Genomic DNA, 72,089 nt, shown 5'->3' on the forward strand with positions numbered 1-72,089 from the left:
GACACACACTGCACACTGCACACACACTGCTCATTGCTCACACTGCACACACCTCACACTGCACACACACTGCTCACACTACACACACTGACACACTGCTCATTGCTCACACTGCACACACACTGCTCACACTGCACACACACTGCTCACACTGACACACACTGCTCATTGCTCACACTGCACACACTGACACACTGCACACACACTGCTCACACTGACACACACTGCACACTGCACACACACTGCTCATTGCTCACACTGCACACACTGACACACTGCTCATTGCTCACACTGCACACACACTGCTCACACTGACACACACTGCTCATTGCTCACACTACACACACTGACACACTGCTCACACTGCACACTGCACACTGCACACACACTGCTCATTGCTCACACTGCACACACTGACACACTGCTCATTGCTCACACTGCACACACACTGCTCACACTGACACACACTGCTCATTGCTCACACTGCACACACTGACACACTGCTCACACTGCACACACACTGACACACTGCTCACACTGCACACACACTGACACACACTGCACACTGCACACACACTGCTCATTGCTCACACTGCACACACTGACACACTGCTCATTGCTCACACTGCACACACTGACACACTGCTCATTGCACACTGCACACACACTGCTCACACTGACACACACACACACACACACACACACACACACATAAATCAGCCTTACCTTACCTTGGGGATGATTTTTGAGGCATGTGGCTGCAGGGTGGGGGTGGTGCTGCGGTGGAGGGGGATGATGGCTGCTGCGGGGACCCCCGATGCTGCGGGGGCTGGTGGGATGGCCCGGTGCAGCGCGGGGGGGCATGGGGGGGGGAGTCTAGGACGACCCTGCGCTACGGCAGGGCCAGGGGGCCCTGTATTGTGGCGCGAGGGCCCTGTGCTGCGGTGGGGGGAGCCGGACCGGAGGGGAATCCCCCCTCCCATCTCCTGTCACGCGGTGGCAGGGGGAGCCGGAACCGGAGGGGAATCCCCCCTCCCATCTCCTGTCACGCGGTGGCAGGGGGAGCCGGACCGGAGGGGAATCCCCCCTCCCATCTCCTGTCACGCGGTGGCAGGGGGAGCCGGACCGGAGGGGAATCCCCCCTCCCATCTCCTGTCACGCGGTGGCACACTGCTCATTGCTCACACTGCACACACACTGCTCACACTGCACACACACTGCTCACACTGACACACACTGCTCATTGCTCACACTGCACACACTGCACACTGCACACACACTGCTCATTGCTCACACTGCACACACTGACACACTGCTCATTGCTCACACTGCACACACACTGCTCACACTGACACACACTGCTCATTGCTCACACTACACACACTGACACACTGCTCACACTGCACACTGCACACTGCACACTGCACACACACTGCTCATTGCTCACACTGCACACACTGACACACTGCTCATTGCTCACACTGCACACACACTGCTCACACTGACACACACTGCTCATTGCTCACACTGCACACACTGACACACTGCTCACACTGCACACACACTGACACACTGCTCACACTGCACACACACTGACACACACTGCACACTGCACACACACTGCTCATTGCACACACTGACACACTGCTCATTGCTCACACTGCACACACTGACACACTGCTCATTGCACACTGCACACACACTGCTCACACTGACACACACACACACACACACACACATAAATCAGCCTTACCTTACCTTGGGGATGATTTTTGAGGCATGTGGCTGCAGGGTGGGGGTGGTGCTGCGGTGGAGGGGGATGATGGCTGCTGCGGGGGCCCCCGATGCTGCGGGGGCTGGTGGGATGGCCCGGTGCAGCGCGGGGGGGCATGGGGGGGGGGAGTCTAGGACGACCCTGCGCTACGGCAGGGCCAGGGGGCCCTGTATTGCGGCGCGAGGGCCCTGTGCTGCGGTGGGGGGAGCCGGACCGGAGGGGAATCCCCCCTCCCATCTCCTGTCACGCGGTGGCAGGGGGAGCCGGAACCGGAGGGGAATCCCCCCTCCCATCTCCTGTCACGCGGTGGCAGGGGGAGCCGGACCGGAGGGGAATCCCCCCTCCCATCTCCTGTCACGCGGTGGCAGGGGGAGCCGGACCGGAGGGGAATCCCCCCTCCCATCTCCTGTCACGCGGTGGCAGGGGGAGCCGGACCGGAGGGGAATCCCCCCTCCCATCTCCTGTCACGCGGTGGCAGGGGGAGCCGGAACCGGAGGGGAATCCCCCCTCCCATCTCCTGTCACGCGGTGGCAGGGGGAAGCCGGGACCGCGGGTAAAAACACTGATGCGGCGGCCATTTTTTTTTTTTAAATTAGCGCGACCCCGTTAGTAACGCGGTGGTCTCGGGGTGGACCCCGAGGACCGCGTTATAACGGGGTTTAGCTGTATATATATATATATATAGTTGCATGATGAAGCCACTGTACAAATGAATGGGTTAAAGGTGGATATCGGGCCAGGGTACCTTAACCCCTTAATTACCTTTGCGGTTATTATCCGATAAGGTGATTAAGGGGTTAATTGATATCAGAATGTATTTGAAATGTATTGGCTATGTTTTTTGTTGGCAACGGAGGACACGGAATTTGCTGGCGAGGGGACTTCTTATTGATGAGGTCAGTAGAACATTATTTATTTTATTATGCTAGTTAATGTGTTTAATAATGGGCAAATAATCTATTATCCTTATCTGGATAATAGTTATTTTGCACATTATTGTACTGTATGTGTTGGGGGGGGGATTGATGTTTTTAATGTATAGGACATGTTTATTTATTTTTTACATACAGGGTTGTTTCCTCAGGTCTGCAGGGGACCTATTGAGACCACCTGCAGTCTCCTCAGGCTTCTCACGGGTAAATTGCTGCCGGGTCCACGAGGGACACATCCGGGGAAGAACCGGTGGCCCCACATCTGTCGGGGCACCGCGGACCCGTAGGGACCACCCGAGAGCCCCCAGACCCCCATGGAAACCACCCGAGGCCCCTCAGACACCTGTGGGTCTGACCCGGGGCCCCCCAGACAGCCGCAGGCCTACCATGGGGACCCCATTGTGGCCCACGGTGACCCGCGGAGACCACCTGGTGGACCACGGCGCCTAGCGGGGACCACCTGTAGGCCTCCAGACCCTTTTTGAAACATGGTGCTGGGCTACTGTGAGGTCTGTGAGGTGACCCATCAGGCCCACCGGGGACTCCCGTGGGCCTGGGGTATTAACCCTGTATGTAAAATAATAAATCATGTATTTATGAGGGGGCACAGGGGGTGGGTTATGTATTTAATAAATATAATGATGTTTATTGTAGGGCTGTGTGTTGTTTTTATTGTGGGTACTGGGGGTGGGGGAAGGGGGTATTGGACCCAAGGGTATGTGGGTAGGCCTCCCGGTTGGGTATTGGGTGAGTGAGGGTGGTTAGGCCTCACGGGGTGGGGGGTTAGTGGGGGAGGGTATTTAGGCCTCCCGGGTGGTGGGTGAGGTTGGGTTAACCCCTTAATGACTGTAGCGGTTAATAACCGCTATAGTGATTAAGGGGTTAGGGGACATTACATTGGCTGTTTTTATTCTTGTTTATATTTTGCAGCATCGGAGGGGGCATGGACGGTGATGAAGATGAGGATGGCCTTCATCGTGCCAGCCAGACCTGGGTGAGTGCTATATGTATTTAAGGTATTTATTGTTCTTTATGTATTTTACATGGGCAAATTCACTATTATCCATATGTGGATAATATTAATTTTGCACATTACTATACTGTATGTGTTAAGGGTAGTGTATTTATGTGTTGTTATTTTTTTTGGGGTGCACTGAATTGGTACTAAAGGCCTGCGGTGAACACCCGAGGGCCACCGCCGGCCTATAGTATCATTGCTGTGCATCCCAAAAATGTGATATATGTAATGGGGGTATAGGGGTTGTTGGGGGCACAGGGGGTGTATGTTGTTTATTGCAATGTTTATTGGGGGCAATTGTCCCCAAAAAACATGCTATTATGCCTTAACCCCTTCATTGCCGTAGCGGCTATCACAAAGGTAAGGAATGATTGTTTATTTATATGTGTGTTTTACTCATAGTGTAGATGTGCAGAGGGTCTCCGGAGCTGAACCGCTTTGGTTTTAAGTCCGGGGACCCCCTGCTTCCCGAGATACAGGCCCCTTTATGGGGTGCCGGTATCCCTCTGCTTTGTTTACATTCCGCGGTCACGTGATCGGGACAATTAAATTCAGAAGGATACCGGCACCTCATAAAGGGGCCTGTATCTCGGGATGCAGGGGGTCCCCGGACCTGAAACCAATGCGGTTCAGCTCCGGAGACTCCCGGCACATGTACACTATGAATAAAATTTTATTTGAAATTTTTTTTATTTTGCCAATGTTGGCGCAGAGAGAGTCGCAGATCTCTCTCTGCTGGCATCTCGGCAGGGGACGGCGTAACGCCAGGTTATCGGCAGACAGACTTTCTCGCCACCGGCTACTCGGCGTGTTGCTTTCGCATTGATTCGCCAGGGATTCGGTCCTTCCTGAATACTGCGGGGGCAACACGCCAAAATCATGCTGATATTGAACCCCTGCCAAGAGTGCTTTTTCGGTGCTTACTGCATCCAGCCCTAAGTTTCCAATGGTAAAAGATGGGTATCCATTACTATGCAGCAAGCCCCGGTAATGTAATTAGCCAGGGTGTCTGCATGGCAATGGCGGATAAAAGGAGAAGATGGGCAAGGTGTCAGGATAACTGGCAGGCGGAGAAGGGTGGAGGAACAGGTCTGCAGATAGGCTCTAAGCGGGTGAGACCCTTTGTTGTGCCCAGACACTTTGGAGCCTGCCCAGCGGGCGGCAATGGGCTGGCCAAGGAAAGCCGTTGCCGAGACTGAGCTCATAGGTGTGATTTCCATTGGTCAGTTCTAAGCACGCTCCCTCCTTTGATTGGGTAAAGCCAGGCGAGCCCTCGGCTCGTGATTGGCTGGTGGGAAAATTCCCACGCTCTGATTGGTCACCGCTCTGTCTTCCATGCTAGAGATAGCTCAGCGGAGTGTATGTAAAGAGATGGCTTGACCAGAGAAACAAAGCGTCCTAGGACTTGAGCCGGTGAAGAATTGAAAGTGCTCTGCTTCGAATAGCAGAGGGCTCAGCACGGAGTTGCCGGAGAAAAGCCTGGCCGAGCTGAGGCTAAGTCCCGTATTTAACGGCCAAGTTCTGAGCGGAGAACGTAGTGGGGAGAGCACTGCGATTCTTCCAAAAAGAGAACCGAGTGTTCCTGGACGTGCAGCGGGCAGGGTAAGCCTTGCTGAAGCAGGCACCCTGCACCTAATTGAGGCTAGTGACTCACCCCATACCCCCCAGTTGGTATGTATTTACTGTATTTTGTGTAACTTTTGTATGTCTGCGGGCTTGCCAGAATAAATACAATTTATTCAATAATGTTGTTCTGCCTAGTGAATGATCCCGGTAAGGTAAAAAGATGTTAAAAGTGCTATTCTCCCATGACAATGGACTCTAAGCCTGTACAAGTGTGGAACCTGCACCGGAGAAGGCATTTTGGTGGCGCTGGGCACCAAGACTGTCTAGGATTCTCCTTGTATGAAAGTGAGTATAGTTCTATTGTGATGTTGTGTTGTGTCTGCTGGTTCTCACCACAATAAAAATACTTTAATTTAACTTCAGTGTCCTGTCAGGTGCTTCATCCCATGAAAGAGTCCTGGTCTCCCGTGACAGAGGGTATGTCGGGTGCCAATATAGAACGCTCTTTAGCGGTGATGTGACAAAGGAGTTTATGGTTCACAAGATGGTGGTGAGGTGGAAGAGGCAAACAGGTAGGCGGGTTGGTCATGATCCAGTTAGTCCGGTTATGTTGGTGGGGTTTGGTGGACAGGACAAGGGTGATCTGTATTTCTGATTTTGAAACCAGTTTATTTATTTTAGAGTTTTTGTTGTCTTTCTTTTGCGCCATGAGGGTAAGTGAATTAATGGCAGCCTCAAAAAAGGGGGCAGGGGGTTTGAGAGTGGAGGATGTCCATGGTGGGATCGGTTCAGATCCGTTTCCTGATAAGGAGGTCTAAGACAGAGGTAAGGGTAAGTGGGTATTGTTGGGGGAATTGAAGGGAGTCCAATCTGCCCAATTAAGTTAGTCACACAGAGAATGCAGTTGAGGCCTAAAGTTGGGGGGGGGAAAGCGCAATTTTTGATGCGTCAGGATGGTTCTCCTCTATTCAGGTTTCAATTTATAAGAGTGTTGGATCGGTGTGAGGATACACTATATCTAGAGGGAGTGAGAATTAGCTGTCCTTATCTTAGGGATGAGGTTGTATATTTACTGTTTTGTACATATATTGTGCGGCAAAGAGAGCAGCGAAAAGATCTTACGGGACAGTGGGGATTGTGTCTGGATTGGGTGAAAATGTCATGGTAGGGTAAGAGGGTCCTGTTTTGGTGTAAGTTACTCCCGCTGTTGGAAAAGAAAGGGTTAGTGGGGGTTCCTAGGGTATTGGTGTTGCATGTTGGGGGTAATGACTTAGCTGAGATGCAGTCTATGGAGTTGCTGAAGACATTGAGAAGGGATATCTCCCAATTGTTATGGCATTTGCATAATCCGTTCCTGGTTTGGTCAATGTTTGCTCCCAGATTATTGTGGCGAGGGGCTAGGAATGACAGGGCCATCGAGAGGTCAAGGAGGTAAGTAAATAAGGCAATGGTGGCCTTTGTGGATTCACTGGGCAGATTATCGATTTGGCACACAGATCTGAAGGGCAGTTCTGCAGGTTTGTTTATCGGACATGGGGTGCATATCTCAGATATTGGAAGTGATATCTTTAATCTGTGGTTGTAGGGCAGTTTGGAGAGGGCAGTAAATTTGTTGGCGGTCAGTTAAAGCAGTTAACTGCCCTTGCTTATGGTGGGGCGGGGTTCTGTTTGTTGTGGGGACCGTACCGGTTTGGCTCTTTTAGTGGAGGTCGGTGGCCCTCTTGTGGTGTGGTCATGGGAGAGGTGCTGCCATACAAGGCTAATATGGTAAGTATGGGAGTCACCTCCCAAGTAATGTGTATTTTACAGTGCCATCAGGCTCGTGGTGGTGGCGATTTAGGGTTCAAGCCACGGGTATCCTGTGGACTTTTTCCCCTGGGAAGTAAAATGTTAAGTTGTGTATTGGTTATGTTGTAATTAATAAACGCTGTGACACTTTATATGGACTAATTCTGATGTCAGTGTGTTTGTACAAGGTTGGGAAGAGGTGATCAAATCTGAGGCTAGGTAAGTTATATGCACTTGACGCAGCCGCTCCAGAATCTTCAGGTTTGTTATATCACTGCAGGGTGTATCTTTCTTTGGGAGATGTGAGCAGGCAGTATTGTAGGAGGCTCAGATTGCTGTGAGAACATACTGTGTGGATTGAAATATACAGTGGAGATAAAAGCACAACATTGTTTTTGCAGAGATCTGCAATCAACCACTAAGTATTTGTGAGATTGAGGAAGACAAACTACTTTTGCAAATGGAAAAGACAGCAAAACTAGGTTATGATGGGTTATTTTCATTTTAGTACAACTAAAGGAAATAGGTTTTTGAATGTGCTAAAAGACAATTACATTGCCCAAATTATTGAGGAAGCAACCAATTCAATTGAGGGCTCCCATTTGAAATTATTTATCAAAAACAGAATTATATGGAATCAACACAGACTTTGTTTTAGAAAGTCAGATTTCAGTCAAATAAGGAAGAATCTACACAGAGTCAATTGGAAATAAGTTCTTGCAGGAAACAATACAGAAGATAAATAGGTAAAAACATTGTTAAATAAGAACACTTATCAGTGTATACCCTCGCATAATAAATACGAAAGGAACAAATCCAAACCGATGCGGCTAAATAAAAACTATGGGGAAGAAATGGAAAAGAAGTGGTAGGCATTTAGATTCTGAGGGGCCCATGCACTAAAGGTTCATTAAAAAAATCACTGGGCCATTTAAATCGCCGTTTTGTGAGCGTTGCTATCACGGTATTCAGACAGCGTCGATTACCTTTGATAGCAAAATTCACAAAACAGGGGCGAGTAGCCGGCGGCGTGAAGATCGAGCCTCTGAAAAGACCTTACCCGGCGATTACTTTGTGCTGCAGAGAGAGCTGCTCAGAGAGAGCCGCCTCCCCCTGCACAAATCTCGGCCGAAATAAATGTTTTTGAATTTTTATTACTAGTGTAGCCCTGGTAAGAAATGGGGCTATAGTTCTATCCTACTCCTGGTATAATCCCTTCTAAGGGCAGGTTGCCAGGAGTTATCATGGGTTTCCCCCACTTCAAGCAGTTGCCCTGAATGGTGGAGGTAGGTCACCTGACCCTGTGTCCAATCAAGAGGCACAGGGGCTGTCATGGAACAAGAACTGCACTTCTGTTTCACCCCCCCTTCCTTGCAGTTCTGCCCGTTAGTTTCTCATTTCCAGCTGCATGTGTTTTGCTCTGTGCACACACACAGTGCCCGTGTGATAGACACAGTGTTATTTCCCCTGTCCCAGCAGCTTTCTGTATCAGAAATGCAACATTATTGCTACGTGTGGTTTCCTTAGACATTTCAGTGAGTTGCAATAGCAGCCCCAGCCTTTCTCCCAAATGGGCTAGCTTGCTTTCTCCCCCTCTGCTCTGCCCACAGATGGTCTGTCCCCAGGCTATCTTGCTACCTAGCATACATTGGGACTTCCTTTTCCACCATCCCCACTGGCTGAGTGAGTACCTGCTGTAACTGCTCTAGTGGCAGGATTACCCTTTTCACCTGTGCTTAACTACAAAGCACCCATAGAGAGACATTATCTAAACACCAACATCTCTTCACAAGTGCCTGTCTTTTATGCTGCTTTCCCCAAATAAAGTGAAGAAAAGATACAGAACTTGTTGTGCTTTGAATAGAGGGCCGAGTTGAAACTATCTGGGCTAATCATCTTACACATGACCCTGGCCTCCAGAATAGTGAAAAGGATACCGTGTGCCTTACAGACACTTACAGGAGCTGCTACTCTACTTTATGATAACACAGAGCAGCCTTTCAAACAGAAAACTGCACACAGCCTGCAGCCTTACAAATAAGCAAGCAGATTCACACTGGACACAGCCAGCAAACAACCTTGCACACAAGGCAGCAGCGTTGCAAACAGACAGTGCAGCTTACAAAAACTTGATTGCCTTTCTCTGTCTGAGTTCACCCTCTGCACAGCTCCATAGTGAGGGATTACCATCTCACCTTACCCTGCGCACGTCCCCACAGCTAGCGCCACCGAGGGCCACACCACCGGACACCCGCCAGAACACGGGTCAGAGCCACCGGACACCTGTGAGTACAGCTACCCCTACTCTGCACGCTGCAGGACAACGCTTGGCATCACCTTAGACAGACGCCCATCGCTGACACAGGTAAAAAGACCGCACGCCACACGCGCTGGCTAAAGGCCTACACACACCTATAGCATGGCAGAACTCAGAGCCTCACCAGATATCACGCAGGAGAGTGATCACTCAGACACAGAGACCGCTGCGTAACTGCAACAGGCGCAGGCAGACGCAAGGCCTAAACGGACAGTCATACTGACACAAAAGGCCCGCGAAAAATATGAGACTGACATTGAAGCGCACCGCGCTAAATTAGAGTTGGCCTGGGAAACAACCACACTGGGAATACGCAATGTTACTAGTGTTGGCAACTATGCGCAACAGCAATAAGGACGGATCACTCGCGTTATCAAGGCTGTCAGAGGCATACATTACTTACCTGACCAGGGCCAACACCAGCGAAAGCCTACAAGAAAGAGACTTACAGAGTAACATTGACCTGACACGAGACAGCCGCGTGCGTACCACTATCACGGAGGCTGAGAGTAGGAGAAAGGACCTTTTCTGGAAACCGCATCACAGCGCTCCAGCGCATCCAGGCACTCATCAAGGTCAGCAAGATCAGCGCAATCTCACGCGTCAAGCGCCAGCGCAAACGCCACCAAGGAGCGAGCCACCGCAGAGGCCGCACGTGCCAGGGCCACATACGCTCAGAAAGAGGCAGTCATGAAACTAGAAAGGGCCCGCTTAGAAGAGGAGGAGCAGACAGCCGCTGCCACCGCCGCTGCCACCGCCACTGCGGCCACTGCCACCACTGCACGGAAAAAGGCAGAGGTGGACGTCAACCTAGAGGCCCTAAATCAAGAGAAGGAAGCCGCCGCCGCTATAGCCCAAGCTAATGTCCTAGAAGCAGCCGCGAGACAGGACGGCGGGGAACAACCGTTCAGACGGATAGCCTCAGAGGATCCAGCCCAACGCACTGAAGACTACGTAAGGAGCCTCTTCAGTGTAAACACCAGCGCACCATCTCAACACGGAGGGAATGACTCCCCAGACACCGAAGACTTGCTAGGTCCACGAGGAGAAGACGCTGTTCCTTCAATGGTACATGCTGCCTGGGATAGCCACAGCCGCAACAGTGATCCACACGCCAGCGCGCACACGGATGCACCACAACAGGCTCGCAATCCAGGTACACCCACACGGGAGAACACAGCCCCTCACACTGACCAGCAGTCACCACGCTTCCACGCCAAGGAAGAGGCGACCGCACGGACCCTCCCAGCAACTACCTCAGAACGGGACCAACACGCCGATGCCTCAGGCCTGACAGACATAGCCAAGTACATGATCCGGCGTGACCTGGTGCAAGCAGGACTCATCAGCTTCGACGACCGCCCTGAGAACTACCGGACGTGGAAGTTCACATTCAAAGACGCAATCAACAGCTTGGACTTCTCAGCAAGAGAAGAGCTCAACCTGCTATTCAAGTTCCTGGGGAACGAATCCAGGGAGCACGCGAAGAGACTTCGGGCAGCAAACGCAAACCAACCCCAAGTAGGTCTTGATCTAGTGTGGGAAAGGCTAGAAGAGTGCTACGGTAGCCCCGAAGCAGTCGAGGATTCGCTCTTCAAAAGAGTCGACAGCTTTCCCAAGATCACAACTAAAGACTACTCGAAGTTACGAGAGCTCGGGGACCTGCTGCAAGAGCTGGAGTTTGCAAGGCAAGACCATTCCTTAACAGGTCTCAACGTCTTGGACTCAGCTCGTGGAGTGAGACCCATCTTGGAGAAGCTACCCTACAACCTCCAAGAAAAATGGATTTCACAAGGCTCCAAATACAAAAGGGAGAAGCAAGTCGCCTTCCCCCCATTCTCATTCTTCTTGAGCTTCATCCGCGAAGCGGCAAGGACAAGGAACGATCCCAGTTTCATCTTAGGTGCGCAAACCACACACAGTGCAAGCAGCCTGAGGACTGAGAGACCAGTGGCGAGATACGGTAACACCCAAACACCCATCTCGGTCCACAGGACGGACGTGCCTTCCACGACCCAAACTACCCCCGATCAGTCGGTCGCCGGAGACGAGGAACCAAGGGACCTTAACAAAGAATGCCCTATACACAAAAGACTGCATCCGCTTAACAAGTGTATCGGATTCAGAATGAAACCCATAGAGGAGCGAAAGGACTTACTCAGGTAATGGGGAGCTTGTTTCAAATGTTGTGCTTCCACAACTCATTTATTCAAAGACTGTAAAGAAGAAATCAAATGTACAGTGTGCGAAAGTGACAAGCATGTGACATCGTTACACCCAGAGGCGCTGACACTCCACCAACAACAACCCATCCTACGTAGCGGAGCATGGCGGGGAGGAAAGAGGAGGAGAGCCAACATCCGTCACATCTCCGTGCACCGAGGTTTGCGGAAAAGAAAGCGACAAAATGTCCTGCTCCAAAATATGCCTTGTCGCAGTGCACCCCCAAGGACAACCTGAGAAGGCTATTCGGATGTATGCAATCCTCGACGACCAAAGCAACAAATCATTGGCGAAGACGGAGTTCTTCAACTTGTTCAACTTACAAGACAATGCCTCACCCTACACCCTCAGAACCTGTGCAGGGTCAACTGAGTCAACAGGGAGAAGAGCAAGCGGTTACGTAATACGTTCGGTGGATAACAGAGTGAAGATAGCTCTCCCCACCCTCATCGAGTGCAACCACATGGCCACAAACAGGGACGAGATTCCCACACCAGACGTGGCACGCCATTACCCGCACCTCAGAGGAATAGCCAACTATATCCTGCCGGTAGAACAAGGCGCCACGATCTTGCTGCTGCTCGGTAGGGACATCATGAGGGTACATAAAGTCCGTAAATAGCATAGCGGACCCCACAACGTGCCATACGCCCAAAGACTTGACCTAGGATGGGTGATCGTGGACAATGCGTGCACTGACAAAGAGCACGGACAAGACTATGTTGACGCCCGCAGAACGGTGGTAACAGAATGTGGGCACACATCTCTCTTTGAACCATGTCTTGGCCATCTCCAAGTGACAGAAGGGCCAAGTGAAGAGAAAAGACAAGGTCATACCCCTGAGATCAACAAAAACATCCTCACATCGGGGGGATGTGACAATGGCCTAGGATGCTTAGCGGTTCAGATAACCAAGGATGATGAGTCGACTCCACTGAAGGAAGAAAGTAACCTCCCAAAGGTGACCGACAAAGGTATCGTCCAAAAGACAAACAATCGGACGATCCTCTCGCGAGCAATGGCACGGCTAAGACTTACAGTCGTTCCTCTCCACAGAGTATCAAGCGATAAAGCAGCCAGCTGTCACGGCTGGCATAGCCGCAAAAGATTGCGCCCTACAGGTAAAGCCACAGTGTTAAAAAGACTGTCCTCTCACATGTCAAAAAAGCGACAGTCGCAAAGACATTTCACAAAGGGATTTACAAGGGCAAAAGAGACTGTTTTTCGTTATGTCCAAGGAGAGAACAACCTCCTGAGGGCAGTCAACAAAGAGACACAAAAGCGTTTCACCAAATTACGTGGAGACGTTCTCGTGCAAGAAAAATGCACCAATGACATATGGTGCACAGCGTTCCAGACAACAAGGGACGACGACAAGCAAACACCATCGAGGGAAGATAGAGGATTCCCGAGGTTAACAGTCAAGGAGTTCGTCAAAGACGGACCGGGCAGTTGGGTGAACCCGCTACCATTCCGTTCACCAAGAAGACGCCTCCCGAACAATAGAGAACTTGCCATCTCTAGGCTCACTTCGCTCCGCCGCTACCCACAAAGAGAGCCGGAGACCAAGAATCAAATTGTGGTCTTCACGCGGAAGAAATTCCTTACCGGACACGCAGAGCCAGCGCCTTCACTGACGGAAGGTAAAAAATGCTGGCACCTCCCATCATCTGGTGTTCACCACCGTCAGAAACCCAGCCAGATCTGGGTAACGTTCAGCTCCAATGCTCAGCACCAAGAAGCCTCACCCAACGGGGCACTACTCACTGGACCAGACTTGACAACCAGTCTTCCAGGGGCGTTGATCCGCTTCTGCAAGGAGCCAAAGGCCATCTCCTTCTGCCAAATGTCAAGTGATAGGGTGACAAACTACCACGACTGGCACATCCACGAGTTGATGCACTCTGTAGAGAAAACTACAGAGTCAAAGGGACTGTTCTATCACGAAGTTGAAAGGAAACAGTGCCAGAGACTTTCACAGAAAGATATTGAGGTGAACCCAGATAACCTGGACCGGTTCATCCACCCAACATCCTTTGCTAAAAGACTTTGCCAATGATTTCAACGCCAGTGGTACCGGCCGGTATCACCTCGTTATGTGGGCATGAACTTTGCACTGTTATGTTATGTTATATTGCACATATGTTCCACATATATCTAGAATATAGTGGTATCTCCAGATACCAGACGGGGAGTGTAATGGAACAAGAACTACATTTCTGTTTCACCCCCCCCCCCCTTCCTTGCAGTTCTGCCCGTTAGTTTCTCATTTCCAGCTGCATGTGTTTTACTCACACAGTGTTATTTCCCCTGTCCCAGCAGTTTGCTGTATCAGAAATGCAACATTATTGCTACATGTTGTGGTTTCCTTAGACATTTCAGTGAGTTGCTATAGCAACCCCAGCCTTTCTCCCAAATGGGCTAGCCTGCTTTCTCCCCCTCTGCTCTGCCCACAGATGGTCTGTCCCCAGGCTATCTTGCTACCCAGCATACATTGGGACTTCCTTTTCCATCATCCCCACTGGCTGAGTGAGTACCTGCTGTAACTGCTCTAGTGGCAGGATTACCCTTTTCACCTGTGCTTAACTACAAAGCACCCACAGAGAGACATTATCTAAACACCAACATCTCTTCACAAGTGCCCGTCTTTTATGCTGCTTTCCCCAAATAAAGTAAAGAAAAGATACAGAACTTGTTGTGCTTTGAAAAGAGGGCCGAGTTGAAACTATCTGGGCTAATCGTCTTACACATGACCCTGGCCTCCAGAATAGGGGCGGTGCCTGCTGATATCATAAAGAGCAGTGCATTTCCTTTTTAGAGTGGTTGTCTCTGAGCTAGTGTTAGGGAGGAGAGGAGTGAACAGCTTATGAGTAGAGCTGATAGAAGATAGTGAGGTGGACCAAATACCTCTCACCCTGCTTAGGGGGTGAGGGAAGAGCTAGCCCCACTCTGGGTGGCCCTTGGGTCCAGAGTGGAGGCAGGGACCATCACAAAGGAGAACAGCTAGTGGACATTGTATATCAATTGTACCTGTTTGCTGCTGCGGGAGACTGAATAAAGGAGTCTGCAAAGAGAACCTTGTGTGAGACTGGAATCTCTCATCCCTTGGAGGGGGATTTCTGTGGTAGGGATTCCACCCCGTATTCCTGGGGCTTACTACAGATGGAGGCGCTGCACCATTGAAGAAGAACGAAGACATCCACCCCAGTAACCTGTCCTGTGTTCCCCCATGACACCGCGGGAGACTCTGGCCCTCCTGTTGCCAGCAGGTATGCACCACACAGACATGTAGCCAGACCCCAGAACACCTTAGGGGGCCTGTAACAGGGGACTTATCCCTGTTCAGGTAATGTGCCTCTAATCCAGCAGTGTGGTGGTTAACTGCTCTTAGTCAATTAACAAAACACCACCTGCCTGATTAGATGGCTTATAAAGCCTGTCTTTTGAAACAGGAAGAGAGAACTCTTTAGCTGACACCTGAGCTGAACTTAGAGACACACTTGTCTTGAGCTCTGCCAAAAAGATAGCAGAGCTGCTTTCAAGACACAGGGAAAACTTCTAAACCTGTATGCTGACCAACCCTGGAGACAAGGGAGCTGAAGCAGGGACAGTGAAGATTTTCCCTCCAAACCACAAGGAACAGATAAGACTTTCATTCTTAAAAGACTGCTTATATCTGCTTATTGCATGCTATGTGTTTGGGGTTGGGAGAATTGCTTAACTAACGGAGATGTGAATTAATTGCATAGTGTTTCACTAGAAATACTCCCAAGTGAATGGAAGCTTTGTTCCCCCCTGTGTTTGGATAATTTCCTGATAAAAAGGAAAAGGCACAATAAAGCCTATTATAATTTCACATTATAAAGACTCAAAGTGTGTACCTCTGTGAACGTCCATCCACAGGGCCAGATCTGCAATTGGGTGGGGAAGCATGGGTTACACTTGGAGGCGCTGCTGAGAGAATCAGGACAGGTTTTCAGCGAAGCAGAGCTGAAAGTATTATGTACACTTTCAAAGCAAGTGCTGCAGAAGGATGGGCATTTTTGAAGACTAGGGGTGTCAGGAGAGACAGTCCTCTCACACAGTACACCCTAGGTGCCCTAAGAGAGTGATGTAAATTTGGGTACAAGTGGCTATAGCTGTTCTAGTCGCCTAGAGGCAGATAGTGTAGGATTCCTGTGGGGGTAGCCTGTTAACAGAGGTCAGGGACTTCAGCATAGGGTCTGCACAATGGGTGGCCAAACGTAGGTTGACGCCAAGTACTTAGGAATGCCAAGTACACTAGCCAGTATCCAGAAAACACACCACAGAGTGCTTGTAATGAACCTTGAGCGAGTGCGGTGTACAAGGAGAGAGTTCTGCCTAGCCTGGGATATGCCATGCGTTAAATTCATTGGTTAGAGCACCATTGAGAATAGTAAGTGTCTAGGAACGAGTTGCACCATAGGCACTGAGAGTAGCGCTATCGTGGGCTTAGAGGGCTCACTAAAGATGGCGGCGAGAGATACATGTACTCTGCCTACGCCATTCACTGCAACGCGGGTTGCAGCCGATCCGAAATGGCGACTCCCGCCAAGCCTAGATCGCGCACGTGCTGCGTGCAAGCAGGCTGCACGAGAAATGTGGCGAGAGATGTGCAAGGGTTTGGCGCCAAAACCAGAACCCCAGCTAAAAGAAGGGAGCGGCGCGAAAGCTGCACCCACCTGTGCAGTGACTGGCCAAAGGACAAAGCCACGTCACTCAAAGAGAGAGAGTGCCCCGCCTCTAGTTTCCACCAGAGGGAGGGGGCACACTGAGAACCAATCCCAACAGTCCTCCCCAGCAGTAGGAGGGACAGGAAGTGAGGCTGAGGAACTTCACTTCTGCTTGACTGGTGAAGGAGAAGGAGCTAAGTGTCACACCAGTAAGCTGAACGAATCAACCCCTGTTCAAAAGATGGCTGACTTAAACGTGATGACTTATCAGCTTCCAGGAGACCTCCTGGTTGTGGAGGTTGATGGCCGCGAATATCTGCAGGTGCCTGTGCGTCAAATGCTGGTCACCCGAATCGGCCCCAAGTACTACGGCACGGTGCCAACAGTGTGGCATGTTCTACCTCTGGCCTATCGAGCCATGCCCTACCATAGTGACCCCACGAGAGGCCTCTCCAGCGACGCTGATCGAAGTGGAGGAGGCGGATGCGAAGGCTGCCCTGGTCCCATATATCACCCCCGCGGTGGGGACCCAGGCCCAGCCATTAAGAAATGCTCCGACGGAGGAGAGCGCGACCGCAGTGGAGGGACCGGAACGGACCCGTTTCGTACCCATACTCACTGGCGGTGCTGCAAGGACTCGAGGTCATTCCCCAGCGGAGGTGCCGTTGCAGTCCTCGTCGGATGATGAGAGAGGCAGCCTGTCATCGGTGGTGATGCGCCGGCCGGCGGACCACCTCAGCTGTAAAGAAGAGAATTCACTTACCCTAGAGATGGAGCAGACGAGTCCGGAGACCCTCCAACGTCGAGCGCTGGTGCGGCCTGAGCTGCGTAGAAGTCCCACGGCCGGGGGGACTCCCAGTGCAGCGGAGATGGGACCCTAGATGGCTCCAGAGGAACCAACGAGCATCGCAAGGCAGCGGAGCGGTAAGAGGACACCACCACCCCCCTATTCCCGTCAGGTGAAGGAGGAACCTGTGGAGAGAGAGAGGCTTGAGGCCTGCCTGCCTGTCTGCGACCCTGATGGTCCACCGCCGCCCCTTCCGGTCCTCGACGCACTTCCGGTGCGGGACCAAGGAGCGGATGGATATTCCGCGACGACCAACGATGACGTCAATCCGGGTCAGACTGGCGCAGAGGCCCGGAAGCTTTGATTGCTTCAATAAGGAGAGCTGGGCTGGAAGCAGAGTTCGAGGAATTTAAGGCCCAAGTGGCCAAGCGGGGAGCCCAAAGCGCTGCCGCAAGAGACAGTAAGAGAGCACCAACTGGTCGTGGCATCGCCTGACTCAGAGACACTCTAATGAACTATGGCGATCATGTGGTCACCGCCCCTAGCGCCATTGCCCCGGCCACTGCCCCTGCCCCGTCACGTGTCATGCCACCGGGTCTTAGTGGGAGTAAGCTGGATAAGACGCCCAAGTTTTCAACTGATTGGCGGGATTGGGTGAGAAGTGATGAGGGTTCTGATGGGGAGTGTAAGAGGACATGTGCAGAGGTATGCAATGGAGACTTTTGTAAGGTGAATTTAAGTAAGGCTTTTATTGCGCCTGTTTCTTTAACACAAGAAAATCATCCAAACATATGCAAATAAGGGGTCAAACAAAGCTTCTGTTCCACTTGGGAGTATTTCTAGTAAAATCTGTGCAGTCCACAACTCCCTTTAGATTAGCATGTCTCCCAGCCCCAAACATATATCTTGATATGTGCAGATATATAAAAAGTCTTAGAAAGGAAAGTCTTATCTGTTACTTGTAGAGGAAGGCTTCTTTGTTCTTCTGGTGTCCACACCTTTGGGCGATAAGGCAATGTCAGGATCCAGGTTTAGAAGTGCTTTCCCTTGTGTCTTGCTGGTAGCTTCTTCTGGTAGGCTCAAGACGTCTGTCCCTATGGTCAGTCCCACAACTTGTGAGACTCAGGAACAATCTCACTTCCTGTCTCAAAGGCAGGCTTTTCTAACAAACCTAATCAGCCAGGTGGTATTGGTTAATTGACTACCAGCAGTTAAACACCACACTGCTGGATTAGAGGCACATTTCCTGAACAGGGATAAATCCCCTGTTACAGGGAGATACCATTGTCAAGTGTTGTACATGTACCTAACCCCACTGTGTTTAATCCTGTTCCTAGAGGTAGGGCCCGAGAGTCCCAGTCTACTGCAAAAATGGGTCCCATAAGTCCCAAGGCACCCAAGATGAATCCCACGGTCTACAAGAATGTCATTATAGGGAGGCGTAAAGGCTCGCACTCTACTGAGGCAGAGACATCTGGTGTGTCCTCGCGAGCTGAGTCTGAGGGAGGTATGAGTGTTTCATCCTCATATGAGCACCGAGATAAATGGTGGGCACCGTTATTCACAGGGTATGATGAGGGGATGGACCGCACCAGATTCATATTAATAAAGAAAGACACTGTAGATCACTGGTGGGACGCAGGCACCTATTCTCCACAGTAGGTTGCCGATGAGTTAGATAACAGGGGGAGAGACATTATGCAAAAAGTGATCACCCCCAAAGGCTCATCTATTCTGTATGATGATATTGCGCCTGAGGAGCCAAAGTACTGGGTACTGCCAGGAAAGGCTGGGAACCGGAAACTTACTAAGTTAAGTCGAGCAGATAGAGCCATAGCGGCGAGATACTGGCAGTCTCATAGTTATGAGTTTCCATACGTGCCAGAGCCAATAATGCAGGAGATCGAAGACCAAAGAGACACGTGGCTTAGGGACGCGATCATTGAGCATCTATGAATTAAATTTGGTAGCACTGCTTACTTGAGGGAGGACAAAATATGTTCTGTAATGAAATCTTGGAGTACAGGCAGGAACATATTCATGCATAACATATTGTACAGACTGGAGAATGGGCCTGTGCAACCTTTCTTTGTTAAGATTGTGGATCACAATGGGCGGTGAAGAAGCCTGATCCCCGTCATTATTATTGAAGTTAAGGGTTCTCCATGTTGGGAGTTTCCCGCTGTTATGTCACCATCATGGGTGTTACAGTCTTGTGTACACAATATTAACTAATTATGTTTGTATGTTCACAGATTGTTCATCTGCAGGATGGTCCAGCAAATTAGGTCCAAGTGGGGACCATTGGATTTCCACCTGTGGGAGAGTGTAGCCCTGGTAAGAAATGGGGCTATAGTTCTATCCTCCTTCTGGTATAATCCCTGCTAAGGGCAGGTTGCCAGGAGTTATCATGGGTTTCCCCCACTTCAAGCACTTGCCCTGAATGGTGGAGATAGGTCACGTGACCCTGTGTCCTATCAAGAGGCACAGGGGCGGTGCCTGTTGATATCATAAAGATCAGTGCATTTCCTTTTTAGAGTGGTTGTCTCTGAGTTAGTGTTATGGAGGAGAGGAGTGAGCAGCATATGAGTAGAGCTGATAGAAGATAGTGAGGTGGCCCAAATACCTCTCACCCTGCTTAGGGGCTGAGAGAAGAGCTAGCCCCACTCTGGGTGGCCCTTGGGTCCAGAGTGGAGGCAGGGACCATCACAAAGGAGAACAGCTAGTGGACATTGTATATCAACTGTACCTGTATGCTGCTGCGGGAGACTGAATAAAGGAGTCTGCTGTTAAAGAGAACCTTGTGTGAGACTGGAATCTCTCATCCCTGGGAGGGGGATTTCTGTGGTAGGGATTCCACCCCGTATTCCTGGGGCTTACTACAGATGGAGGCGCTGCACCATTGAAGAACCTGTCCTGTGTTCCCCCATGACACCGCGGGAGACTCAGGCCCTCCTGTTGCCAGCAGGTATGCACCACACAGAGACATGTAGCCAGACCCTAGAACACCTTAGGGGACCCGATCTGCGATTGGGTGGGAAGCATGGGTTACACATATATTTAAAAAAATACATATATAAAAAAACAATGCATATATAAAAAAAATGCATTGATAAAAAGCCCAAATGCATATAAAACCCCTCCAACGCATATAAAAAAGCCCCAAGACATATAAAGAAGCACCCACACCCTCCCAATACATATAAAAAGCCCCCCAATACATTTAAAAATACCCCCACTCCCCCAATACATATAAAAAGACCCCCACTCCCCCAATACATATAAAAAGACTCCCACTCCCCCCAATACATATAACAAGACCCCTACTCCCTCCAATACATATAACAAGATCCCCACTCCTCCCAATACATATAACAAGATCCCCACTCCCCCAATACATATAAAAAGACCCACTCCCCCCAATACATATAAACAGACCCCCACTCCCTCCAATACATATAAAAAGACACCACTCCCCCCAATACATATATAAAAAAGTAGACATACCTTGGGGATGGTCGGGACCGGTGGCTGTGGGGTCCAGCAGCCGGGCCCCAACTCTCCATCAGCTGCAGACCTCCTCACTCTGTATCCCGGGCCGAGCTTCCAGTCAGCGAGCACCAAAAGCTGAGGCGCACTGATGTCAGAGGGACCCGGCACGCTGACGTCAGAGGGGCCCGGCACGCTGACGTCAGAGGGGCCCGGCACACTGACGTCAGAGGCTGGAAGCTCGCGTGGGACAGGTGCACGCTGCTCTGAGAAACTGAGCTGGTTGCTCTCCGGCTCCATCGGGTGCATTGACGCACCAATCTGGACTTTGGGACTGTGTTAAAGACTGCCTTAATATCGGCATATCGGTTACTGCTCCATCCTTGCTGAATGTGCGGGAGAGGAAGTGAGACCCTTGATGAGAGAATCTTTCTGCAGTTCCTGGTCGCAGCTTGTGGTAACAGCTACATTGTAGCTTCATGTGCCTATTTACTTCTTATCTGATGTACGCAGAACCTTGAAACACCTATTTTATAAACACTGTTTTTTATAAATTCACGATGAGCGTTTTTCGCTTTGTTTTGTTGGTTCCCACAGGTGTCTGGGGGCCCTCGGGTCGTCCCTGCGAGGCTCCATGGGCCTCTAGGTGGTTCCCACGGGTGTCAGGGTGTCCCCGGGTCGTCCCCACGGGTGTCTGGGGACCCTCGGTGGTTCCCACGGGTGTCTATGGGCCCACAGGTTTCTGGGGGTCCTCAAGTGGTCTATATCCCCAATCTGGTTGTAGTAAACCATGTGACTTCCTTTGGATGACTTCACATCCCTTCCCAAGAATTACATTGTCACATGGTCTACTACAACCAATCAGATTGGGGATATAGTTCTCACAATCTGATTGGTTTAAATACCATGTGACAGCAGCCAGGTTGGATTTGGTGATGTCATGTTAAAGGGAAAGGAAGCACAGCCATTCTGATTGGCTGGCTTCAGTCCCTTTCATGACGTCACATTAAAGAAAAAAGGCACATGGTTTTCACAGCCAATCAAATGGCGTGTGAACCATTTGCCACCCAAATGTGACGTCACAGGCCATATTTAAGGCTGTGACGTCCCATTTGAGCTCAAGAAGCCGACAGTCAACATCGTGGATTTAACATGGGGCTATTGGATTAACAGATGAATACAGAAGATAAAGACAGAAGGTAAAGAAAATCAAGAAATAATCACAGATCAAGAAAGATGAAGATGAGAGAAGATTAAAGAAAGAAGGATTTGGTACCAATGCATTTGTGGCAAATGCATTTCTTCTATTGACTGTTATATTCTCTATTTCTGTGTATTGTTTAGATTAAATTAATTTGAATTGTGATGGCTTGTTTTTTTATTTTTACAGATTGGTCAGTGATTTTATTTAATGATATATTTTGGTGGCTACTGGTTTTCATTGATGTGTTGCCTAGTGGTTGTATTAATTAATTGTTGTGTTGGTTACTTTTAGGTACACAAAGACAGAATGACTAGTCGCTCGCCTAGTAGTATATGGAGAAAAGAACCTCGGTGCTTAGGGAATATGGTACAAATAAACACTTGGACAAGTGACTAGAAGAGGTCACTAAAAGCCCTAATAACAGCACTCAAAGTCACCATACATAGGTCAATATATGGTGGGAATGGGTTATAAGTGTAATCACTAGGACCAAAAACGGAGGTATATAAACCTCCAGCCACAAGACTACAGACAGCAATTAAAACCAAAAGTAATAACGTTTTATTAAATACTAGCTGAGAGACCCGGCGTTGCCCGGGATGTAAATGCGTAATAGGTAGTATTAAGGGGGGGGAGGCGGTGGGAAGGGGAGGGGGGGAGGCGGTGGGAAGCGGTGGGAAGGGGGGGTGGGAGGCGGTGGGAAGGGGGGGGGAGGCGGTGTGAAGGGGGGGAGGCGGTGGGAAAGGGGGGGAGGCGGTGGGAAGGGGGGGGAGGCGGTGCTGAGAGACCCGGCGTTGCCCGGGATGTAAATGCGTAATAGGTAGTATTAAGGGGGGGAGGCGGTGGGAAGGGGAGGGGGGGAGGCGGTGGGAAGGGGGGGTGGGAGGCGGTGGGAAGGGGGGGTGGGAGGTGGTGGGAAGGGGGGGGGAAGTGGTGTGAAGGGGGGGGGAGGCGGTGGGAAGGGGGGGGAGGCGGTAGGAAGGGGGGGGAGGCGGTGTGAAGGGGGGGGGAGGCGGTGGGAAGGGGTGGGGGGAGGCGGTGGGAGGGGGGGCTGGGAGGCGGTGGGAAGGGGGGCTGGGAGGTGGTGGGAAGGGGGGGGAAGGCGGTGGGAAGGGGGGGAAAGGGGGAAGGCGGTGGGAAGGGGGGAGGCGGTGGGAAGGGGGGGGCGGTGGGAAGGGGGGGGAGGCGGTGGGAAGGGGGGGGAGGCGGTGGGAAGGTGGGGGGGAGGCGGTGGGAAGGGGGGGGAGGCGGTGGGAAGGTGGAGGGGAGGCGGTGGGAAGGGGGGGGAGGCGGTGAGAAGGGGGGGAGGCGGTGGGAAGGGGGGGGGAGGCGGTGGGAAGGGGGGGGGAGGCGGTGGGAAGGGGGGGAGGCGTGGGAAGGGGGGTGGAGGGGAGGTGAAGGGGGGGTGGAGGGGAGGTGAAGGTGGGGGGGTGGAGCGGAGGTGAAGGGGGGATGGAGGGGAGGTGAAGGGGGGGGAGTGGAAGGGAGGTGAAGGGGGGGGTGGAAGGGAGGTGAAGGGGGGGGTGGAGGGGAGGTGAAGGGGGGGTGAAGGGGGGGGTGGAGGGGAGGTGAAGGGGGGGTGGAGGGGGGGAGGTAAATGGGGAGGTGAAGGGGGGTGGAAGGGAGAAGTGGAGTGAGGAGAGGTGAAAGGGGGTGAGGGGAGGTGATTGGGGGTGAGGGGTGGGTGAGGGGAGGTGAAGGCCGCTCACTCACCCGTCCGGCAGGTCCCACGTGGATCTGAGGCGGGAGGCAGTGTGTTGTGGCTGCTCCCCCGCTGTGTCCCGGGCGCCGCCATCTTGGGTACTCGGCGCCGCGAGGCAGCTTGCCTGGCCACTGGCTGTTCCCCCCCCCCCGGGGAAGGGGTGAGTTGTAGCGCCGGGGAGGGGGGGGCATGTATATGTGTGGGGGGGGAGAGGTGGGAGATATAGAGGGGGGGTCTCGTACGGCCGCTGACACTGGGTGGGGGGGGTGCTGAAGGGGTAATAATAGTGTGTGTTTCCCGCTGACTGTAGCGGTGCCGGGGGAGGGGGGGGGTCGGGGTGAAAGCGCGGGAGACACGGGGAGAGGAGGAGGTGCACGAGGGGGTTGCTAACACTGTGAGCCCCGCTAATGTATGTAACAGTGTGTGTGTGTGTGTGTGTGTGTGTGTGTGTGTGTGTGTGTGTGTGTGTGTGTGTGTGTGTGTGTGTGTGTGTGTGTGTGTGTGTGTGTGTGTGTGTGTGTGTGTCACTGTGTGTGTGTCTGTCATTGTGTGTGTGTCTGTCACTGTGTGTGTGTGTGTCCCTGTGTCCCTGTGTGTGTGTGTGTCCCTGTGTGTGTCCCTGTGTGTGTGTGTGTCCCTGTGTGTCCTTTGGCCCGTCACTCCGCCTCAGGCCAATGAGAGGTGTGCGGGGGCGGGCCAAGGGACCAATGAGATTTCCCCTAGGGACACCGGACATCCAGGCAGACAGGCAGGCAGGCAGGCAGGCATACAGTGCTTTCACTAATATAGTATAAGAAATGACCGACGCAACTTAACAACTATGGGGAACATATATATACACACTGGATCTAAAATCCCCACGGACCGAACGGTGGTGGGCTAATTTGTGGGACAGGCTCATGTGTTAATACACATATCTGGAGGAGATACATTATACTGTGGAAGGTAGGTAAATCCAATGCTAAACACATACAGGTGACTTGCTAAACATCATGCTGCGGGTCCGTGAGGATTTTAGATCCAGTGTGTGTGTATATATATGTTCCCCATAGTTGTTAAGTTGCGTCAGTCATTTATTTAATAAAACTTTATTACTTTTGGTTTTAATTGCTGTCTGTAGTCTTGTGGCTGGAGGTTTATATACCTCCGTTTTTGGTCCTAGTGATTACACTTATAACCCATTCCCACCATATATTGACCTACAGTATGTATGGTGACTTTGAGTGCTGTTATTAGGGCTTTTAGTGACCTCTTCTAGTCACTTGTCCAAGTGTTTATTTGTACTTTTAGGTACTAAATTTATTCTTTGGCTAGTGGTCTGATTTATGTAATTGATTGCATAGTGGTTTTAATTATTTTATTGAATGCCTAGTGGTTTTATTTCTTTAATTGGTTGGCTAGTGGTTTTATTTCTTTAATTGGTTGGTTAGTGGTTTTATTTAGTTAATTGCTTGGTTGGCTTGTGCTTTTAATTTCTGTTTCTGGGTATTTAGGTGCTTGTTGTACACCCCCTACTGTGGATGAAGATTGAACAATCTTGAGGACAAATTCTACTCAGAGTGAGTTATTTCTATCACCTGCTCATTCTCCTTTCCGAAATATTATGCTGGGTCACTTTATTGTGAGGTCTCTTACTACAGTGTATGTGGGGACCCTAGTCCACTAGTCGGATTATAATGGAGTTGTGATTGTTCTACATGTTTTGGGTCTATGGGCCTCATGCAGTAAGCGTCGATTATGTGAAATCGGCAATCTTACCGATTAGTCATGTTATTGGCGATTTTTCCTCTCCGTATGCAGTAAGTGCCGAATACATTCAAAATCAACCCGAAAACAAATCCGCCCACTCTCACGATGATTAGCCGATCACACACAGGTGTATCGGCGTGCGTGGCGGGGTGCTGATAGGTTGCCCAATCACAAATCTTGCTGAATCAGGCGAAACAAGCATGTTTTTGATTGCGCGCCATATTTAAAGGCAACGTGTACTGCTAATCATTCTCTGTGTTGTTGGGAGTGAGAGAGAGAGAGACGCACAGAGCTGGACGATTGAAGATTTGCATATTGACTGAGAGACTTGTTGTGTATTGGTGAGCTTTGTCCTTTGTTGTTTTGTTTACATCTTTGTCTTGTTTTATATGTGGAAGTGTTTCGTGTGATTGCCTGTACATTTCTTGTCTGTTTTTTGTGAGTGCTGGAAGTATGCCCGCAAAGCGTGGGAAGAGTGATGCCGGTGGGAGTGGGAGTGCTACTCGTGCGAGTACGCGTCGGAGTGAACGTACTGTTCAGGGGAGTGATGTTGCTGAGAGTGAGAGTGGTGTTGCAGGGAGTGGGAGTGCTGGTGCTGCGAGTGGTGTTGCTGGGAGTGGGAGTGCTGTTGCTGGGAGTGGGAGTGCTGTTGCTGGGAGTGGGAGTGCTGTTGCTGGGAGTGGGAGTGCTGGGAGTGCTGGTGCTAGGAGTGTGAGTGCTGTTGCTAGGAGTGGGAGTGCTGGTGCTAGGAGTGGGAGTGCTGGTGCTAGGAGTGGGAGTGCTGGTGCTAGGAGTGGGAGTGCTGGTGCTGTCTGGCGTGCTTGCTGGTGGGCAGCTTTTGGAGGCTCTTCCATTGGAAGAAGGAGAGTCCAGTCAGCACCAGCCAAGCTCTGACCCTAAACCTGCTCGGAAGAAACGTGTGGAGAAGCCACGTAATCCTCGCTTCAATGACCAGGAAAATACAGCTCTTGTCACTGGCATTCTGGAGCACTATGACAGTATACTGTATATGGACATTTACTAGGTAAGTGTACCTTTACATTTATTATTCAAATACATGTGATCCTAGGTCATCTGAGTTTTGTTCATATGCAAATATGGGTTCACAATATCTTTCTATGTTAATTAGTCTGGAAACACAGCTTTTTATCATGCCTTACAAGGACAACTAAACACAGGCGGTCAATTTGCCATAACTGCATACAATATGAATGCAAGCTTGCTTACATGTATAGGTTTAGTAGTGAATGCTCATGTGCTTCACATATTACACATAAAACAGCATGTTTGCTATCTCTTGGAACAGCTAGCAGTGTAGGAAACTGGTGCTTATATTATTATTAATTTACCTCATATATTTTATATGTTTTTCAAGGGCGGACAAGTTCAGCAAGCAGAAAAGAGATGTGGGACACAATAGTCATTGGTGTCAATGCGTGTGGGAATCATGTGAGGGACAAGCGGAGTTGTCACAAGAGATTTGATGATATTAGGTCCAAATTGAAAAAGAAAATACAACACCAACGCGTGCATGCTACTGGCACTGGAGGTGGGCCCACACCACAACGTCTCATATTAAGTCCATTGGAGGAGCTGCTTCGGGCAAAATTACTTCCCGTTGTTGTGGAAGGCTTACCTGGTGACCGTGATATAGGAATTTACCCCTCACAATTTCCACCAGGTGAGAAATATTACTGTACTAGGCGTGTCGTTGCTTACAGTTATTTTGCATAGTTACACTGCTTTTTATACTGTCTTCACAATATAAGCATACCTGCATCTATATATGTATATGTCTGATTCTGTATATATATATATCTCAAAATAGACATATATGTTGTAGTCCTACTAAAAGCAGTAACTAATATAGCACGTGCCATTGCGTGCTCATTTACATGTGAATTCCCAAAATGCATTGCTGCAGTGGAAGCAATTGATGGTGGGCGAAGATGGGGAACAACAGGGTAGTACACATGTGTAACACATGTTAATCAGAAATTATTACTAGCTACAGGTACAGAACAGAAATATGTATAATATTATTGTGTATTTTATTTATTTTACTCCGACAAACATGACATTACTGCCTATTTTAAGCATGCATCAAATATATTGCATGCAACGGCCTACAAACATCACTTGCACTAACACATCTATAGTTGTTTATGAAAAGGTCCATTTTTACTTTAACTCATATACAGACAGCATAATGAGGCACACGTATCATATTTTATGTCATTGTTTTCATAACTTAAAAACTGCACACGACTATTTAGCTCATCTACCATTGTGTTAAAGCAGCTGCAATTAATATCTCATCACAGCATACACTTCAACAGAGGGGGTGGGGTTCAGCACACACACTAATTACAGCCTCATTTTAGGGTCAACTTAGTTCACACCATTTTCACCTGTTTCAAGTCATTGAAAGGTGTGGCTGATTAGGCTTTTTGGGGAAGGGAATACCGTTATTACAACCTGACTAGCACAACTGAAGTTAATCACACTCATTTGAAAGCTTCACTTTAGCTACTAAATGCCCCAACAACTCATTACTTATCAAACCGTACGTCACACATTAGTTCACTCATATCTATAGTTGAACTACTACTATCAACGACACATTATCACACACTGCATGTGTTGTCTTGTTTAGTCACAGCCACATTCATGTGTGCCACATCTTATATTAATGTACCACACATATCCTCTACCAAAAACAACACTTTGTGCAATATGACCACCTTCATGATAACCATTGTGAATGGTCATCTCATGATAGTTATGTACATTATGATACTGATATCACTACACAACATATGATTTTTATGTTCAAATTTAATCTATTTATCCTCACGCATTACTGCAGGAACATAGTATGTTTTATGTTAGGGAACTCAAAAGTTCTAAGTACACAGGCATGTACATTGTTATTACAACTATTTATGTTCACTTTCACACACACATTTTGGGTTAAGGAAATGATGCTGTTAGGTACTCATAAATACAGAAAATACAATAACTGTTTGTTCAATATTTACACATGTAAATGTAAAACTTATGTTATTGTTATATATAGTTGCCCCTGAAGGACATGTGTCACCTGAGACTGAACAAGTGTCTTCACCTGGGTCAGCCAGCTCAACACACCTAGAAGGTGAGTGTATCAGTTGGTGGCCATATAATATGTGCTCTTCTATATGTTATGTTGTCATGTTCATTATTTGTTTTGCACATCTTCTTTAAATAGGATTACTTAGTGTCAGTGAAAATGAAGTGTAAGCCAACTTGTATTGTGTTAGTGATGTTAACTATCATGTAGGAGTTGTGAGTTTACAGCAAGTTTTCATTCACTCATATTTCATACTGAGTCCAAACATTATTCTTAAGTCAAGGTAGTTTTTAATGTGAGGTTATAAAACGTATGGAAACATGTTAGTTGTTACTTATGACACAGTACAATTACATAGTAACACAGCAGAGATTAACATGCCATTTAATAATGTGTACATTTATTTGTAGAACATGATGAAGAGGATTATGATGATGATGATGATGATGATGATGATGATGCCGCCGCCGCCGCCATAGACACACAAATACAAGCAAGTGACCATGAAGAGGTTCCAATTGAAACTGTTTTACCGCCAAAACGTCCAGCAAATACCACATATGATGCAATTGTAGCTTCTGAGGGAAAAATTGTGGAAGCAGAAAATCGTCGCCATTCTGACCTGATGACAGTGCTGGAAAGGATGATTGCACTGCAGGAAGAAACAGTTTCACAATTGGCACATCTCCACAGAGTCTTCATTGAAGTGCCTAAACAGTTGCAAAAAATCAACACCTCATTCGAAGCATTAGTTGTTCAGCAAACACAAGCTAATTACTGGAGAATGACTAATGTACCACAATTCAACACCTCACAGCCAGGATCTGTTCATGCAGGTCAGTTTTCACCACATTCATCTGATATTCATTCACCAGGCCCAAATGTTACCGGTCAAGTAGCAGACATTGCTGTGCAGGTTCCTGACGACATCCTACCGCTGCCATCTGTACAAATTCAGCAGCTGACACCTACAAAGGAGGCCACAAAAAGAAAACACAAGCAGTTACTACTGACCAGTTTTTGGTCAAAAACAACAAAAGACACACATGAAACAGACCAACCATCACTTGTGCAGTGTCTACCAACTTGCTCACATGTGTCAGTGGGCACAAGCCCTGTCCGTGAACAGTCACTACCCAAAAGCCCTGTAGGTGAGTCACTGCCCAAAAGCCCTGTAGGTGAATCGCTGCCCAAAAGCCCTGTAGGTGAATCGCTGCCCAAAAGCCCTGTAGGTGAGTCACTGGCCACAAGCCCTGTAGGTGAGTCACTGGCCACAAGCCCCGTAGGTGAACAGTCACTGCCCAAAAGCCCTGTAGGTGAGTCACTGGCCACAAGCCCTGCCCGTGAAGTGCCAGAGGCCACTCAAAGTGGCTCTGTTGTGCCTAAAGTTGGTGGCAAAAGAAAAAGGAAAACTCAAGAGACAACAAGCAGGCCTGTTACTCGCTCGCAAAAGGAACAAAAAAAATAAATGTTATAATTCAGAAAATATGTCTTTGGCCTTGTTTTGTTGACTTCAGATTATCTAATTACTATTGTATGTATGCTGAAGACTGTGTTGTTTCCAAACTTTCAAGTATGTTTTTGTACACGTGAAGTTTTGGAAATGTTAACACTCCTAATTAATGAATAGTGTTATAAATATTTATGTTTTAATCGTCTGTTCAGTAATGGTCCACCAGGAGCCAGTTGCTAAGTTTAGAGAAGCTGCCATTGACTTTGCAGCAAAACATTGCATTTGGGTGTGTTAATTGATGTAATCATTGCATGTGCATATTATTTTCATGCAATTATAAAAGCACCTATTTAACTGCAAACATCTTTCTTGTACGTGTACAGCAGGATTTTGTGTTAAATATTACTTACCTTTGGTGGCCATTGTAATGTTGTCCTTTAATCATTTATGTGTTCTTGTTTCAAGAACATCTCTGAATTGATACTAATATATATGTAGTATGTATTGATATATGCACACACACACACACAGACACACACTGTGTGTGTGTGTGTGTGTGTGTGTGTGTGTGTGTGTGTGTGTGTGTGTGTGTATATATAGTACTATCTAAACTGGTATAGATGTATTTACAAAAAACATACACTTCATGCTTCCTTGTGAAAACACACTATTTTAATAATACAGGCCTAATGTTTGACAACTATACTAAGTGTGAGCCTCTAACATTATTGGGTGCAAACAAATGTTTATTACTTAATTCACTCATGTTTATCACCATTTAAATAGGTTTCATACAAGGCCTACTTACTGCCATCAATATGTTGTGTGTACTCCTGCAATATAAAAAAAAAAAAAAAGATACATTATATATATATATATATATATATATATATATATATATATATATATATATATATATATATATACATATAGTACAATATACACTTTATATATATATATATATTTTTATGAGAGAGATATAATTATATATATATAGATACACACGTATTTAAACTCATGCAGACAGGTAGTTAACCAGAATTTCAAATACACACAAATGTATGTGGGAAAAAAACATTTCATTTTGCAGGTGTGTGTATTTACTGATATGGCTGTCTAAGCACTATTTTCACACACTGCTCTTTGTTATTTTGCAAGAAAACTCAATGTTACTGAAATAAGTGTAGGAATGTTTTCACAAACGAGATAAAAAAATGATACATGTTTTTCCCACATTCGCCTATCACTAACCACAAAACTTAAACCAATTAAAAGGACACATCCAATTGGCCTTTGAAATAAGGAGTAAAAGTAGTTACTTTTGTTGACCTTGAAAACGAAACACAGGAATTTGTTAGCCATTGAGCAGAATCATTTTGATGAGCAAAGAAGACAGAACTGCACACATCTTTTGTGCTACTCTGACATGGCTGATGAATTCGTTAACAATATGAATCCCCTCTTAGGTTATAAGTACATGGTTTCCGAAGCAATTTTAAACAGTCGCGGACACAAAGCAAGCACACGCCAAATCTATGATTTGATTTGAGCTAAATATCCTTATTACCAAGACCGTAGGCATGCGCGGAATTTTAATTCCTCAATAAGATTCACTTTATCAACTAATGACTTTTTTGAACGTGTGCAAGATAAGCTAGAACACACCTATGGTTTCTGGAAGATTGCAAAGGAAAAGCATTTTACCCTGAAAGAGGGCACATATATTGTTGTGAAAGGCATATTTATTCCTAATGCCAATAGCAATGGATCCGCTACTACTGTTTCGTGTGAATCGATACCTGCTGCAATATCTGCACCCTCCATTCCTGAAACCCACATTGTACAACAACAAAAGTACTATGATTATGTACCAAGCCTTTCAGCTGAAAATGCATTGGAATGGGAACCAGAAGAAATGAACCTACCTCCCGACCAATTGTTTGAAGAAAGCAGTGGCGATTCCTATGAGCGCTTCATGGAGGAGATGTGTGTCATACTGGATTCAGCGGGTGGGTCAAGCGTGGATGAAAATGCCTTGCATTTCTGGAGCGACCAATTGCAGCCAGACGAACAGTTAATTCTAGAAGAATGGTAAATATAACAACCGTTATGCGTTGACTGTGCGTTTAAATGTTTTTTTTTTTTTTGTTTTTTTAACCACCATTTTCCCTTCCAATGCGTGGATACAGCGTAACATTGCAGACTGCATAACATGTAGCGATCACAAAGAAATTGTTGCCGAATACAATATAGTATAACCTGAAAGAGTAGTACACATTGCTGACGGAATAAATATACGTACTTTCCTATCCCTTTAACCATATTAGCAACATTTTAACATAACTCTAACACATACCTGTTTTGTTATCATGCTACATCTACAACATTTAAAAGCGGGTCCACCACGTATGACGTGGGACCCTTGTCATGGCCCAAGGCGTCCTTAAAAAGGATTACGGATGTAAGTCCCGCCCCCAAGCGACGTGCGCGCCTCAAAGCCTATTGGCTGTCATGTTTTGTTATAGTAACGGTAACTGCAGTGTGTCATGTGTGCGGCTCAGTGTTTGTAGGCATCAACTGGGCGTTAGCTGAATGTTAATTGAGTGGGAGGAGTGTTAGCGTGCGTTTCACGCTGGTTTAACATGACGTCACACGTATTGCATTTGCGCATTGTGTTATCGGCCGTCCTTTCTGTCCAAACACGTCTGTTTAAAAAGAATACAGATGTACTCGTTTAGAACGAATGTAGTTTCGTATTCATTGTATTTGAAATAAAGATTTTATGTTTAATGGTATTTTCAAGATGTATTGAACGCACAACGTACGCTTTTAGTGCAGCCAAGCGTGAAGTGCGTGCGCACACTAAGATGTGCGCGCACATTTTTCAGTATACAGGCAACGTTCACATCATATACATAGTTATGCCTGCTACAAATTTAAAGAAACATTACATACTGATGTACACTTGTACTTCTAACATATAAGTGAGTGACGTGTGTATGTACACAATCATATAGAGCTGTGTAATGCGTTGTCACGGATACATATATAGTAAGGTGCCATATTTGACCATCATGTGTTTGCTGTATTTCAGAGATGTCGGGGAAGATACAATCGGATCAATGTATGATTTCAGAAGAGTCTACCTTTATATGAGATGATTGTGAGGAGGAGCCACCGACTACTATACTACATATGGAACTAATTTTATATTGCTTGCAGCGCTTATTAACAAACAATTAAAAATGTGATACCCTTATGCCTATATTGCATAAGCACTTAATTAACATAATGATGTTGCAAAATAGTGCCTCATGAATTTTTATTGAGTGTTCTTTAATGACTACTATCATTTTATGGCATGGTGTGTTTTATATATAACAACCATTCCCACTCTGCTAACACATTTGTGAATTCTATTGTGTAATGGAACGTATGACTGTCGAAACTATGTAACAATAATAATAATAATAATTATAATATGAGCATGTTCATGTATAGCGCTGCTAGTTGTACACAGCGCTTAACAGACACATTTTTCAGGCTGAGGTCCCTGGCCCGTGGAACTTACAATGTATTTTTTGCCGCCTGAGGCACAGGGAGATAAAGTGACTTGCCCAAGGTCACAAGGAGCCGACACCGGGAATTGAACCAGACTCCCCTGCTTCAAAATCTCAGTGCCAGTGTGTGTCTTTACTCACTGAGCCACTCCTTCTCCCAATGTAAAGGACACTTACAACCAACTAGCCATTTCTTGTTAAAAATCTCTTGTTACATGGGTATGTTGATAAAATGGTTTGGGACTGTAGCAAATAATGTTATTGGCCAGATGTTGTGGTCCCCTACAATGCATGATGTTCTGATTATGACATCAACATCATGTAATGAAGTACGTTTCTGTGTATATTTCATTAACCTAACTAACTATAGTTTACTGTGTTTATTAAACGTTCTAAAAATACATAGTATAGTCAATATGATGATATAAGCTACCATAATAAAGCTGGTGTTATCATTTGTCGGTGTTATACATGGATCCTACACAAATTGATACAGACACAAACAGTTGTCTTACAAAGTGTGTCTATGCTAATGTGCACGTGATTGACGTTACAATTGTGACAATACTTGATAATTATCATCATGATAATGATGAAGTGACGTGATTTATATTGCAAAAATATTACCAACATTGTCATATTGGTAAATTATAAATGCTAAATGACAGTAACATTAGTGACAAATTTGTCTTCTCTGTTAACAGTTTAACACTTGGTACATGTAGGACACATCCACACACGTGTGACATACATACACATGTCACAAATGTAAATTAATGTTGACTATTAATTCCTAGCATTACAAAACACCAACATTGCTAAATATAAGATGTAGTACGCATTGTTGTGATTGCAGGCATTCATGCATGGAGTGTTATGATCAGTCAATTTCATCCGTGATGAATGATCTCCCGTAAGTAAAGAAATAACTACAGTTATCCCCTTGTCTCCAAACACCTCTATATTACATGAATGGAATTTATAAGGAAACATACATAAAATGTGATGAAATGGGAGTAATCATTTTCTAATACAATGCACATGAAAGCTCAAGAGTAGCTAAATGCATATACATGATACAGAAAGTACATATATGTAACATTTGTGTTTAAACCAATATGTTGCGTTTTGACTTCAAATAATTATAGGAAGATTGATGTAGGCACATCTTATGAGAGATGTCAGCAAATATACATACCATGATCAGTCATACTGGAGATATACCTATAATGCAAAGGAACAATATATAAATTGCAAACATTGACATGCCATCTTCAGTACCGTAAACAACACAGCAAAGTGTGTATTTGGTGTTAAATGTGCAACACCATGTATATTTCATGACATTCAAAATGTAAATCAGGCTGGTGTACACATCATATGGATGTACATGTTACACTGCACCAATAACATTGTATGTAAGCATACTAGAAGCATGAATGAGTATGGGCATAATATGTGTATTGTGTTAGCATAAGGAACAACACAATGCTAAAATATTAGTGCTTTGTTACCCCAGTTGTATTCACATACACACAACTAAAGTAAAATTGAAGAGGGATTATATAACCTGTGCAACAATAACATACCGGTGCCACATCCCTTTGTGCACACAGCAGAGAGAAGAAAGGTGTGCAACCCATATTCCTCTGTGTCCTACCAGAAGGGTATATAAAAAAACATTATTGTTAAGATAACATAATGTAAGTATAAAAGTAGAACTTGGAACATATATGTTTGTACTTACAAGAAAAAAATGAATTGATGAGATTCTGGCGTGTCTGGCCACCACTGGCTGTTTGTTCATTTTCAGCAGCTACATGGGTGGGATGCTCGTCTACCACAGGCTCAGCTAGGTCTGACTGTACATTGTGCCTCAGTGCAACATTGTGCAAAATGCAACAGGCAAGGATAATATCAGACGCTTTTTGAGGCTTGTATAGAAGAGCCCCACCAGTTCTGTCCAGACACCTAAATCTGGTCTTGAGTAGGCCAAATGTCCTCTCTATAACAGATCTTGTAGATATATGGGCTGCATTGTACCTGTCCTCTGCTTCAGTTTGAGGGTTTAGCACCGGAGTCAAGAGCCACGGCCTAATTCCGTATCCTGAGTCACCTATAATGAATGGAGCACACATAAGCTGACATTAGTGATCAAATTGTACAATGCCAACATTCCTAAATAAAAAAGTGTTTTGTGTTAGAACATGTAAATGTGTACTCACCCAGCAGCCAACCATGTTCAAAATGTCCCTCTTCGAACGCATGGAAGACTGAAGAGTTCCTCAGGATAGAGGAATCGTGACTGGAACCAGGGAATTTGGGTACCACATGCATTATCCTCATCGTGGCATCACATACCACCTGTACATTGAGTGAATGGTAGTGCTTCCGATTGCGGTACACATGCTCACTCTGACTAGGTGCAATCAAAGCAACATGTGTGCAATCGATTGCACCCAGCACACATGGTATCCCTGCTATATTATAAAAGCCAGTCCTGACTTCCAGCCACTCTGTCGCCTCTGTAGGAAAATGAATATAATTCCTAGCGCGTCTATTGAGTGCATAGAGAAACTGGGTCAAGGCCCGCGAGAATGTAGATTGCGAGACCCCGCCCACTATGCCCACAGTTGTCTGGTATGACGCGGAAGCAAGATAATGTAATGAGCACAGCATTTTAACAAGCCCAGGGACTGCACGACCTCTGGCTGTGAAAAAATCTAAATCTCCCCTTATCTCCTGATAAAGAGCTAAGATTGCTGCTGAACTCAAACGATAGCGACTTACAATCTCCTCCTCACTCATCCCATCTAACAGGGTTCTCTCCCTGTACAGACGCGGACGAGGCACAACTTGTCTCCTCTGTCTTCTCCTCTGATCTCCTGTCCCTCTCCCTGTCTCTGTCGTATCCGCGTGACTGTCCCTGTCACTGTCACTGTCCCTCGGTGTGTCCCTCCCTTGCCCTATATGATTGTCTTCATCATCAAGCATGTCATAGAAAAGAATGTTCCTCCGTCTCCTAAACAATCTCAACATTTTGAAATGAGTAGCTGTGAATGATCAGGTAATGGGCGTCCTTTAAATAGGTATGTGATGATGTCAGGTGACATAGTAAAATGCAAGGTGTTACATTAACATAATAAAGTACTTCTGTGGCAAGCTGTGTGCAGTTCTTGTTATAAGTATTTGTTGTGTGTATTCTGCAGGGAATGATGATATTTAGCAATGATGTGACGTGAACCTTTGTAGAAACATTGCTTGCAAATAAATAGTTGCATGTGCAATGCATGTAACACTTGTGAACGCAACAGTCAGTCATGTAATTTGACAAAAAGGCTGAGATTGACGTGGGAAAAGTTTTGTGTAACATGTGTAATTAGGCATGTTATTGTGACATGTTGACAACAATGAATAGTCGTGTGCATATGCATGCATTTCTGTAAGGAGGATAGTTGGTATAGAATGAGTTAACAAGGTGTCCCAATGCTGAATTACTGTACATGTGTGTATAAGTTAGGTTGAAGTGCTTGTAATGCTACGGTTACAATGTAAACATGCAATGTGATTGAGCGTCCAATAAGTGACGTCATGAAAATAGGGAGGACCCAAAAGTATATGTAAACATGAGAAGACAGATGTACATGAACGTTTAAAGATGCGTGTCACATTACAAGCATTGTGTAATGTAAAGGAAGATGAATATACTGTGTATGTGTGACATGTGTGACATGTGTGACATCATGTAAATAATTGTCGCTCAGTTCATTAAAATGTGTGATATGATGTGAGGTTCTCCTTTAAGAGTTGAGTATAGTATTTTCCCTTGGCACATCATCACATGATGAGTAATGTGACCCGCAAATGCTGCAAACATGTAAAAGTCTAATGTTATGCAAATAATACACGTCAGCTGTGACACAATGCAGGGAATGCCCCCACACTGTAATGCAAATGACGTTTGTATTGTGAGCAATGAAACGTAAACAGTACTATACTGTTATACGTCCCCGCTCCATTGACTCCATTGATGTACAGAAGTTTTTTTTTTCTAAGTGCCGTTGCGGCAGCCTTAGTGATCGTTCTCCCCTCCAAACTGCCAACTTTAGTTGGCGGGAGAAATTGGCCATAACATCTCAATTTCGTAGTGCCGATCAGGCCCGATAAGCTGTTTTTTTTTGTTGAATCCAGCCGATTTAAAAAAGTGGCGATCAGTGGCGAAAACAGGCTTATCGGCAGCCGACTGGCCATAACAAAATAATCGGCTCCGAAACCTGGCGAAATCAAGCACTTATCGGCGCTTACTGAATCTCAAACCCAATTTTGGCTATAAAATGGTGATAATTCCCTTATCAACGCTTACTGCATGAGGCCCTATATCCCTTATTCTTCCACCAGGGAGTTCATACTGCAGGATTCTTCAATCAAGTATATTTGAACTATCATTGTGGTTAAAGGTACCATATTATAGGCTTTTTTTCTGAGCACCACACATTTGCTTTTCTTAGGTGCTTGTTGTATACTGTATGTTTTATTATTGTGTATTTTGAACATTCATTCTTTTGTATTAGGGTAACCATTGACTGCTATAGTAGCTTATCATGCCCATATTATTTGGGTAAGATGTACTACTATGCCACTCAATGGTTACATAGTGGGTCTGGGGGGGGGGGTTAGGCCTCCCAGGTGGGTAGTGGGTCAGGGTGGGTTAACCCCTGATTGTATTTTTCAATGCCTTCTTTCTGGCAACGGAGGATATGGCCCTGCAGTATGCTGATGAGGATGCCCTTCATAATCGCAGGGATAAGTAGAACGGTTTTTATTTACTTTATTTATGTTGCCTGGCTAATGTTTTGTTTAATAATGGGCAAATAATCCATTATCCATATCTGGATAATAGTTATTTTGCACATTGCTGTACTGTATATGTTTGGGGGGGAGGTGTATTTATTGAAATGTAGGCCATGTTAATTTTTTTTAACCACCCGAGGACGCCCGGACACCCAATGGACCAGCTGAGGACCCCTGGACATCTGCGGGGCCCACCCGGGGACCCCCAGACACCAGCGGGGACCACCAAGGGCCCACAGACACCCATGGGAACCACCGAGGGCCCCCAGACACCCGTGGGGATGACCCGGGGACCCCCAGACACCCGTGGGTACCACCCGTGGACCCCATTGGAGCCCACAGACACCCACGGGGACCACCTCGAGGCCCACAGAGCCTCGCAGGGACCACCCAAGGGCCCCCAGACACCTGTGAGAACCACCCAGGGTGCCCTGTGGGGCCCACGGACACCCGCGGGGACCACCCGGGGAGCCCCGCCGGCCTGTGGTATTAATCCTGTGTATAAAAAAATGGTTTTATGTGGGGGCACATGGGGTGGGTTGTGTACGGGTGTTTATTACATATTGTAATGGTTATTGGGGGCATAGGAGGTGGGTAGTAGGGCTGTTGTGTGTATTTTTTGGTTTATTGTAGGTAACGGGGATGGGTGAAGGGGTAGTAGCCCCAAGGATGTATGTTTAGGCCTACCGGGTGGGTAGCGGGAGGGGTTAACCCCTTCATTACCTTAGTGGTATTAACCGCTGTGGTAATGAAGGGGTTAAGTCCACCCGCAACCCCCATCCCCACCCCCCACAAGGCCTAAACACCCATCAAGGGCCAAATACCCCCTTCACCCACCCCCGCTACTCACAATAAGCATGGCACTGGTGGTTAACCCCTTCATTGCCTTCGCGGTTAGCCGCTAAGGTAATTAAGTTGCCTGTAAATGCATTTTCATGCATCTGATTCATGCCGGGGGGTCTCCGGTGGTGATATTAATGGATATCAGCTCTGGAGTCTCCCGGCACAATTCGATGCAGGAAGAATGCATTTATTTTTCTAAGTCCCGTCTCGCCGCTTCTAAGCAGGTTTCCAACGCCCTCACGCCCAATTTTCCTGGCGTGATGATTTGGACTGAAATTTGCCATTCTAGAGCCATGATAGGCGTCGATATCCTAATTGCTGCTACTCGAATTGCACGAGTTTATGAACCTGCCGAAAAGCAGCTCCTCACCACTCACTCAGCGATTTTGTTTTAACCAAATTTTTGGGGGCAATTCAGGCTTTTATCGCCCACTTATCGCTGCTTACAGAATCGGAGTAGGCATTTGGGGCGATAAGTGCTCGATAAGTGGCTTATGAACGCTTAGTGCATAGGCCCCTTAAAGTCATAAGGGTCTGAGGCATCAGATCAGAATTAGAAGCAATGTAACAACAGTTGCAAAGGGGCAATCAGATTAGCAAAAATGCAAAACAGAAATCGTATTGCAATAATAACTTTATTTCATATAGTGCTTTTCTCCCAATGGGTCTGTAAGCGCTTCACTATTACAGTATAATGCGTGGTATGCAACACATAGGAATTTTTACAGGCACAGGTCCCTGCCCAGATGAGCTTACAGTCTATGATTTTGGCACCTGAGGCACAGGGAGATAAAGTGGCTTGCCCAACGTCACAAGGAGCTGAGCCTGTTAATTGAACTAGGTTCAAACTCAGCGTCATTGTTGACTGAGTTAGTGTCTTCACTCACCGACTCACTCCTTCTCCAGAGAGAGCAGGACGGTTTAACCATTAGGCAATCTAGTCGGCCGCCGTGGGTGGAAAAAATTGGGGGCAGCTGCCGCCTAGTTTCCCTAGAGCAGTTTCCTAACCGGGCAGCGATTTCCACATCCCCAAAGAGCAGGGCAGTTGCTAGGGGGCTGGACAGTTTCCTCCATCCTGATTGGCCGCTGATGGGTAATGCAGCCTATCAGGAGGAGGTGTCAGGAGCCTGGGGGAGGGGCCAATCATAGGAGGAACAAGCATGGACCGGAGAGAGGTGAGGGTGTGTGTTTATCTCTGTCTATGTGTATTTGTTCTGTCCTGTTTTGTGTGTGTGTTTTCTGTGGCTGTTGTGTGTATTTGTTTTATCGTGAGTGTGTGTGTGTGTGTTCTGTGGCTGTCCTCTGGGCTGTGATGGAGAGAGACTGAGAGGAAGGGGAAAGGAGCATAGAGGGAGGGAGTGGAAGGAGAATGAAAGGGAGAGGGATGGAGAGAGAATGAGAAGGAAGTGGTGAGAGAGAATGAGAAGGAGGGATGAGAAAATGAGAGGGAGGGGGTGAGAGAATGAGAGGGAGGGGGTGAGAGAGAATGAGAAGGAAGTGGTGAGAGAGAATGAGAAGGAGGGATGAGAGAATGAGAGGGAGGGGGTGAGAGAGAATGAGAAGGAGGGATGAGAGAATGAGAGGGAGGGGGTGAGAGAATGGGAGGGAGGGTTGAGAGAGAATGAGAAGGAGGAGGGATGAAAGAATGAGAGGGATGGGGTGAGAGAGAATGAGAGGGAGGGGGTGAGAGAATGAGAGGGAGGATGTGAGAATGAGAGGGAGGGTGTGAGAATGAGAGGGAGGGGGTGAGAGAATGAGAGGGAGGGGGTGAGAGAATGAGAGGGAGGGGTGAGAGAAAATGAGAGGGAGGGGGGATGAGAGAATGAGATGGAGGGGGCGTGGGAATGTGTCTGAGGGGGAGTGTGTGTGAAGGAGAGAAGGGATTGTGTAAGGGCCGGGCAATTCTTCCCCCCGAAAATTAATTGGGAGGGGTACAAGGATGAAGGTTCACCTAGGGCGCCAGTGGCATAGCTAGACATGTGCGAGCCCCTGGGCAAAAACAATTAAGGCCCCCCTCACGTCTCTCTCTCGCTCGCTCTCTTTTCTTCCCCTCATGCCTCTCTCTCTCTCTCTTTGCTCTCTCTCTCTCTCTTTGCTCACTCTATCTCTGCTCTTTCTCTCTTCTGTCTCCTTTCTCTCTCTTTGCTCTCTCTCTTTCTTTGCTCTCTCTCTCTCTCTGCTTTCTCTTTGCTATGCTCTCTCTCTCTCTCTCTCTCTTTCTTTGCTCTCTCTCTCTACTTTCTCTTTGCTATGCTCTCTCTCTGCTCTCTCTGTCTCTTTGCTCTCTCTCTCTTTTTCTGCTTTCTCTTTGCTATTGCTCTCTCTCTCTCTTTGCTCTCTCTCTGCTCTCTCTCTTAGCTATCTCTCTCTCTTTCTTTGCTCTCTCTATCCCTCATGTTTTTCTTTTCCCTCTTATGTATTTCTTCTCTCTTGTACTTCATTTTCTCTTTGTGTCTCTTCCTTCCTGTATCCTTTCCTTTTCATGTCTGTTTTTACCCTGTGATTTAACCCTTCCCCTCCCTCTCACCTAGCCCAGCCTGTCTCTCAGGCTGCGGTCCCAGTGACTGCCACAGAGCACGCCTCGGCGTGCGCTGTGCACACAAGCACCGGCCAACCAGTCACTCACGGCCGAGTACATGCGTCGGCGCGCATTCAGCAGCCACGCTGTACTGCAAGATTCCACACACACAAAAAAATTGTGTGTGGAACTTGCGACGGAGCCGTGGCCATGCCCCCGGCCGGCGGTTCAGCCAATGAGGGTGAACCAGCAGCGTGAGGTCATGGCCACCCCCTGCAAACGCCCCGCCTCGCCCCCTCCCATCGCAACCTCTCCCTCCCAGAACCGCGTATGCAGGTGCAGCGCTGTGCACGTGACGCCCCCCCCCCCCCGCCTGGCGCGCGTGCACTGGGACCGCAGCCTCAGGCTGCAGCTCCAGCCCCACGCTGCGCTACTTGAGGCCTTGCCCCCTGACCTAGGCCCCACCCACCTACGGAGGCTCTGCAGAGGAAGGAATTACCCCTCTGTCCTCCCTACTGCATCTCAGGGCCCCGCCCCCTGACCCAGGCCCCGCCCACCTGCAGAGGAAGGGATTTCCCTCTGTGCTTCCTCCCTGCATCTCAGGCCCCGCAATGTGCCGCCCACATGAAGGAGGGGTGGGGGGAGAGCGGGCCCCCCCAAGAGTGCGGGCCCCCGGGCTTCGCCAAGGCTATAGCTACGCCCCTGTAGGACGCCTAGTACCCTTGCACCACCCCTGCTGGAGCGTTAGATCAACCCGAAAAAAGTGCAAGTACTGTACATTAATAACAAAAAGATTAGAAAAGAGAATGACAGTCCTTTTAGAGTAAGATGAGCAGTATTCTGGAGGCCAGGGTCATGTGTAGGATGATTAGCCCAGATAGGTTCAACTCAGCCCCCTTTCCAAATCACTCCGAGTCCTCTAATATTTCCTTCACTTTATTGGAAAAGCAGCAGTAAATACAGGCACTTGTGGATGGTGTGTTGTAGTGATTTGTAGTTAGAAGCAGGTGAAAAGGATAAGGCCCTGTCACTAGAGCAATTACAGGAGGGGTACTCACTCAGCCAGTGTTGGAGGTGGAAAAGGAAGTCCCAGTGTATGCTGGGTAGCAAGATAGCCTGGGAACAGACCATCTGTAAGCAAAGCAGAGGGGGAGAGGGTAGACTAACCCATTCTGACAGAAAGGCTGAGGTTGCTGTAGCAACTCACAGGCATAATGCAGAGACAGGGATTGCAACACTGTGTCTATCACACGGGCACTGTGTGTGTGCACAGAGCAAAACACATGCAGCTGGAAATGAGAAACTGACAGGCAGAAACTGCAAAGGAAAGGGGGGGGTGAAACAGAAATGTGGTTCTTGTTCCATGACAAGCAGACAAATTCCTTCCTCAACAACCTCAACATGTACTAACATTGGGCTAACGCAGGAAAAAGTGTAACGGCGGTGTGACAGGGTAAATAAAAGCCACCAGTTGTATGCCTGGAAAACCTATGTCTAGTCTGCAGTGCAGCACTGACTAGGTTAACTTCAGCTGGGAACCTCAGGACAATTAGTTGGATCCCAGCTGCCTAATCAAGGTGTGTTAAAACCCAGGCTGTAGACACATGGAGCCTGTCTGTTGAGGAGAGAGGAGTAAGCTGCTGAGAGATTTCCTGATACAAGGTCTGATTAGAAAAGTAGATGAATTGTGAACTGTCTGTCCCCTGCATAGAAAAGGGCAACTGCCATATACACTGTCTGCTAAAGAGAAACTGTTTTTGTCTGTCTGCTGAAGAAAAGCCATTTTCCTTTTGTTGCTGATGAAAAGCTATTTTTGTTTTGTGTGCTGTATATTTTTCAAGGCTAAATAAATAAGCCTTGTCAAGAAACCCGCGTGTGTAGTTGCATGTACCCTGCAACATATGGTGTCAGAAGTGGGATTTGAACCCACGCCTCCATACAGAGACCAGAATGTAAGAAATGTTGAAAGCGTTTCTGTGCGAGCAGGCCCGGCTGCAAGCGGAGAGAGATGAAAGACTACAAACAGCACAGGATGAGCGGATTGCCAAGCTGCTGACCCAATTCCAGGGGTCTGCCAGTCCAGAACTTGCAAGCAAACCCCCAATACTCCTGAGGAAAATGGCTCTGGACGAGGATCCGGAGGCTTTTTTACTGACTTTTGAAAGGGTTGCCGAAGCTCAGGGCTGGGCTACAGATCGCTGGGCAATTGCTTTGGCCCCGCTCCTCATAGGAGAAGCCCAGGCCTCATATCAGGGTCTCCCAGCAGATCAGGCAATGGACTACCGCCAAGTAAAAGCCGCCATACTGGATCGCTGAGGTCTGACCCCAAAAACCTACCGGCAGCAGTTCCGGAACATGAAGTACACTGCTAAGATGAGACCCCGGGTCCTCGCTCAACGATTATTGGACTTATGTACGCGCTGGATACAACCAGAGGAGTGCACTAAGGAGGCACTTCTTGAGCAGGTGGTTTTGGAACAATTTCTACAAATAATACCCCCTTCCGTACGCTCGTGGGTAAAACGCCACGCTGCTGAAACCCTAGCTTTGGCGGTCTGACTCGTGGAGAACTTCCTTGGGGCTGAGCAGCAGGCGAGTGTCCTGGACCCGACTCCACCGGTACTTGCGGACGCCCAAAGAGGGAGGTCGGATCAATGGGGAACCTACGGCCCGTCACGGAACCGCCAAGTCCAACGGAAGGAGCAGTCGTTCCAGCAAGGACGGAATCCAAATGCGGGTCCCCGTAGAGACCCTCATCTCCTTCCGGATGTCGGCTCGTCGCAAAGTGAGAGGAACTTCCGAGGACGTCGCCCACAGGACCCACCAGATGTCTGGTCTCCAGTAACCGGTCCAGCGGAGCGCTATCCACAGCCCCCTCCTGCGAGGGAACCCTCCCCATGTTTCGCCTGTGGAGAACAAGGCCACCGGTATGTGGACTGTCCACTGATGGATTGTTCATTCAGCAGAACCGTCGCCTCGGCTTTTACTGGGGAAAATTACAAGCCCTGGCTATTTCCAGCCCTGATTGGGGGAAAAAACATCCAGGCCCTTGTAGATTCGGGCTCTGGGAAAACTCTGGTCCTCCAGGAACTGTTACCGCCCAACGTGTGTTCTTTTGACTCCCCATGGAGAATAGAATGTATACACGGCGATGTAAAACGCTCTCCGACGGCCAAAATCCGGCTACAGGTAAAAGGTCAGGAGGCTTACCTCGAAGTAGGAGTCGCTCCTTGGCTCCCTGCCCCCGTTGTGCTCGGTCGGGACTGGCCTTTCTTTTCGGACCTAATGGCCCCAGTCTTTCACGAGAAGCCTCCTTCTAGGGCTCAGGAGAACCCTGGCAAACTGTTCCCCTTCTCGGCAGACCTTTTTCCCAGTAGGCACCAGGTTCAAAAGACTCGGAAGCAAAGACGCTTGGACAAACAGGACTGGTTGCAGAAATCTGGGTCTCAAGGTGACCATTCTAGTAGTCAGAGGTCACAAGTGATGGCTGGGGATGGCCAAAGGGAGGGGGATATGGGCCCTGGAGATTTACCAGACCTGTACCTCCCTGACTTTCGCCAGAAGCAAAGGGAAGACCCAGTCCTTGCTAGACAGTATGACAAGGTGGTGAAAATTGATGAACAGATTTTACATGCACAGGGGGTGATAGTATTCCCCCATTTTGAGCTATCAAAGGATATCCTATATAGGGTGAATAGGCAGACACAAACATGGGAGGTCACCAGACAGATATTGGTTCCCAAGGCGTTTGTTAAATCTGTGTTCACTCTAGCCCATACTGTCCCTTGGGGTGGTCACCTGGGCAGGGATAAAACATTGGACCGTATTTCATCCCGATTCTATTGGCCAGGGATGCATAGTGATATTGCTAAGCTATGTGCAGCATGTCTCGAGTACCAGCTAACTAGTCCAAAAGGACAAAAACCAGCCCCTTTGGTTCCTCTACCCTTGGTGTCAGTTCCCTTTGAGAGGATTGGGGTAGACTTGGTAGGACCTCTAGAACCTTCTGCGAAAGGACACAGGTTTATCCTTGTAATAGTTGATTATGCGACAAGATATCCTGAGGCGTTCTCCCTAAGAACAGCAACGGCGAAGCAAGAAGCCAACGGATCATGCTCCACTGAAGTGGTTAAATAGCATGAAGGATTCCAATGCTAGATTGACTAGGTGGTATATGGCCCTCCAACCCTTCTCATTTGAGATTCAGCATAGGCCGGGAAAAGAGAACGCAAATGCTGATTTCTTTTCTAGAGAAGGGGTGGATGGTCGGGCTTCAGCCATGCGTAGCCCCAGCCACACCCTAACAGGGGAGGAATGTGACAGGGTAAATAAAAGCCACCAGTTATATGCCTGGAAAACCTATGTCTAGTCTGCAGTGCAGCACTGACTAGGTTAACTTCAGCTGGGAACCTCAGGACAATTAGTTGGATCCCAGCTGCCTAATCAAGGTGTGTTAAAACCCAGGCTGTAGACACATGGAGTCTGTCTGTTGAGGAGAGAGGAGTAAGCTGCTGAGAGATTTCCTGATACAAGGTCTGATTAGAAAAGTAGATGAATTGTGAACTGTCTGTCCCCTGCATAGAAAAGGGCAACTGCCATATACACTGTCTGCTAAAGAGAAACTGTTTTTGTCTGTCTGCTGAAGAAAAGCCATTTTCCTTTTGTTGCTGATGAAAAGCTATTTTTGTTTTGTGTGCTGTATATTTTTCAAGGCTAAATAAATAAGCCTTGTCAAGAAACCCGCGTGTGTAGTTGCATGTACCCTGCAACAGGCGGCTTGATAAAAGTAAGGTAAAATGAAGCACCTGCCGCTGATGACGCGCACCCAAGCGTTCTTAAGATGCTAAGTTCAGTCATAGACGCCAGATAAGGAAGAAGTAACAGAGCACAACCAGGAATATCCAGAGAATTGATTCCAAGGAATGTGCGTTATCCATAAAATGGTTATTTATTGGTCATGATTGAAAAAAATAGCCAGGCATTGCCCTACCAACATATTTCACGCTACACCGAGTGCGTTCTCAAGGTATACATATCCCATCATCACCAATATATTTATAAGTAAATAATTCATTGACTTACCAATTCTAAATCATCGCTGGGATCCACCCCACGACATGCAGATTGTAATCAGGTGTGCAGTGACTATGCGTGCGCCCGTGCCGCGGACACAAGCCCCGCCCCTTACATCCAATCCTGAGCGACAGCAAGTAGAAGCCAGAGTGATTCGCGCTTGCGCAATATCAAACTACTGCAACCCTGCTGTAACAACAATGGAGCTTGCGAGAGCGGGGAGGCGTACCGCCCGCGCACGCACCTGACACGGTGAACGTCAAGGCGCGCGCGCCTCCACATACACTATAGCCCCTCCCCGGTGTCATGTGTAAACAAAGGAATGTGCGAGAATACAGGGAGAACGCGCCTGCACAGTGACAACCCACGACACTCCCACAGTCCCAAGGTAAACACAACCCGAGTTGGGAGGGTTTGGTAAGTCAATTGATTATTTACCTATAAATATATTGGTGATGATAGGATATGTATACCTTGAGAAAGCGCTCTGTGTATGAGCATAGGAAGGATGGTGATATACTGCTAGTATTATATGCACAAATATACAGCGTCATGAATACTGCTAATGTTATATATACAGATATATAGCGTCATGTATATTTCTAGTATTATATAGCAAATAAAAATATCACTTGTGAGCACATTCACATGTCTCAGACAGGTCTGCAACCCTGCCTTTCACCATTAGCTCTTAGCGTATAATGCGTCCACTGCAACTAGGGATTCTGGGACACAATGTCACCTTTTGCATAATATATACTTATTATAGAGTATTATATACACAGATAAACCATGTACACTGCACCATGTACACTGCTAGTGTTATATACACAAATATACAGCCTTATGTATACTGCTAGTGTTATATAAACAAATATAAAGCACCGTGTATACTGCTAGCGTTACAGTATATACAGCGTTACGTATAACAAGAGAGGCGGCAGCTCTCCTTTAGGATTAGCAGATCTTATCCCCGCCCAGGGCATGGGATATATTTGGGTTGCTGATCTGTATTGTCTCTGCGTCTCCTCGGGTGAGGAGGGGGAATCTCACAGAGCGAGGCTGGAAGTTGCTGTGTGTGAGATTTTTTTTGTGTCCCAGTCAGCAGAGAGACCCCTTTCTAGGGACAAGGGACACAAAGGGTCCTCTCACATCTCACAGTGAGTCAGATAATGCTTAATGGCACATTGTGGTTTAGCTGATCCACATCTTCCTGTGTGTGAGGAGGAGGGGTCCTTCATCTGGTGGGACACACAGCTCCCTCTGTCTGACTGTGACCTGTGTCACCTCCCTGTGTCTGATTATAACCAGTGTCACCACATCCCTCTGTCTGACTGTGACATGTCACCTCCCTGTGTCTGAGTGTGACCTTTCTGTGTCCGACTGTGACTAATGTCCCTGCCCTGTGCCTAACTGTGACCTGTGTGGCCTCCCTGTGCCTATCTGTGACTTGTGTAAACTCCTGTGACTGATTGTGACCGCTGTCACCACCTCCCTGTGTCTGACTGTGGCTCGTGTCACCCCCCAGTGTCTGACCATAACCAATGTCATCTCCCAGTGTCTGACCATAACCAATGTCATCTCCCAGTGTCTGACTGTGACCCGTGTCATCTCCCAGTGTCTGACTGTGACGCGTCATCTACCAGTGTCTGACTGTGACCCGTGTCATCTCCCAGTGTCTGACTGTGACCCGTGTCATCTCCCAGTGTCTGACCGTGACCCGCGTCATCTCCCAGTGTCTGACTGTGACCCGTGTCATCTCCCAGTGTCTGACTGTGACCCGCGTCATCTCGCAGTGTCTGACTGTGACCCGTGTCATCTCCCAGTGTCTGACTGTGACCCGTGTCATCTCCCAGTGTCTGACCGTGACCCGCGTCATCTCCCAGTGTCTGACTGTGACCCGTGTCATCTCCCAGTGTCTGACTGTGACCCGCGTCATCTCGCAGTGTCTGACTGTGACCCGTGTCATCTCCCAGTGTCTGACTGTGACCCGTGTCATCTCCCAGTGTCTGACTGTGACCCGTGTCATCTCCCAGTGTCTGACTGTGACCCGTGTCATCTCCCAGTGTCTGACTGTGACCCGTGTCATCTCCCAGTGTCTGACTGTGACCCGTGTCATCTCCCAGTGTCTGAATGTGACCCGTGTCATCTCCCAGTGTCTGAATGTGACCCGTGTCATCTCCCAGTATCTGACTGTGACCCGTGTCATCTCCCAGTGTCTGACTGTGACCCGCGTCATCTCGCAGTGTCTGACTGTGACCCGTGTCATCTCCCAGTGTCTGACTGTGACCCGTGTCATCTCCCAGTGTCTGACTGTGACCCGTGTCATCTCCCAGTGTCTGACTGTGACCCGCGTCATCTCCCAGTGTCTGACTGTGACCCGTGTCATCTCCCAGTGTCTGACTGTGACCCGCGTCATCTCCCAGTGTCTGACTCTGACCCGCGTCATCTCCCAGTGTCTGACTGTGACCCGCGTCATCTCCCAGTGTCTGACTGTGACCCGTGTCATCTCCCAGTGTCTGACTGTGACCCGCGTCATCTCCCAGTGTCTGACTGTGACCCGCGTCATCTCCCAGTGTCTGACTGTGACCCGTGTCATCTCCCAGTGTCTGACTGTGACCCGTGTCATCTCCCAGTGTCTGACTGTGACCCGTGTCATCTCCCAGTGTCTGACTGTGACCCGTGTCATCTCCCAGTGTCTGACTGTGACCCGTGACCCCTCCCTCTGACCCGATCAGCTGGCAGGAAAGGGATTCATGAAGCGATGCTCTGAAGGTCTCTGGCAGGGAAGGGGTTAATCGAGTAACACTCTGTAGGTCTCTGTCATGGAGGGGGTTAATGGAACAATGCTCTTCAAGTCTCAGGGGGTTAATGGAGCAGTGCTGATGGGGCATTTCCGAAAAACCCACAGCCCGCTCTCTGAGGATAATGTACAATATTCATCTGTCTATTGAGCTGGGGCTTTTTTTCTGTGAGTAATAAATCATTTATGTCTGCGTGGAGCATCCTAATCTCTGCACACTGCACTATATATCTATATTTAGAAAGGAACCCAAAATACGCACTCAGATATGCCCAAAATATAAAAAATATATATATTACATACAGATCTTTAAAAATACAATTAAAAACACCACAACCTTCCCTCCATCCAAAAATATCATACTCCTCAAAAGAGAAGTGCCGTATAGCTGATCGCCATAAATGTAGCACAGCTACTTTCATAAGACCCAGAATCAAAACTACTGTGTATACCAAGGGTTGGCCAACTCCCGTCCTCAAGGGCCACCAACAGACCAGGTATTAGGCATATCCCTGCTTCAGCACAGTTGGCTCAACCAGTGGCTCGGTAATTGACTGAGTCACTGATTGAGTCACCTGTGCTGAAGCAGGGATATCGCTAATACCTGACCTGTTGGTGGCCCTCGAGGACTGGAGTTGGCCACCCCTGTTCTATACTATGTCTACACAAAAATAGTAGCGTAAAGACTAAAATACCCCGACCAGCCTGCCAAAAGTAAGCCCCCCCCAAAAAAAATAATTGTAATAATTTGACTTCATTATTTAAACACGTCCCACGATCACGGACCAGATGAAAAAAAAGATATACCTAGAAAAAATACAAATATAGAACGTGCATTAATAAAAACGTTAAAAACAAAGACAGAAAAAAATCCAAAAAGAGCCAGCAGAGAGAATGTGATACAAAGTCATTCCTAGTAACCAAGGAGGTCCCCAGGAAGCAGGAGGCAAGAAGAAGAAAAACCTGGTGGTGTTAGTCTCACTCTCTTCAGCAGGTGTATACAGCTGGAGTGGTCATTAAATCAAGGCCGGGTGCGAGTTCCACAAGGACTGCAGTCTGGAGAGACTTCCTTTTGATGCGTATGATATTGTTGGGTGGAGGGAAGGTTGTGTTTTCTTTTTATTGTATTTCATTGATCTTTTTTAAGATATTTATGTAAGACATTTTGGGTATATACGAGTCCTCATTTTGAGTTCTTTGGGTATTTAGTATATTCTGATTACCCTTGAGCACCAACAAAGGGCAAATAGAAAGGTCTATTAATATTGTTTTATTATACCCTTTTGATTGAGGTTGAGTTAGAGCGATTTTAACTGTTTATGTATATATATATATACACGGCTCCGGCCTCCCCCGAGTGATATCATCGAGGCGCAACTCCACGAGGCTGAACGGAGGATCACAATCACAATGGGGAGGCTGAGAGGTGTCCTCCGCAGAGCAGCACGGGACTCGGCGGAGGGGATCGCAGCATTCAGACAGGCCGGTGGGCGTGCCCTTGCTCAGAGTTAACCCTTGTGAGTGTATCCTTACACAATTTTTGAAGGGAAACTTCTTTGAAGGCGCCTACAGGGTTTTCATGGGAAAAAATCCTTGCCTGTAACGAAAAACCGTAACGCGAGTGACATCACGGTACTAATAGTCGCGCACGTGGCCGTGCGCCCGTCGCGCATTGCCATCGCGCTCGTGCATGCTCCAAAAACACTATGCCGGACTCGGCGCACGTGCAGTGGCGGCCAGGCTCGGCGTACATGCACAGTGGCGGCCAGGCTCGGCGCACATGCGCAGTGGTAGCCGGTCTCGGCGCACATGCGCAGTGGCGGCCGGGCTCGGCACAAAACTCAAGCGCAGGAGCAATAACAACCCAGTGGCAGGCACAGAGGCACCAGAGGCAGGCACAGAGGTTCCAGAGGCAGGCACAGAGGCACCAGAGGCAGGCACAGAGGTTCCAGAGGCAGACACAGAGGTACCAGAGGCAGGCACAGAGGCACCAGAGGCAGGCACAGAGGCACCAGAGGCAGGCACAGAGGTACCAGAGGCAGGCACAGAGGCACCAGAGGCAGGCACAGAGGCACCAGAGGCAGGCACAGAGGTTCCAGAGGCAGACACAGAGGTACCAGAGGCAGGCACAGAGGTACCAGAGGCAGGCACAGAGGTACCAGAGGCAGGCACAGAGGCACCAGAGGCAGGCACAGAGGTACCAGAGGCAGGCACAGAGGCACCAGAGGCAGGCACAGAGGTACCAGAGGCAGGCACAGAGGCACCAGAGGCAGGCACAGAGGTACCAGAGGCAGACACAGAGGCACCAGAGGCAGGCACAGAGGCACCAGAGGCAGGCACAGAGGCTCCAGAGGCAGGCACAGAGGCACCAGAGGCAGGCACAGAGGTTCCAGAGGCAGACACAGAGGTACCAGAGGCAGGCACAGAGGTACCAGAGGCAGGCACAGAGGCACCAGAGGCAGGCACAGAGGTACCAGAGGCAGGCACAGAGGTACCAGAGGCAGGCACAGAGGCACCAGAGGCAGGCACAGAGGCACCAGAGGCAGGCACAGAGGCACCAGAGGCAGACACAGAGGTACCAGAGGCAGGCACAGAGGTACCAGAGGCAGGCACAGAGGTACCAGAGGCAGGCACAGAGGTACCAGAGGCAGGCACAGAGGCACCAGAGGCAGGCACAGAGGCACCAGAGGCAGGCACAGAGGTACCAGAGGCAGACACAGAGGTACCAGAGGCAGGCACAGAGGCACCAGAGGCAGGCACAGAGGTTCCAGAGGCAGACACAGAGGTACCAGAGGCAGGCACAGAGGCACCAGAGGCAGGCACAGAGGCACCAGAGGCAGGCACAGAGGTACCAGAGGCAGGCACAGAGGCACCAGAGGCAGGCACAGAGGCACCAGAGGCAGACACAGAGGTACCAGAGGCAGGCACAGAGGCACCAGAGGCAGGCACAGAGGCACCAGAGGCAGGCACAGAGGTACCAGAGGCAGGCACAGAGGTACCAGAGGCAGGCACAGAGGTACCAGAGGCAGGCACAGAGGTACCAGAGGCAGGCACAGAGGTACCAGAGGCAGGCACAGAGGCACCAGAGGCAGGCACAGAGGCACCAGAGGCAGACACAGAGGTACCAGAGGCAGGCACAGAGGTACCAGAGGCAGGCACAGAGGTACCAGAGGCAGGCACAGAGGTACCAGAGGCAGGCACAGAGGCACCAGAGGCAGGCACAGAGGCACCAGAGGCAGGCACAGAGGTACCAGAGGCAGACACAGAGGTACCAGAGGCAGGCACAGAGGCACCAGAGGCAGGCACAGAGGTTCCAGAGGCAGACACAGAGGTACCAGAGGCAGGCACAGAGGCACCAGAGGCAGGCACAGAGGCACCAGAGGCAGGCACAGAGGTACCAGAGGCAGACACAGAGGTACCAGAGGCAGGCACAGAGGCACCAGAGGCAGGCACAGAGGCACCAGAGGCAGACACAGAGGTACCAGAGGCAGGCACAGAGGCACCAGAGGCAGGCACAGAGGCACCAGAGGCAGGCACAGAGGCACCAGAGGCAGGCACAGAGGCACCAGAGGCAGGCACAGAGGCACCAGAGGCAGGCACAGAGGCACCAGAGGCAGGCACAGAGGTACCAGAGGCAGGCACAGAGGTACCAGAGGCAGGCACAGAGGTACCAGAGGCAGGCACAGAGGTACCAGAGGCAGGCACAGAGGTACCAGAGGCAGGCACAGAGGCACCAGAGGCAGGCACAGAGGTACCAGAGGCAGGCACAGAGGTACCAGAGGCAGACACAGAGGTACCAGAGGCAGGCACAGAGGTACCAGAGGCAGGCACAGAGGTACCAGAGGCAGGCACAGAGGTACCAGAGGCAGGCACAGAGGTACCAGAGGTCTCCCTTCCCCCTCTCTCTCCCTTCCCCCCTCTCCCTTCCCCCTTCTCTCTCCCTTCCCCTCTCTCTCCCTTCCCCTCTCTCTCCCTTCCCCTCTCTTGTTTGTTTCTCTCTCCCTTCCCCTCTCTTGTTTGTTTCTCTCTCTCTCCCTTCCCCTCTCTTGTTTGTTTCTCTATCCCTTCCCCTCTCTTGTTTGTTTCTCTCTCTCCCTTCCCCTCTCTTGTTTGTTTCTCTCTCTCTCTCTCCCTTCCCCTCTCCCTTCCCCTCTCTTGTTTGTTTCTCTCTCTCTCTCCCTTTCCCTCTCTTGTTTGTTTATCTCTCTCTTTCTCTCTCTCTCCCTTCCCCTCTCTTGTGTTTCTCTCTCCCTTCCCCTCTCCCTTCCCCTCTCCCTTCCCCTCTTGTTTGTCTCTCTCTGTCTCTCTCTCTCTGTCTCTCTCTCTCTGTCTCTCTCTCTCTGTCTCTCTCTCTCTGTCTCTCTCTCTCTGTCTCTCTCTCTCTGTCTCTGTCTCTCTCTCTCTGTCTCTCTCTCTCTGTCTCTCTCTCTCTGTCTCTCTCTCTCTCTCTCTCTGTCTCTCTCTCTCTCTGTCTCTCTCTCTCTGTCTCTCTCTCTCTCTGTCTCTCTCTCTCTCTCTCTGTCTCTCTCTCTCTGTCTCTCTGTCTCTCTGTCTCTCTGTCTCTCTGTCTCTCTCTCTCTCTCTCTCTCTCTTCATACAAATAACACAATGGGAGCAATGTTCTAAAGTTGCACTAATCCTATAAAGTGCTTTAATTGCAACAGAAACCAGATACTTTGAAGTGTCTAACCTTGAATGAAAAAGTTCAACAAATAAATAATAAAAATGGATAGAAAATGTGTGTTCTTTTTTTAATTTACAAATGATATATTTGTGATTGTCCGGGTATTGCCTCATTGTATAATAATGTATGTACATATATATATATATATATATATATATTTATAGTGTATTTCCTTGGGGTGCTATATATATCTGAGCTGTATCCATTCTCGCAGGGTCTGTGCTCCCACAGGGGACAGGCTGCGATGATACACTAACTATGTGCATAAATATTCACAATGCTATGTACACATCCCCTGACACGATTACTCCACGGATCAACTTAATGAGGGTTTGTTTTACCACACAAGGTTTATCATTCCTCAGATATAGCGAGAGATACGGAAACAGACAGAGAGATATATACTGTTTGCATATATATATGTATATATATATATATGTATATATATATATATATATATATATATATATATATATATATAGATATATATATATATATATATATATATATATATATATATATATATATATATATGTATATATATAAATATATATAGCAAATAAAAAGATCACTTGTGAACACATTCACATGTCTTAGGCCGCGCGTATAGTGCCCACGACCGGCGACGGGACGGGTGTCACCCGTCGCCACTAGCAAAAGTTATATTTCGCTTTGCGGCCGCGGCGCGGGCGTACTGGCATTTGATTTGTTCAGGGGCTGTCACATGAGGCGACAGCCCTTGAAAAATCAAATATTGCCAGCTTCTAAAGTTTGTGACGCAACGTCGCTCCGTCGCATTGTCGCCGTCGCGTTTACTGTAAGCGCACGCGGCGGCAATGTATTTGTTTTTGGGGGACGTCGCCCGATGCGGGCACTATACGTACGGCCTTAGACAGGTCTGCAACCCTGCCTTTCACCATTATCATCTAGCATACAGTGCTTTCACTGCGGCAAGGGATTCTGGGAAATGACATGCAAATGAGCACACCGTGTCACCTTTTGCATGAAATCCATTTTTACATGGAACCCTTATAAGATAATGCTCACTGTTAACACGACTTTAAGCACATCTTTGCTATATGCTATACAGTGGAGTTTTCTTGTCGTCTTTTTCACCCACCATAACTTAAAGTGTGTGTGTGTGTGTGTTACATTACTTAGTACCCCCCACCCCCAAACACACTCTCAGACAAGCCCCTGTCAAATCCCTGGATACCCCTGTTAGCCCCTCCCAAATCTTAAAAAACTCTCCCTCATTCTGCCCCCTCCCCTCAATTGTTGGATACTCACAAATGTTGTCCCACGAACCCCTAGAGGCCCCCATTAGACAAACTACACTCCTCACTTTTTAGTGCACCCCACTCCCCCCCCCCCCCCCCCCCCAATCTTGGATAGAACCCCACCCTCAGATAAACTCCCAGGTCCTGGATATACCCTCCTCCCCTCCCCATATGTTCCTGGGTGCCCCCTTCTTGTACAGCTCACCCACACATGCTGGGTGAGTGATGTCCCTGCTCTTGCTGACTGTGACAATGTTTTTGTATCTGCAATTAGTGGACGGGGAAGAGAGGAGGGACTGAGGGGGGAGGCAGGGTCAGTGGTGATTAAAGTGACCTGTGCTGAGACCATCAAATTATAACCCCCCCCTCGTAGTAATATAGTGAAGTGCTGAGACAATCACTAGGTTATTATAAAGATAGAGAGGGAGAGAGAATTGCAGGAAAAAGGAGAGGTAGAAAAGGAGGAAGGGAGAAAGGGACAGAAAGGGAATAGATGAGAGAGAAAGGGAGGGAGGGGAAGAGATAGAGAGTGGTAGGAAAAAAAGGGGGACAGAAAAAGAGGAGCTGAGAGATATGGGGAGAGAGCGATGGGAAGAAAGTGAGGGGAGCGAGAGAGAGTGACAGATAAAGAGGAAGCATCTTTACAGCTTATGTAGTAAGGGCCAGGGGAAAAGAATTGGATAGAGGTACTGTAAAAACAAAAGCAGTAGGAGAGGGAGATTGATGAGAGAGAGAGAGGGGGGGGGTAGGGTCAGAGAATTAAAGAGGAAGCAGAACATGCAGGAGAGGGAGATCTGAGGGTCTGGGGAACATGTCTCTGAACTAATGCATCTATAAATTGTTTATAAAATACATTACTTATGTCAACACGCATTGGGTAAATTGTAAATTACACGTTCCACCCCTGTATGGGGGTTACTCATTAAACTGGGACCGTGCCAATCGAGGCACTGCCGTACAGAAACTCCAATTGACTTCAATAGGTGCTTCTGTGCAGCAGTGCCCCGATCAGCACTATCGCAGTTTAAAGAATAACCACCTATAACTTATATACCTGCGCACTCAAAAACCTAGCACACTTCCATAGACAAGCACACATCGTCCTTGTAGAAGTAAACTCATTAAGTGCATTTTTGACCTGTTTTCGTGAAAATAGACTTAGTAAAAAGAGAAAAAAAATCGAAGGGCTCACTAAAGACACGTAATGTTAAGAACTTGTCGTATCAGAATACCTTCCTTTTTAAATGCAGAATTTTTCCTGTCAAAAAGAACATTTAATCGCCTTTTCCTCAGTACTCAAAGAATGTACCGGTACTTACTAACTTTTACTTTACAACGACGATATACACCTGCATATATAGTTATATGCACACGACACATACATTATATACACACGCAAGCACATAGAAAGTGACATACACATGTATACACACAAACACATATCTACTATATATTTGTGAAAGCACTGTATGTTTGTCTGCATGGCCTGTGTCCCTAGGGGAAATCTCATTGGTTCCTTGGGCCGCCCGCCCCCGCACACCTCTCATTGGCCTGAGGCGGAGTGACGACCCAAAACACACACACACACCACACACACACCACCCCCACTCGCTCTCTGCGGCTCTCCCCTCACATAGACCGGTCCCCCAACTGACCATCCCCGAGAGCGCTCCCCACGGCTCTCACCACCCATAGGCCACTCCCTCACCCGGCGCTCTCCCTCACCCGCTCACCCCCCGCTCAACCCCCTTCCCCCGCTCACCCCCCCCCGCTCACCCCCCCCCCCCCCCCACACACACACTCAGCACGCTCTCTGCGGCTCTCCCCTCACACAGGCCGCTCCCCGTCCCCGAGGGCGCTCCTCCGGCTGTCTCCACCTCTCCCCGCGAGAGGCACAGCACCTCCTCACCGGAGCGTGTCAGCCTCGCCGCGGAGGAGCCTGAGGTGGAGGAGGAGGGCGGCCGTGACCCGGAGGAAGAGGAGCGCAGCCGTGTACAAGGTGAGTACACGCAGGGGAATGGGTTATTTACCACGTCCCTGACTCCCCCTGCCCTTTACCCCCCCTACCCTCCCTACCCCCCTGCCCCTTGCTCCCTGCCCTCCCTTCCCCTTCCCTTTGCCCCCTGCCCTCCCTCCCCCTGCCCTTTGCCCCTGGCCTTTGCCCCCTGCCCTCCCTCCCCCAGCCCTTTGCCCCCTGCCCCCCCAGCCCTATGCCCCCTGCCCTCCCTCCCCCTGCCCTCCCTCCCCCTGGCCTTTGCCCCCTGCCCTCCCTCCCCCAGCCCTTTGCCCCCCCAGCCCTTTGCCCCCTGCCCCCCTACCCACATGCCCTTTGCCCCCTGCCCTCCCTCCCCCTGCCCTCCCCTCCCCCTCCCCCTGCCCTTTGCCCCCTGCCCTCCCTCCCCCTGACCTTTGCCCCCTGCCCTCCCTCCCCCTGCCCTCCCTCCCCCTGGCCTTTGCCCCCTGCCCTCCCTCCCCCAGCCCTTTGCCCCCCAGCCCTTTGCCCCCCGCCCCTCCCTGCCCTTTGCCCCCCCGCCCCTCCCTGCCTTTTGCCCCCCCCGCCCCTCCCTGCCCTTTGCCCCCCCCGCCCCTCCCTGTCCTTTGCCCCCCCGCCCTTCCCTGCCGTTTGCCCCCCCCCCCCGCCCCTCCCTGCCGTTTGCCCCCCCCGCCCCTCCCTGCCGTTTGCCCCCTGCCCTTTGCCCTCCCCACCCTTCTACGCCCCTTGGCCCCCCCCCTGCCCTTCGACGCCCCTCCCCCCCCGCCCTTCGACGCCCCTCCCCCCCCCCCGCCCTTCCACTCCATGCTCCCTGCCCTTCCACGCCCGGGCAACGCCGGGTATATCAGCTAGTTGTAAATACATACACACATACGTACACACACACACACACATATACAGTACACACACAAAAATACACATGTAAATAGACACACACACACATCTATACAGTACACACAACAATACACACACATATATACAGTACAAACACAAATACACATGTAAATAGACACACACATATTCAGTACGCACACAAAAGTATACACACACATATACAGTACACACAAAAATACACACATGCAAATAGACACATACACACACACATAAATACAGACATACAGATATAGTCAGACTTCCTGTCTCCTTCGCCAGAGACGAACAAGCAAAAGTCTGTGGCACTGGGGAAAGTGTCTGCCGTGATGGAGCTGCGGGGTCTGTGCTTCTGAATGGGACGCGCAGTGTTAATCACTCAAAGCCGCAGTCGCGTGACAGCACGTGGCAGCGGCACCAAGGACAGTAAGACTTGCTACATCTGTGTACACATGTAAATACACAGATAGATATACATATATACACACACACACATTTACACACTCAGTATTGTAGACTTCAGCCACACACTGATTATTTTAAATATTATTACTATCATTAATATATTACTTTATATCCTGTGGCTTCTGCATCAGACTGAGACAGACTTTACATTAACCATGCTCTGCCCAGACACATGATATATATATATACACACACGCGCACACACACGCGCACACACACAGCACAATAGAACTAGAAGTGCTGCAGAGCGCTGACAGGATCATAATCTGGGAATTACACTTTGTCCCTAGGGGCTGTGTGTCATCGGGAGCGAGAGAAACCACAGGACAGACATAGAGACCCGCAGAGCATCCCTCCATTAACCGCTTCCTTGCTAAAGGCCTGCGCTAAGCATCCCTCCATTACCTACTTCCCTGTCAGACCTGTGGAGCGCTGCTCCATTAACCCCTCCCCTGCCAGAGACCTGCAGAGCGTCACCCCATTAACCCCTCCCCTGCCAGAGACCTGCAGAGCGTCACCCCATTAACCCCTCCCCTGCCAGAGACCTGCAGAGCGTCACCCCATTAACACCTTCCCTGTCGGAGACCTGCAGCACGTTGTATCCATTAACCCCTAATTTGCCAGATCTGCAGAGCATTGCCCCATTAACCCCTGACAGTTCCTGTTATGTAAGTGAAAGTGGTAGGGGGTCCTACAGACTCAGCTCCCCCCCCCCCTCCCTCCCTCCCGGTCACTCTGCTACTAATTGATTTCCGAAGAGCTGATCCTGGGATTAATGGTCAGTTCCACCTATCAATCACCCAACGTCACAGCGCTGAGAGCTTTCATCCCATTCTGCTGAGTGGCCCCCAGGGGAGGCTGAGTGGGCTCTGTATTATTATTTATGTGTTATTCTTATTTAATGGACTCTGTGCTGAACAAGGGAGACAGATCCCGGCAAAGAGGCAGTCTGGGTGCGAGAGCTAACAATCTAAAGACATTGTGACTTCTTATGACATTGAAACTTCATCTAATGTCATTGTGAGTGCACCTAATAACAACGTGACTTCATCCAATGACAGTGTGACTTCTTATAATCACATTGTTACTTCTTATATTGACATTGTGACTTCATATAATGACAGTGTGACATCTTTCTGTATATTGACATTCTGACTGCACCCAATCACATTGTAACGTCATCAAATGACGTTATGACTGTCTAATGACATTATAACTTACTTCATCTAATGACAGTGTGGCTTCATTCAATGACATTGTGACTGCATCTAATGACATTGTGATTCTGTCTAGTGACATTGTGAATCCATCCAACGACATTGTGACTGCACCTAATGACACTGCGACTTCTTATAATGACATTGTGACTCTGTAATGGCATTGTGACTTCATCCAATGACATTGTGACTTTATCCAATGACATTGTGACTTCATCTAATGACATTGTGACTTCATTCAATTACATTGTGACTTCATTCAATTACATTGTGACTGCACCTAATGACATTGTGACATCCTCTAATGACATTGTGACATCCCCTAATGACATTGTGACTGCACATAATGACATTATGACTTCTTATAATGACATTGCGACTTTGTAATGACATTGTGACTTCATCCAATGACATTGTGACTTCACCTAATGACACTGTGACTGCACACAATGACAGTGTGACTGCATCTAATGACTTTGTGACTTTATCCAATGACATTGTAACTGCACCTAATAACAGTGTGACTCATCTAATGACATTGTGACTTAATCTAATGAGATTGTTACTGAACCTACAGTAATGACAGTGTGACTCCATCCAATGACAGTTGACTTCATCTAATAAAATTATGACTTCATCCAATGACATTGTAACTCCATCTAATTACATTTTAACTTCTTATAATGACATTGTGGCTCATCTATTGACATTATGACTTCTTATAATGACACTGTGACTGTGCCTAATTACACTGCTATTGCACCTAATGACATTGTGACTGCATCTAATGACCTTGTGACTTCATTTAATGACATAGTGACTGCATCTAACAGTGTGACTTCATCTAATGACAATGTGACTGCATCTAATGGCATTGTGACCTCATCTAATGACAATGTGACTTCATCTAATGACAGTGTGACTTATTATAATGACATTGCAGCTGCACCTAATGAGAGTGTGACTTCATCAAATTACATTGTGACTTCATCAAATTACATTGTGACTTCATTCAATAACATTATGACTGCACCTAATGACATTGTGATTCTGTCTAATAACATTGTGACTCCATCCAATGACTTTGTGACTTCACCTAATGACAGTGTGACTGCATCTAAAGACATTGAGACGTCATCTAATGACATTGTAACTGCACCTAACAACAGTGTGACTTCTAATGACAGTGTAACTTCGTCTAATGAGATTGTTACTGAACCTACAGTAATGACTCCATCCAATGACTTTGTGACTTCATCCAATGACATTGTAACTCCGTCTAATGACATTTTAACTTCTTATAATGACATTGTGACTCATCTATTGACATTATGACTTCTTATAATGACACAGTAACTGCATCTAATTACAGTGTGACTTCATCTAATGACAGTTTCACTTCATTTAATGGCATTGTGACTACATCTGACAGTGTGACTTCATCTAATTACAGTGTGACTTCCTATAATGACATTGTTACTTCCTATGGTGACATTGTGACTTCATCTAATAAGAGTGTAACTTCATTCAATGACATTGTGACTTCTTATAATAACATTGCGCCTTTATCTAATGACATTGTGCCTGCTCCCAGTAACATTGTAACTGCTTATAATGACAGTGTGACTTCTAAGGACATTGTGACTTTGTCTAATTAAATCGTAATGTCTTATAATGAAATTTTGAGTGCACCTCATAGCGTGACTTCAAATAATGACATTGTCACTGCTCCTATTGAGAGTGTGACTCCGTCTAATGACATTGTGACTTCATATAATGACATTGTGAGTACACCTAATGACATATTGAATCCAGATTAAAGGTCACAGTCAGTTCTCATCTTGTCCATACTGAAGAACACAGACACCCACAGACTGTGAAGTACATGTACAGGTGAGGTGACATAGTTTGACATTCCATGACATCACATAACACTACATGACATCACATTGTGTGACATCACATCACATAATGCGATACAGTAACAGTGTGATCGTATTATAAATATATCACACCACATAGTGTGACATCTCATAATACATGACATCACTGTCACAGTAGACCAGGTCTTTTAACACATTTCTATTTTGGGGATCAGTCAATAGGGAAATCAAGGCAGTGAAATAAAATGGGGTTTATTTGGATCAAACCTCGGAAATACAACAAAACACAAAATACAGAAATATACACACTTACTGGGCTCTGGGGGTTGAGATCTAGCCTTTTCTAGGTGCAGGGCACCTGCTTGCAAGGGCTTACCCTGATCAGAACCTTGTTCCGGACGTCCAGGACCGAGATTCAGCAGAAAATCCTGACTGGGACCTCGTCCTGATGGTCCTGGAACTGATTTTGGCAAGAAATCGTGACCGCGACCGCTACGCTGATTTGTAGAACTTGGCCGCAAAAGACGGGACTTAGTCTCTGCGAAGCAGACTTTCCTAGCTTCAAAACGAAGCCAGTTGTTCTGCTATTTGTAACAAAGCACACTTTGAAAAGTCCGCCTTAGCTTCATCGACTCAAGTCACAAGATGGCTCCCGGTTCTCTGACTGGGGCTTCTCCTTACATATCCTCCACTAAGCTATCTTCAGCATGGAGGAAGGAGGCGCGACCAATCAGAGCGTGGAAATTCCTCCCCGCCAGCCAATAATAAAAGGGCCTAGTCCTTTGGCTGACAGAGGAGTGGTATGCCAAGCCGGTTCGTGATGCCCCGTGAGTGGGACATATGGATTGACCAATGGGAAACGCGACGACATTCTGCCGCTTCGCCCAGTCAATCCCTTGCCACCTACTGGGCAGGCTCCACTGAGTCCGGCAGACCAGAGGGTCCTCCCCGCAGGGGGTCTCTGTTCTCCTGCCCCATTACTCCGCCCTGCCCCAGCCACTTAGCACCCCAACACCTCCCAACATCCCGGCTCCTCTTTGAACTATGGACTCTATACAGACATGCTCGCGTCTATGATGATGCCCTAGCTGACTGTATAGAGTCTTATAGCAAATGTCTAAAACATTATAACATACACTTTAATAAAGTTTACACTTTGGGGAACCTCATAGTTATAAGGGAAATGGTTTTGGGATATTTGGGCTCGAAACCCAGGAGTCTGGAGGACACTGGGTTGCCCTGGTGTAATTCACCTCACGTACCGGCAAATCATGCCAGCTTGCCGGGGAAAATTAAAGGCCCCCGAACTCTGGCAAACAAAATAATTGTATTTCTACCCAAATATTCCCCCTAAAATTGACACACAAGAAATCTCACAGTTCAAGGGCCAAGGGAACATGAGAACAGAAAGAAGCAGGGGTCACTTTATTTTTCAACATGTATTATCCCTGGTCCCTGGCATATGGTGCTTATGTAGCTACCAGGGACCCCACGGTTTCAGGGGTAACCAGAGGGCTTAACCTTTATTATATAGCCTGGTTACCCCCTACCATCATAATCACATAGTGCGGCATCATATCATATAGTGTTACATCACATAGCAGCAAAAGACATCAAATAGGGTGGCATCACATGGCCTTACATAACTTCACATAATATAGTGTGACATCACATAACATACAGCGAGGTCACCGCACATGATCTAAAGTGACGAAAAAATGGCATAACCTAGACAAGACCTGCAGAGTGTCACTCCATTAACCCCTCCCTTGCTAGAAACCCCCAATGCATCAATTAACCCCTCTCCTGCTAGAGACCCGCAGTGCATCACTCCAAATATAGCTACAAAGTATATATTTTATTTATGCCATGTATAAAAGGAGGCAAAACATTCTCCAACGCGTTTCACACCAATCGGTTCTTTATCAAGGAGTATCGTCATACCGTACACTGATAATAATAAGCAAGGTTCAAGTGAAGCGATCGACATACAGTATCTACTGTATGTTTCCTATTCTCATTCTAGATGTCTCCAGATAGTGTGGCGCTGCTTCCCTCTGCTGCTCAGGTTTGAGAACTGCACCATATATATAATCTTCTATGTCTCATAGACACACAGGCCCAGATGCACTAATCTCGATTGGCTATTTAATCTAATATTAACATAAATTAACGTCAAGTTTATCATAACTCCTATGCCCTCAATGAAATAACCTAATGTTAATGAGTTAAACGACAGTCGTTGGTTTGTTTGCATGTAGAGTAATAAGCTTAGTGGCTTTGAGTGAAACTCAGGGAAAATAACGCGCGTTACTTATTTAGGCAACCTGACGTTATTCGCTCTGATTTAACAGAGCATAGTGCATCTGGGCCATTGTGACATATTTGCGGCTACCTTGTGCTGACAGAGGGGCCTGTAATACATTGCTTTGGCAGTGAGAGGGTTAAAGAAGGACTCTCTTATTAATGTGATTTTTGTGTTAATTTGAAAAAAAATATGTTTTATTTTCACCAGATCCTGTAAAATTCCCACTAATTGTCTAATGGCCGGTCACATTGCTTATGTCACTGTCCTTTTATCACTTTTATCCAATGCGGGACTAACCCTATAACACACCGTGATGCGGTCCCTTTGCTTTTACATGGGGCTGTCCTTTTAACCCAATAAACATGTCACTGTCATTATGTCAATTTGCTACCACGTGGGATTGACCCTTTAACCCTGGGGTTCTCAATTTCAGTCCTCAAGACCCCCCAACAGGTCAGGATTTCAGGATGTCCCAGCTTCAACACGAGTGGCTCGATCAGGGGCTCAGTCGTTGGCTGAGTCACTGATTGAGAGAATAAATGGGACACTGGTCCCCTGCGGGGCTACAAAAACGTTTGTGAACATAGTCATTGCACGAAGTCAATCAAATGTATGAACAAGTCCAGTAATGGTGAAGAAACCAAAGAACTTTGAGTAATCAGGCGGTTTGTAAAGTACAGCATATGTCAGCCAAGTAGATGTGGGGTGATGGGGCAGCCTGCGAGATCAGTACGAACTGAATAGTCTAGATAACTGTGGGGGGAGGGGCAATGCTGGATGAGTAAACCCTTGAGTTCTCTCCGTGTGTAGCGGAGAGATCTCCGTTGAGTGACCGAACACTCTCCCCCCTGTTCCTTGTTGTAAAGCAGGCGCCGTGACCACACTGGCCGCAGAACGCAGAGATCAGATGCACATGAGAAAAAAACGGCCGCTTTACTCGCAGTAAGTTGCTCCCGCTGGTTCCGTCTAAGCGTGCCTCCGCCGGGAAGAAGTAAATCCATGTAGAAGGGGGAAAGATTGATAAAGCTCTTTTGTGGAGAGAAAGGCGTTAGAGGACCCCTGTCTCGTATGTTTTTCGGCTAATATGCCTAATAAATAGTTTTATTTTTATACCTGCCTCCAGCCCTCTTCCAATTGCTCCATCTTTCCCCCGTCTACATCAAGTCACTGATTGAGCCTGCTGTGCTAAAGCAGGCTCTTCGACTGAGCCACTGATTGAGCCACCTGTGCTGAAGCAGGGATATCCTGAAAACCTGACCTGTTGACAGGTCTTGAGGACTGGAGTTTAGATCCCCTGCGTTAACCCAATAAACATGTTACTGTCTGGACATTGTAGAATTCTAAATTGTTCCCTGCCAGCTGAGCATCAGGGACTCTTCTACAAGAAGATTCATACAGTCTGTCTCACTGCTGATGTTTTGCAAATTTCGGGCTAACACTCCTAGGGCTCTATGCAGTAAGCGCCGAAAATGTGCAATGGCCAAGCTTACCGATTTGGCATGATTTTGCCGATTTTCCCTCTCCGTATGCAGTAAGTGCCGAATCCCTTCCCAATCAAGCCGAAAACATTTCCGCCCACTCTCACGAGGATTTGCCGATCACACACAGGTGTATCGGCGTGCGTGGCGGGGTGCTGTTAGGTTCGCCAATTAAACTTCTTGCTGAATCAGGCGAAGCAAGCATGTATTGGATAGCGCGGCCTATTTAAAGGCAGCGTGTACTGTTAATCATTCTCTGTGTTGTTGGGAGTGAGAGAGAGAGAGACGCACAGAGCTGGGCGATTTAATATTTGCATATTGACTGAGAGAGTTGTTGTGTATTGTGAGAGCTTTGTCCTTTGTTGTTTTGTTTACATCTTTGTCTTGTTTTGTATGTGTAAGTGTTTAGTGTGATTGGCTTTACATTTGTTTTCTATTCTTTGTGAGTGCTAGAGGTATGGCCGCAAGGCGTGGGAAGAGTGATGCTGGTGTGAGTGGTACTGCTAGACGTGCTAGTACGCGGCGGAGTGAACGTACGGTTCAGGGGAGTGATGTTGCTGGGAGTGGGAGTGCTGTTGCTGGGAGTGCGAGTGCTGTTGCTGGGAGTGCGAGTGCTGTTGATGTAAGTGTGAGTGCTGCTGGTGGCTCAGTTGCTGATGGGGTGTCTGGTGGTGGCGTGCTTGCTGGTGGGCAGCTTTTGGAGTCTCTTCCATTGGAAGAAGGAGAGTCCAGTCAGCACCAGCCAAGCTCTGAGCCTAAACGTGCTCGGAAGAAACGTGTGGAGCAGCCACGTAATCCTCGCTTCAATGACAACGAAAACACAGCTCTTGTCACTGGGATTCTGGAGCACTATGACAGTCTGTATGGCCATTTAGTATGTAAGTCTACCTTTGCATTCATTATTCAAATACATGTTATCCTAGGTCATGTGAAGTGTCATAATATGCAAATATGGGTCCATAATGTCTAGCAATTTAACTTTTGTTGTAAACACATATTTTAATCATGCTTTACATCGACAAGAACACTCAGTTGTTCAATTTGTGCAAACTTCATACAATATTAATGCAAGCTTCATTACATGTCTATGTTTACAAGTGAATGCTCATGGGCTACACATATTACACCTAAACAAGCATGTTTGGTATCTCTTGGAACAGCTAGCATTGTAGGAAATGGTTCGTTGTATTAGTAAGAATTAACGTCATATATTTTTTATGTATTTCAAGCGCGGACAAGTTCAGCATCCAAAACAGAAAAGTGGAGACAAATACTACTTGGTGTGAATGCGTGTGGGAATCGTGTCAGGGACCGGAATAATTGTCGCAAGAGATTTGACGATATTAGGGCAAAATTAAAAAGAAAAATACAACAACAACGCTTGCATGCTTCTGGCACTGGAGGTGGCCCGCTAGCACAACGTCTCATCTTAACTCCATTGGAGGAGCAGCTTCGGGAAAAATTACTTCCCGTCGTCGTTGAGGGTTTGGCCGGTGACAGAGATATTGGAATTTATTCATCAGAATTTCCACCAGGTGAGAAATGTTACTGTACTAGGCGTGTCGTAGGTTACAGTTATTTTCTATATTTCCGCTGCTATTTATACTTTCTTCCCAATAGAACCATACCTACATCTATATATGTATTCAAATAACAGGGGAAAAATCAGGGGAAAGGGATGGGGAAGGAAAACCTCGCATCTACTTTTTACATAAATTATGCCACCATAGGCCAGAGAAATATCCTGTATGATTTACATGAGTAAGGTATGGCGGTGCTCACGGGTTGTGAGTAATATGGAAGGAAAAAGAAAAAAGAAACCCGTATGGGAGCACTCAGGTATGCAAAAAATGAATTAATTTATTTATTTGACACAATGCAAAAAAGATTTGAATAAACAGTACAAAATTAAAAACACTTAAAAAAGAGGCATGGACCCCTGTCACGGTTGTTACTTTAAAGCACTAATGAGCAACACTAGGGAACGACATGCATTGTCAACCCTATACATAAGTGGAATAGTGACTCAAAAGACACTAGGGTAAATCAGAGTAAATCACAATGGGTTATTGGGTTCAAAAGGCACCTATACAGAGCTAAGAAAGATCCGCACTACACACCAAACGGTGGACTGATCAAAGTATAAATGACAGTCACCAGGCATCACACATCTGCATGAGTATACAATAATTTGATCAGTACCTTCAGCATAAATCCTGTATAGGAAAGGTGGTGAATTGGAATATAATCCCTAGGTGTGTGGAGTAGTAGTTGGTAATATAGCATGTATAGGAAAATACCTGATGGACGCCTATTACATAACCCTGTGTTAGTGGTCAGTGCCCCTAGTGAAAAAATGATGAAAGTCACAGTCCAGAAAAATAATTAGCCTAAGTGCTGGGTAACATAATTACGTGAGCCAGTGGGTCAGGGGTCCTGCCTAGCACCCCCACTCCGACGCGTTTCGTCCAGAGACTTAGACTCGGAGTCTAAGTCTCTGGACGAAACGCGTCGGAGTGGGGGTGCTAGGCAGGACCCCTGACCCACTGGCTCACGTAATTATGTTACCCAGCACTTAGGCTAATTATTTTTCTGGACTGTGACTTTCATCATTTTTTCACCAGGGGCACTGACCACTAACACAGGGTTATGTAATAGGCGTCCATCAGGTATTTTCCTATACATGCTATATTACCAACTACTACTCCACACACCTAGGGATTATATTCCAATTCACCACCTTTCCTATACAGGATTTATGCTGAAGGTACTGATCAAATTATTGTATACTCATGCAGATGTGTGATGCCTGGTGACTGTCATTTATACTTTGATCAGTCCACCGTTTGGTGTGTAGTGCGGATCTTTCTTAGCTCTGTATAGGTGCCTTTTGAACCCAATAACCCATTGTGATTTACTCTGATTTACCCTAGTGTCTTTTGAGTCACTATTCCACTTATGTATAGGGTTGACAATGCATGTCGTTCCCTAGTGTTGCTCATTAGTGCTTTAAAGTAACAACCGTGACAGGGGTCCATGCCTCTTTTTTAAGTGTTTTTAATTTTGTACTGTTTATTCAAATCTTTTTTGCATTGTGCCAAATAAATAAATTAATTCATTTTTTGCATACCTGAGTGCTCCCATACGGGTTTCTTTTTTCTTTTTCCTTCCATCTATATATGTATATATGTCTCTCTCTATATATATATATATATATCTATCAATATATATTTATATTTCGTTGTCCTACTACAATCACTAAATAATATATAACGTGGCACTGCGTGCTCATTTGCATGTCATCTCCCACAATCCTTTGCTGCAGTGGAAGCAATTTATGCTGGCCGAATATGGGGAATAACAGGGTTGCACACATGTCTAAGACATACAAATGAGCAAACATTAATATGTACTGTTGCAATACATACATATATATAATAGTAATTTATATTGAATTTATTTAACACCTACAAACACGACATTACTGCCTCTTCAAATCATGCACCGAAGATATTGCATGCAACGGCCAACAAACATCACTTGCACTAACACATTTGCTTTTGTTTAGAAAAAGGTTCTTTTTTGCTTCATCTCATATACAGAGAGCATAATGAGGCACACGTTGCATATGTTATGTAATTGTGTTCATAGGTAGCACACTTCAGACTGCTATTTAGCTCACCTACCATTGTGTTCAAGCAGCTGCAATTAATATGTCATCACAGCATAAACGTGAACTCAGGGGGTGGGGTTGTGCACACAGCCAAATAACAGGGTCATTTTAGGGTCAACTTTGTTGACACCATTTTCTGCTGCTTGAATTAATTGAAAGGTCAGGGTGATTTTAGTTTTTGGGGGAGGGACTACAGTTCTTAAAACCTGACAAGCTAAACAGAAGTTAATCACAGTCATTTGAAATGGTAACTCTATGTACAAATTCACCCACCAAACCATTATGTATCAAACCGTACGTTACACATTCCTTCACTCAGATCTATTGTTCAACTTATATCAACACCACATTATGACACCAGTAGCATCTGTGAACGACACACTGCATGTGTTGTGTTGTTGAGTGGCAGCCACATTCAGCCCTGCAACAGCTTCTATTAATGTAGCACACATATCCTGTAACAAAAACAATAACTTTTCCAATATTACCTACTTAATGATAAGCATTGTCAACGTTGATCTCATGATAGTGATGTACATTATTATTGTGATATTACTGCACAACATATGCAGGATATGTCCAATATTCATTATTTTTTGCTAACGCATTACTGCATAAACATTGTATGTTGTATGTTAATGAAGTAAAAAGTCCAAAGTACACTGGCATGTACATTGTTATTAAAACGAATAATGTTCAGTTTGCCACACACATTTTCAGTTCATGAAGTTATGCTGTTAGTTAGCCATAAATACTCAAGATACACTAACTCAATGTTCATTATGTACACATGTCCATTAACAACTGATGTTATTGTTGTATATAGTTACTCCTGGAGGACATGTGTCACCTGAGACTGAACAAGTGTCTTCATCGCACCTGGAAGTTGAGTGTATGAGGTGCAGGACATATAATATGTTCATTTATATATGTTATGTTGTAATGTTAATTAATTGTTTTTGACATGTTATTTAAATTGGATCACTTAGTGTCATTGAAAATGAAGTTTTTTAAGAGAATATGTATTGTGTTTGTGATGTAAAGTATCATGTAGGAGTTGTGAGGTTTGGACAACCTTTCATTCATTCTTATTTCACACTGAGTCCAAACATAATTCTTAAGTCAAGGTACATTTTAATGTGACGTCATAAAACGTATGGAAACATGTTAGGTGTTAGTTGTTATCACAGTGTATAATTACATAGTAAAACAGCAGACATTAGCATGCCATTTCATCATGTGTTCATTTATTTTTAGAACATGATGATGCCAAAGACACAGAAATGCAATCAAGTGACCATGAAGAGGTTCCTATTCAAAGAGTAACACAGGCCATTCCTCCAGCAAGTAACACATACGCAGCAATAGCAGATTCTGAAGAAAAAATTGTTGAAGCAGAAAATCGTCGCCATTCAGATCTGATGTCAGTGCACGAAAGGATGATATCACTGCAGGTAGAAACGATATCACAATTGTCACATCTCCACAGAGTCTTCATTGAAGTTCCTAAACAGATACAAAAATTAAACACAACATTAGAAGCAGTAGTTGTTCAGCTAACCCAAGCTAATCACTTGAGAATGACTACAACAGCACATCATTTCAACTTTAACCCATCAGAGGAAGGATCTTTAGATGCTGCTACTTTTTCACCCCATGCATCTGATCTTCATTCCCCAGGTCGGGATGTTACCGGTACAGTAGCTGAAAGTTCTGTGCATGTTCCTCTCAACATTCAACCGCTGCCATCTGTAGAAAGTCTGGAGCTGACACCTACAAAGGAGGCACCAAAAAGAAAAATGCACAAGCAGTTACTACTGACCAGTTTTTGGAAACAAACTAAAAAACACAAACATGAAACGGAACAAGCATCAGTTGTGCACTGTGTACCAACTTGTTCACAAGTGTCACAGGCCACAAGCCCTGCCCGTGAAGTGTCACAGGCCACAAGTCCTGACCGTGAAGTGTCACAGGCCACAAGTCCTGACCGTGAAGTGTCACTGCCCACAAGCCCTGCCCGTGAAGTGCCACAGGCCAGTCAAACTGGCTCTGTTTTGCTTAAAGTTGTTGCCAAACGGAAAAAAAAAACCCAACCGACAACAAGCAGGCCTGTGACTCGGTCTCAAAAGGAAAAAAAAGAATACATTTTCTAATTAAGTAAATCTGTATTTGGCCTTGTGTTGTTGACTTTAGATTATCTAATGAATATTGTATGTATGATCAAGACCTGTTGTTTCCAAACATTCAAGTATGTCCTTGTACACGTGAAGGTTTGGAAATGTTCACAGTCCGAATGAATGCATAATGTAATTAATATTTATGTATTAATCATCTGTTCAGTAATGGTCCAACATTACACACTTGCAATGTTTAGATAAGCTGACATTCAAAACATTGTATTTGGGTGTGTTTGGTAGGTAATTTAGGTAGTCATTGCATGTTAATAGTATTCACATGCAAGTAAAAAAAAATATCTATTTAACTGCTAACATCTTAAATTTCAGTTTAGAGCAGAATTAACTGTAAACTATTACTTACCATCACCTTCCTTGAAGCTTCTTAATGTTGTCCTTTCATCATGTATGAGTACTGGTTACAATAACATATCTGTGAATGTGTAGTAATATATATGGATTATCTATGTATATATGTATACACACACAGTGTATAACTAATTTTATATATATATATATATATATATATATATATATATATATATATAGATAGATAGATAGATAGATAGATAGATAGATAGATAGATAGATAGATAGATAGATAGATA

The 72,089-nt window shown here is 47.3% G+C and overlaps 1 protein-coding gene across 1 annotated transcript; it reads left to right on the top strand.

Moving 5' to 3' along the window:
- The first annotated feature begins 18,470 nt into the window (after positions 1-18,470).
- Positions 18,471-29,854, top strand: LOC142494705 (uncharacterized). Its single transcript, XM_075599139.1, has 3 exons — positions 18,471-18,606; positions 28,323-28,400; positions 28,766-29,854. Exons 1-3 carry the CDS (start codon positions 18,471-18,473, stop codon positions 29,821-29,823), a joined length of 1,272 nt encoding a protein of 423 aa, XP_075455254.1. The 3' UTR covers positions 29,824-29,854.
- Positions 29,855-72,089: the final 42,235 nt, after the last annotated feature.

The sequence above is a fragment of the Ascaphus truei genome, chromosome 5, assembly GCF_040206685.1.
Source record: "Ascaphus truei isolate aAscTru1 chromosome 5, aAscTru1.hap1, whole genome shotgun sequence".
NCBI classification, from domain to species: Eukaryota; Metazoa; Chordata; class Amphibia; order Anura; family Ascaphidae; genus Ascaphus; species Ascaphus truei.

Coding starts and splice junctions, on each gene's coding strand:
- LOC142494705 (XM_075599139.1), top strand. CDS start 18,471: ATGGGTCCCATAAGTCCCAAGGCACCCAAGATGAATCCCACGGTCTAC. Junction 18,607..28,322: donor GCGAGCTGAGTCTGAGGGAG/GTATGAGTGTTT, acceptor TGTTATATATAG/TTGCCCCTGAAGGACATGTG. Junction 28,401..28,765: donor CAGCTCAACACACCTAGAAG/GTGAGTGTATCA, acceptor ATTTATTTGTAG/AACATGATGAAGAGGATTAT.